The sequence below is a fragment of the Rattus norvegicus genome, chromosome 17 (assembly GCF_036323735.1).
Source record: "Rattus norvegicus strain BN/NHsdMcwi chromosome 17, GRCr8, whole genome shotgun sequence".
In the NCBI taxonomy this organism is placed as follows: Eukaryota; Metazoa; Chordata; class Mammalia; order Rodentia; family Muridae; genus Rattus; species Rattus norvegicus.
The window spans coordinates 10,364,392-10,436,247 of record NC_086035.1 but is presented as its reverse complement, the minus strand read 5'-3'; the positions used below and the strand labels follow the sequence as shown (position 1 = coordinate 10,436,247).

The 71,856-nt window shown below is 48.7% G+C and overlaps 1 protein-coding gene across 4 annotated transcripts; it reads left to right on the top strand.

Moving 5' to 3' along the window:
• Nucleotides 1-23,268: 23,268 nt before the first annotated feature.
• Hrh2 (histamine receptor H 2) lies at nucleotides 23,269-65,165 on the top strand. 4 transcript variants are annotated; one of them, XR_005495238.2, is made up of 5 exons: nucleotides 23,269-23,608; nucleotides 45,207-46,724; nucleotides 51,563-51,688; nucleotides 53,971-54,115; nucleotides 61,880-65,165. XR_005495238.2 is itself a non-coding variant. In NM_001413011.1 (3 exons), exons 2-3 carry the CDS (start codon nucleotides 45,652-45,654, stop codon nucleotides 62,013-62,015), a joined length of 1,209 nt encoding a protein of 402 aa, NP_001399940.1. In that variant the 5' UTR covers nucleotides 23,524-23,608; nucleotides 45,207-45,651; the 3' UTR covers nucleotides 62,016-65,165. The 4 variants fall into 4 exon arrangements, 2 of the variants coding, with proteins under 2 accessions (NP_001399940.1, XP_063132149.1); XR_596619.4 differs by lacking the exon at nucleotides 51,563-51,688; NM_001413011.1 differs by lacking the exons at nucleotides 51,563-51,688; nucleotides 53,971-54,115 and having other exon boundaries at nucleotides 23,524-23,608.
• Nucleotides 65,166-71,856: the final 6,691 nt, after the last annotated feature.

The following is a 71,856-nucleotide window of genomic DNA, read 5'->3' as shown; positions in this document are numbered from 1 at the left end:
GCAAATGGAGAAAAGAGGAACCACAACAAGGATGTGTAGTGAGAAACTCAGAAAACCCACGTCCTGATTTGAAGTTTTAGACATGCGGAGCCTACGTTTTGTCTTGGAGACCTGGGCATCTGTTCCCTTAGAAGGAAGATGTATAGTGTGGGATGGAAAAGAAGAGAGTAACAGTTACTCTAGAGACATCATGTAGCCAGCTCACACCCCCACCCCCAGTACAAAGCTGGGAAAGTCGCAGGCAAGTCTGAATCGAATGTTTCCCAGAACCTGGTTTCTTGTTACACATAATAGTGAACCAATCATTTTAAATACTTTTAAAATCCTTGACAGTGTCATTGGGATGTGTACATTCTGTATATCTGCACTAACTTAATACGATTTGCTTCTCAGCCTGTTTTTAGAAATCAGATTTTACCAGTTGCAATATCCTTGGCTGTGTTTGTGGTACCTACCGCACAGCTAGCTGGCAACGTTTCATCTGCACAGGAGGCGGGAGTGCTGTGGTCTGAGGTGAGAGCCAGCTATCTGCAGATAGTGTCTCCCTTCCACTTACGGCCTCACTCCACATGAGCCTTCTCCTACATTACTAACAGTGGGCACACCATCTAACACACCTTAAGCATTTGTTAATTGTGCTTCTCATGTCCAGCTGGTCCGAGACGTTAACGTGGGTACTGTACATGAGTCTCTGTGCCTGCATGGGACCCATACAGATGCAGCAGGATCCAGGGGTCTTCATCTCCCTTCCCCAAATGCCAGAAGCTTGCACAGTCCTGAAAACTGAACTTCTGCCTCCCCAGGGAGCTGACAAAAGTCCAAATGAGAGTCCCGCTTCTACAGAGCAGAGGAAAACTCAGATCGAGCTAGCTCAACTAGAGTTCTCTTGAGTGCCTTCTGTGTGTCTCAGGGAATCCCCCCGGCAGCCCTGTAAAGGGACATCACATACAAAGAAGCAAGATCCTGGGTGCAACATGCCCAGGCCACCCAACTGCCGAGTGTCCTTACTTGGAAAACATCACCGAGGTAAGCTAAGCCCAGGGAGTAAATATAGAAGCCAACAGATCGGATCCTCATCGGAAATCTGTCTTAATTTTAGCCTCTGGCCTAGTAAATTTCCATTGTATGTAAAACCAAGATGGATTTTTCGGGGCCTGAGAAATAAGACTAAGGGCCCTAGAGAGTAAATGAGCTCCCTGATACAAAAATATTTGACTAATAATAGTTCCGTTTCCTTCCTATGGCCTTTACTCCACCAAGGCCACCTTCCTTCAAAGAATGCCTTCCTCCACTGTAGGTTACAAAAGCTTCCCCCTACTGATGGTCAGCTTTGACCCCATTTACCAGAGTTGGTTTTGAGCACCCACTAGACTGCAGAGAAGCCAGCCCAGGGAAGAAGACACGTGTGCGTCTACACCCAGCCTCACCTAGATCCCAACACACCCTGCCTCTGCCCTTCTATGTGCAAATTCTACTCCGTCAGCGTTGGCAGCCTATGTTCAGCTAAACCCCAGTTGTGCACAATCCGTGTTAGGTTAGACCCCCAGCAGCTCTGCAGCCTTGCGCAGCTCCCTTTCCAAGCTTACATGGCTGGTGAAGAATTTACCTCCCTCCTCTGAATATGTTTTGCTGCTTTGGGATATCTGTCCCTCAAGGGTTTACTCTTCTGCATGTGGTAGGAGGAGGCTGGGGTCCTGTAGTAAGAAGTCTTAGAATAGGACCTAACCAGGGCAGGACCAGACTTCAGAGTTGACGATGGAGTCCTAACAACATTTCCAGGTAGCTACCTGATCAGTGTCATCCAAAAGTACAGAGAAGCCAAAGGTGGCAGAAACAGAACAAAGAACGAAAGGGCAGGAAATATCTCCAGAGTCACTCGATAATCCTGGGAACTTGTGTGTGTCAAGAGTCAAGGAGCGGAATAGCCTAAGGTGGGGACTGTAACCCTCTGCTCACAATGATTGGTCACTGCCTACTCTGCCAAGCACAGCAGAGAGAAGGTGCAAGAGTGCACAGGGGAAGTTCCAGGTCAGTTCTATGCATGAGCAAGGCTCAGGCTTGGTCTCTCTGGCACAGTTAACAGACAGTTTTCTCCTGCGTTCCCAGTGTGGGAGTGGAATCGGGGATCAGCCTCCAATGTTCCCAGCGTTCCTGCCAAGCAGGGGCTCTGATGATGCTGTCTTCAAGCCAGGAGCAGGGAATTGGGGCAAGAGAAATTGCGGGGTGTGGAGAAGGTCCACTCTGGGAACATTAAGTTGTTTTTCTGCTCGCCTAAATCCTGTTTCTGCTGTCAGAGAACCCAGCCCACACAGTGGATGCTCAGTAAGTCCTCACTGAGTGGAAGGCAAGCAGAACACCCTGATCTCGGGTCGGGTTTTGCCGTCGAATCAGGCTGTGGACCAGGCAGATTCCACACCCGTTATTACAGAATCACTTCCAAAAGTGACCACTGCCCACCTGCCCATTATGGCCTCTGTGTCTTAGATAGAAGGGCATCAAAATACTCTTTGCAGAATCTGATGTTAATGAACTCTTAAGACACATTCCTGCTGAGGATATTTTTATATGTTTATTTTACTTTGTGTGTGTGTGTGTGTGTGTGTGTGTGTGTGTGTGTGTGTGTGTGCCTGTGTGTCTGTGTGCATGTATATATATATATGTATATATGTATATGTATATACCACGTGTATAAATACTAGCCCATGAAGGTCAGACAAGGACATGAGATCCCATAGAACTGTAGTTACAGACAGTTGTGAACTTCCAAAAGTGCTCTGGGAACCAAATCTAGGTCTTCTGCAAGAGGAAGCTGCTCTTATCTGCTAATCCATCCTTCTAGCCCCTAAATTTTACCCTAGATTCTGCATGTGAGAGAAAATATGTGACATTTGTCTTTTTTTAAAAATTAACACAAGGCTCTCCTGTTCCATCCACTTTCCTACTGTTACATTTCATTATTCTTTACAGATGAACACAATTCCACTGTACATATGTACGTGTATATATTTCTCTTTCTAATTGCCTGATGATGAACTTCTGTGCTGGGGCCATATCTTGGCTACCATGAACAAATGGGAAGCAATAAACACTTGTGCTCGAGTATCCCTGCCGTATGTTGCCTTAGAGTTCTTTCATGCACATACCCAGGAGTGCTGTAGCTGTCATGTGGTTGTACATAAGGAACCTCCACACTGATTTATATAGTGGCTGGCCTAATCTACATTCCCTTCAGTCATGTATAAGTATTCCCCTCCCTTTATCATCTTCACCAGCATTTGTTGTTAGTCTTTCTCTGTCTCTGTCTCTGTCTCTGTCTCTGTCTCTGTCTCTGTCTCTCTCTCTCTCTCTCTCTCTCTCTCTCTCTGTCTGTCTGTCTGTCTGTCTTTCTGTCTGCCTATCTGTCTGTCTGTCTTTTTGTGGGCTCTTTTTCAGTTTGATACAGGGTCTCATATATCATTTTTTGCCTTTTATTATTAGCAGAGGATAACCCTGAACCTAAGATTCCCACCACCTTTTTAGTGTCTGGTTTATGAATGAGCTCATGCCGGGTTTATGTGGAACTGAGAACAGAACCCAGGGCTGTGTGCATGCTAGGCAAATACTCTACGGATTGAGCTACACCCCCAACCCTTTTCCCCCACAGTATATCACTCTGTAGCCCAGGCTAGACCATAATTCACTATGTATCCTAGCCCAGCCTCAGAGTCATGGTGATCCCCCACCCCTACCTTTAACATTTTCAGTGCTAAGATTACAGGTGAACATTTCTTTTATTCATGAAAACCATTCTGACTGGAGGAGATGAATTCTCTACTTTTAATTTATATTTCCTTGTTACCTGAAGGTGTTGAACAATTTCAAGTAGTTATTGGCCATTTGTGTTTTTCCTTTGAGAGCTGTCTATGTAGTTCGCGGGCCTACTTACTGTTGGGATGTGTTTGGAGTTGTACAAATCCTAGACATTGACACCCTGCTGGGTTCATCCCTGGTAAAGGTTTCCTTAGGTCTCTTGGCTCTCTTGGTTGCTTCTTTTGTTGCACAGTAATTCGTAAATTTCCTGCAATCTCATTTGTCAATCACTAGAATTATTGCCTGTTCGCCTGGAGTCCACTTCAGAAAGTCCTCACCTATACCTGTCTGTGTCTTGAAGTATTATGCCTACGTGTTTTCCTCTAGAGGAGAAACCATTTGTTTAAAAAGAAAAGCCACAGAAGTAGCCCCATGGTCTAGCGCTTCCCTGAGTGAACCCAGCATACCCCGAACCAACATGGGAGAAGAGAACTGTCCTATGTCCCCCATCGTCACCCTCCACCCCCACCCTCACACCCACAGCATGACATGCATGTGCACCTCTACATTTGCCCACACCCCTCACAGCCCACACTAAAGGAAAAAATTTGTAAAGATACATATTTTAAAAAGCCACCCCACAATTTGGTATCTGATGATGGGGGGTGAGAGATCCTCCTTCTACATTTACCTCTTTTAAACCTCGGCTTCCCCGATGTGCCAGAAGAAGTCGAGTGTTGAAAATGAGGTGTGGGGAAAAGGAAGTGAGTGGATAAAGCCTGGTTCATCAGGTCTTCTGGCTTTATCAAAGCCAGTAGTGGTTCTCAGTGGGTAAGCGTCAGGAAAGCCTAGCTCAGTCTGAAGATGCACTTGTGGAAGTAAAAATAGTCCCCATTCACGGGCGCTTGCCGTGCGTCAGTCACTTTGCATATAATTATCTCATTTAATGTCATCTCATCATAATTCTGAGAGCTGGGTGCTGCCATCTCTGTTTTAACAGTGAGGAAAATGGCATTTAACCGGGATGGTATGCTCACTCAGGGCCTTAGAGTCCAGCCAGGAATTTAAAACCTGGATATGCCAGAGCCCCCAGATCCAAGGAAGAAACAACACCATCACTTTGTTCTACATGGTCACTGGGAGATGGGGACCTGTGGGGACTCAGGCCTGGGGTGGCTGACGTTTTCTGAGAGGTTAAGGAGAAGTTTGAGCCCAGGAGGGAAGAATGTATTTTTACTTGCTTGCTGTGGTGCTTTAAGGGCATTTCAGCTGGAAGAAGGATCAAATTGGTCCTGCTTGGGGCCAGGCAGGCAGGCTACAGAGCAGCTGTGAGATGCTAGGTGAGATGTTAGGTGGCTAAGAAGCATAGCACAGCTCTCATGCTCGGTCCTGGAGGAGGCAGGCAACTGGAAGCTCACTCCGCATCTCTAGTTTAGGTGGTGGAAACTAACAGCTTGCCCGGAGTCACACAGCCCCAAACTGCTGGAGTTGGGTCTTGAACCCTAGCTGTGGGTTTTTGCAGCATGAGGCTGCTGCAAGGAAAACATATAAAGCACCAAGCCCGGACCTTCCGCAGAAGCTGCAGCGTCTGTTAGTCCCCACTGCCTGCTTCCTTTGTCTGTTCCGGAAATAGAGTGTGCCATTAGCTCTTTCTTTGTTTCTTTTCTTCTTTGTTTCTTTCTTGGTTTTGTGTCTGCTTCTTTGTTTCTTTTGGGAGGTTGTTTTAGTTTTGGTTTTGGGTTTTGGGGTTTGAGGTTTTTAGACAGAGTTTGTCTATGTAGCCCTGGCTGTCCTGGAACTCACTCTGTAAACCAGGCTGGCCTTGAACTCAGATCTTCCTGCCTCTGCCTCCCAAGTGCTAGGACTAAAGGTATGTGCCACCATACCCAGCTACATTTTTTACTTTTAACAGGAGGCTATATAGGACTAGAAATGATAGTGACCTTTATCCTTCTCCAGGTACAGCCTCAGAGCTGCCCTCTGCCTGAAGGTCCCACTTTCTGTGTCATCTGGTACACCCAGAGCTTAGAATGCCTAGTCTCTGCCCAGTGCTTGTTGCTTTTGACTAAAGCCTTCAGGACAGATCAGCTGACCCAAGGCTTTAGAAATACCTGTCCCAAGAAACTTGTAAGAGTTTCTAAGATTTCTGTGCTTTGAACTTGTCACTCGGTGATGTCTAGCTATGTTATGGGATCCGTCGGACTAACCAGCCTTCATCTCCTGGAATGACATTATCTGCCACAAGTCTGTATTAGGATGTCCCCACAAGCTGCTGCTATCTATGCTCCCATCAGCTGTCACAGCGATCCCATGCGAACCAGAGATGTGTATGGTCCTGGCCTGTGACCGGGGGTCGTCACCATGTCGGCCCTTCTCTGTAGGGAGCTGATTAAATCATTCCTTCTCCTGGCCTTGAGAACTTGACTGAGCCAAGCTGTCTCCAGGTTCCAAGGCAGAGAAGAAAAAATAGCCTGACCTTTGGCCTCCAGGAGTGCTTGAGCTCAAACAGGCCCATAAATAACAACCTGCCCCAGCATAAGGTTTGCCAGGCAAGGCAGAGTACAAGTCAGGTGCGATTCCCACCCTAGACCTATGAGTTGGGAAACAGCACGAGGATCTTCATGGGGACCACCCAGAGCCCACAGAGGGGCAAGGCAGGAGTCAGTGGGAGGCAGGCAGATGCAAGCAGACTGCCCTGTGGTTGGTCTGGCAGGTTCCCCAGCTCTTGCCTCCTTTCTGAAACTCTATGCCCCAAGATTAATGACCTCCCTTGTAACTCCGACTCCATTCCATACAACTCTTCACTCATCCCCCAAGCATCCAGGTCCAATACACCCCATCCCCACATCCCATCCCCCACACCCTGGGCGATGCTGGCTGCCACGGGGTTTCTCAGAGCACTTGGCACCATGCAAGACACCTCACTTTCACATCTCTTCCTCATTTCCCAGTTGGAATGCAAGCGGCACGAGATCTCTGAATAAAGACGCACACAAAACCAGGGTCAGAACATCAGCCGTACTTGTGGAGTGGACACGAAATTAATTCAGACAGGCTGTGCAAGAAGGAGGCACCAATGAAGACCTAGAGCTTAGCTACCAATCAGCACCGGGAATGTCTCGTCCTCTCATTCCCTTCTCCCATGATTCTGTGACTTGGCTGCTGATGCTCCCCCAAGACAGATGAGGCAGTAGAAGCCAAGGGGGCCAGGGAATGGCTGTCTTGTACCTTTCAGCTGCCAAGAAACGCCAGCCAACACGGAGGCTCTGTTGCTCTGAGAGGCTCCTTGTAACACAACAAACAAAGAGGACCCAGAACCTCAAGCCCCAGAGTCATGAAGAAAGCCCTCAGCCAATTTGACTATTTAGAATAATCTACCCACACCACGCCAAAGTCTCTGCCCCTGATAGAGGAAGGTAAGTTCTGGGAAAGTTTCCAAACCTAGGGCAGTGGGAGGGGCCTAGGGCAGTGGGAGGAGCCAGGCAGACTCCTGTGTCTTTTAGAAAAGTCCCCGAGAGTTGCATGTGCAGGCTACAGGAGCACAGGCTTGGGCTGGGGTGGAGGCTGGCCACCGGGAAGTAAGGACTTGTTCAAGGGCAGACTAGTTCCAGAGCCGTACAGGACTCCCAGTGTACCTCTGTTTAACTAGCACCCTCCCGCTGCCCAAGGATGTCTCAAGGAGGCCTGTTGCCCTTTAGTGTGGGTCTTAGCGCCATCATTGCTTGAGCCTCTGAATGCAGTACCCTTCATCAGAACAGCCTGTGCCCACCAGCTCCTGTGCCAGCTAAGTGACCTGACAGCATCATCCCCATGAGCAGAGCAGAGTGAGGCGGATCGCGTCAGTGGCTGTCACTGGACCGAGTCCTGCCACGGTCCTGGGTGCGGGGAGCAAAGAGTTATTGCCCCTTGGGTGGCCTGTGGGGCTGACTCAGGTCTTTTCTGGACTTGTTCCTCAGCTGTTCCATGCTGCCACACACACTGAATTAGAGGAGAAGCTGCAGGGACCACAGGGGCCAGAGGGGCACAGATGGTGGCTCCTGCTGGCAGGAGAAAGATGGTGTTACTTTGTTTCTAGGTGGGCTCTCACTGTGTTAAAGAAGCTGACCCTGAGTCCTGAAGTAAAGCCATCCTCCTGCCTCAGACTCTGAATAGTCAGCCAGATGGAAATAAATTCTTTTAAATTCTAGCTGCCAGTCCTTTCAGTATAGGGCTACAGAGGGACACTATTGGTACAGCGGTAACCATCTCCTCAGTGTGTCAAGGGCACAAGAATCCCAGCAGGAAAGTGTGTCCCTTGTTGCCTCGTTGTTACCAAATATCCACACTCTCTGCTAATCCTGCCTTCTGGGCTCACAGATAAACAGTTCCGATAACCAAATGGTGGCTGTCACCAGCACATGGTCCTCTGTCATTGGGGGCACAGGAGAAGAAGTCTTTCTGATAGAAACCTAACTGGAAAGGTCAACATAACTATGTTCCAAGAACCCAGAGTCTGGAGGAGCTAAATGTGTACAATAAAACCCAGCCCTTGATGGGGAGAACCGATGGTGAGGAGAGCTAGCCAATGATGGGAGCACTGTGGTGAGGTGAACCAGTCAATGATGGGGAGCACTGATGATGAGAACTACCCAATGTTGGGGAGCACCGATGGTGAGGAGAGCTAGCCAATGATGGGAGCACCGATGGTGAGGAGGGCTAGCCAATGATGGGAGCACTGATGATGAGAACTAGCCAATGTTGGGGAGCACTGATGGTGAGGAGAGCTAATGTTTGAGCAATACAAGCAGGAACCGGTGCTGATCTTGCCTTGAGGAGTTAAGCTGGGCAGGGAAGACAGAAAATCTGGCGTCTGGGATCAGGAGAGTCTAGTTCAGGTTTGTGAATATCCCTGGCCTCACTCTAGTCCCTTAGGGTTTCTGACCCAGACCTTTAACCCCCATTTTCCTATTGCTGGACACTTCCGTCCCTGTGTCCACTCTCAAATCACACATATTCCATCCTTACCAAAGCCTTCCAAATCTGCCCCTTCTAGGGATCCTCCTGATGTCCCTTCCCTAAGGTGATCACTAGCACAAATTCTGCCCCAGTCTTCCAGAAAGGCTGGGCCAAGGCACAACTTCTTGGCTCCTTGTCCATGGAAATTAAACAAAATGTGCTTGGTTTTTTTTTTTTTTTGTTTTTTTTTTTTGTTTTGTTTTTTTGTTTTTTTTGTTTTGTTTTGTTTTTTGCTTTGTTTTGTTTGTTTATTTGCTGTTTTTCCCTTTCTCTTCGCTTCTAAAAGCTGCTGGTGTGGAACTTAGTACAAAGAGTGAGTCAACATCTTATAAGGCTAACTGGTTCGTTTCTTCAGAAGCAAGAGCGTCTCGTAGAGGCAGGTGCTCACGCGCGCATGCGTGAGCATGCGCACACAATCTGACTGGCACGTCCCTTAATCCCACCAAGCGAGGGCTAAACGAGATGCAGGTTGCTGTGAATCAGCCTTCAGTGTCTGAGCTAAAGGACTCACTACCCAAGAGTCACTGGGCTCCTATTGTTTGTCAGATATCGTTCCATGCCCTGGGGATTTGGCCAAGAAAGACAAAACATTGTGGTTTGAATTCTAACGAAGAAGACCACAGCTACACAAAGGGGTCTTTAGGCCTAGGTGCAGCAGCAACCGAGGTGAGGATGAGCAGAGAACCGAGCAGAACGCCTGCAGCGGAGAAAAGCCAAGTGTTGTGAGACCAAGTCAGAGAGACAGCGAGGCAGTAAGGCCTGAGCCAGGCGCAATGCAGTCCAACGAGGCTGCCCTTCTATGTGAACTAATCTTCCCTATTGTACTGCCTGGGTCATCCTCCTGCTCCTTGGACCCAGCTCGCCTTTGTTTCTCCTCTAGACATGAATACCAGCTTACCCAACTTGCCCAAAGACCCTGACATTTTCCTCGGACAGAAAGGAAGTGAAGTCTTGATTCTAAACACCCGGGGAGAAAGAAATGGGAGGGTTTCATTAGCCACACAAATCTTCACAGGCCTGAGGTATGCAGCCGAAATCTGGCTGCTTCTGTTATGGCCACATGGGATCACTGTTGAACACCAGTCTTGCACAACCCTGGGGACGGCTGGCTTCTGTATCACACTCTATCTGGTCGGACCCTTAACCCACCCTACCCTACTGCTGGGATCTCAGTATTCCTCACTAGGCACCAGCCAGCCTTTCAGGGAGCACATCCCAATACTCAGTTCTTCTTTGCTAAGGTACCACAAACCAGAGTGGTTGCTTCCACGGGACTTTTAGCTACGTGAATGCAGCTCTTCCCCTGAAGTCTGACTCTTCCCCCTGGGGTCACAACCAGTTCCAGCTCATCCTAATGAGATTTTCCAAGTTCAAACACCAGAAGGTGTGAATCAAGGAATGCAAATTCCCAATTTCTAGAGAGTCCCGCTATATTTATGCTTTTAATTTTTATGAGTATTTATTATTTATGATTATTATTTTATATCAGGAAAAATATATTAAAGGCCAACATGGGTGAGTATTCCCACATATCACGGCAGACATCAGACATACTTCTGTGTGAAATTTTCAGAGCTCAAAACAAACCGTAAAACCTATCCATTCAAAGAAAATGGTATCTACTAGATTATTTAATTTCTGTCATATCTCGCTCATACATGTACACGTGTTTATATGCACTGGGGTGTATAGTTTTCCCAGAATAAGAAATAAAATTCCGTTCTCTACTACAGACAAGAAAGCGAATGCCAGCCTCATCAGCAGGCAGGGCATGATGCTCGCACCAGAGCCTAAAGACAGCTCGACGCACGCAGCATCTCATCTGAGCCCAGCATCACTGCATCTGGACTTCAAACGAGGCAGAGGCAAAGCCATTTTGTGGACACATAGATTATCAAACCCCCTTCCCTTTAGTGATGTGAATCATAGCTGCTTTCACTGCCCTTCATTGAACTTCCCAGCCCTTTGATAACCCCCACTGCAGAGCCTGCTTTCTTATTCCCACCTTAGGATTCCAAAATAGAGCCCACAGTTTCTAAGAGAATTCCCCAATTCATCCCCCTTCGCTGACCCGCCTTGTGGTTCCTCTCAAATATGTTCTCCCTGTGGCAGCAGGGAGACATAAACCTCCGTTCTCACTCCAGGCCTGTTCCTGACCTTCATGTGGCAGCTCTTGACAGGAGCCGGTCTCCAGCAGCTTCCCATGTGACCATTGTAGGTCTCAGGCCCTCTTCAGTGGTTGCCTAGCGATGCTCTGTCATCCAAAGGATGAAAACATCTACCTTATTTCCTTTTTCTGCCCCCCTTTCCTCACTTTCAATATTTCCGATTATACATATGTTTAGCGCCATATCTCAGCACTTTCTTTTTTCTTTGACTACATTTAGTGGCATATTTCTGTTTTATTTTAATACCTATATATTTTTTGTCTTCTCTGGTGATAATCAGGAGAATCTCTCTGTCTCTCTCTCTCCCTCCCCCCTCCCTACTCCTCTCTCTCTCTCTCTCTCTCTCTCTCTCTCTCTCTCTCTCTCTCACACACACACACACACACACACACACACACACACACAAAGGGTGTAGTGGACTGCCTTTATTAAATGATGAACCAAATCAGTCAAGAAACTCTTCAGTAACACAAGAGTAAAACTAAGACTAGATTCTTTTCCCAGCGCTTGGAGAAGTCAGTGACAGGTCTGAGAGAGGAGGTCGTAGGAACGAGCAAGGCAAAGTTAGCTGGCTGGCTGTAAGCCAGTACCTCGGGGATTTCGGGGATCTATGAAGAGCAGCCCTGGAGGTCAGCCATGTCCCTGGCCCAGGCGTAAATCAACCTTGGTACCAGGTACTTCCTCCACTCTTGCCAACAGTTCTAAAATGCTCAAGGAAGGGAAGAAAGTGGAGACATGCCCAGCTCAGCTGTGCCACAGTCCAAAAGCCACAGAAACTCTCTGCCCCTGGGACCTTGCTGGGAAATGGAACTAGAGAACACCACCCAGATCTTAGCCCGGACAAATCCCCAGGGGCCTGGCGTCTCCAACTCTCTGGGTTAAGGCACTCCTCAAGCTGGCAGAAGTTTGGACTGTTTAGACCTGGGTCACTGTAGAACCAGCCCGGGGGAGTTTGTGCTCTTCCAGGGGCAAGTCATGAGTCAGAACCAGTGTTCGGGGCCGAGGTTCAGACTCTGAGAAAGTCGTTGCAAAGATTTAATCAGAAGGATAAGCTTTTCGTGCATTTGGAAGCCAATTATTTTTCCTACACTGAAGGAAGGAACCGCCCTCCAGATGCCTAGGAAACAGAAGCCAGCGGACTTTGATGTAAACGAACACCAATGTGCTGAGGGCTTTTCATGAGGGAAGCAGAAGAGCCTAGAGCAATGCTTCTCAACCTGTGGACTGGGGTTACCTAAGAGCACTGGACAACACAGATGTCTACGTCAAGATCCACAACTGTAGCAAAATTACAGCTATGAAATAGCAATGAAAATAATTTTAGGGTTGGGTGGATGTCACCACAACCTGAGGAACTGTACTGAAGGGTCACAGCATTAGGGAGGTTGAGAACTTCTAGCCTAGACTAAACTCAACAGCCTTCTCCACCACCGCTTTCCTTCAGTGCCTTCTCATTACCTATTTATGGGCATGCTATTCTGGAGGCTGAGCGATCCTTGGCGCCAGGGTGCCAGTATTCAATGTCTTTGCTCATTGCCATTCTGTCTTGCAGCACCTAGGACACAGTGCGCATCACATACTCGACAGAGTATAAAGGGAGGGATTGAATGTCTAAGTCAACAAGGTCATATGAACTGTGTCACCCTAAAGATACTGAAGTCAGCACGAGTAATTGACTCATTTGTAAAGAAGCATGTCTTGGTCAATTTTGGATTTCTATAAACAAAATATGTGAGCTTGGATAATTTGTAAAGAAGTTTATTTGGCCCTGAATCCTAGGACCATTATACTGGCATCCCCAGCCAAGGTTCCTCTCGTTTCATCATAACATGGTAGGTAAGGAGGAGAAACGGCTGTGTGTGGAAGAGATCAGACACATACTAACTGGCACTCCCGAGAGCTCACTCCACAAAGCCAGTATTGATCGATCACTTCTGAAGGTGATACCCTAATGACCTAAACACCTTGCACGTAGGCCTCACCGTCTCTCAGCCTCACCATCCCGAGGGCCAAGCTACTAGCATAACTGTGAAGAGATGTGTTCAAACTGTGTCCAAAGCATAGCAGTCTTGGCAGACGATGAAGATGAGATCATCTGGGATAGACTGATGATCACCGAGAGTCCTGATAAGCAGGAAATACTGAGCTCACAAAAACATGACCAGATACAGGCAAAGAACACTACCCATAGGATAAGGAATGCCATGGTGACAGAAGCCTGGGGAGGGGGCACAGGGCAGAAGGATCTGTTCTCCACATATTTTGTCTCCAACTCCCAACGTCCAGAACTGTGGATTTCCGTTCTATAAACCACCTGATTTGTGCTATTTTGTTACCAAGAAACACTGAGTTACAAGTTTAGCTGTTTTAGAGGGCACATGCCCATTCACTCTCTCTTAAGTTAATATTTACGAAGCCCTGTCATGTGGCAGGCCCTATCTGAGGGAGCCGTCAGACAGGCTCCTGCCTTGGGCTTCCTGTCTGTGGAATGTTTGTGGGTTTCCTTTCTGATCTGCAAAGGCCTCTGACCTTTCCCAGGCCACTCCTCTCCCCTCAAGAAACTCTCGGTTTCAGCGCTCACCTTCAAAGAACCAAGTAGCGCTTTAGTTTCTCCTCTCTCCAGCCCAAGTTCAGCTCCCCGAAACTGAATTCGCCTCTCACCACAACTCGATGCCCACCCCACTCCTAAGATATGAATGAGTTCCCCCCAGAGAGCCCAGGCTCAAATGTAATCAGAAATAGCTCCAGTGGATTCTAAAGTCTGGTCTGAGTGGGAGCCCAGGAAGTTGACATCTCCAGCTGGTACAGAAGCAGTAGTTTACGACGTGGCCAAGAACAGTTCAACTGCACCTTAGAGCTGCTTTAGGGTGGAGACACGTCCTTCGATACACGCCATGATGCCGCTCTGTATTACACCACACAAAGCCTCAGCGGTCAGCCACTCCACATGGCCTCTAGATGTCATCAAGGGAAATAGTGAGAAAGCTCAGGGCGGGCAAAAACACAGCACAGTGCTTGCCAGCGAACTAGTCAGTAGAAGCGTGTTCTTAGTAATAATGACGTGTAGTGAGGTCACTGTGTAGATCACTAACGCAGTTGTACTGGTTAGATTTTTTTTAGTCAATTAGATACCAGCCAGGGGTGTGTAGGAAGAAGAAGGTTCCATTGAGAAATTGTTTCCACCAGACTCACCTGTAGGCAAGTACATGGTGCATTTTCTTAGCTAATGGTTGATGTGAGGGGTCTAGCTTACTCTGGGCAGTATGTTCCCCCACACTGGTGGCCTGGAGGCTATAAGGAAGCAAGCAATGGGGAACAAGGCAGTAAGCAGCCTCTCTCCATGGCCTCTGCTCTAATTCCTACCTTCAGGTTCCTGCCTCGAGTTCCTGGCCGCTTTCCCATATGATATAGAGGAGCAAGATGAAATAAACCCTTTCCTCCACACCTTGTGTTTGGACATAATTATTATCAGAGCAATAGTCCAGTCAACTAAGACAACAGCGGTGAGTGATGCACGGCGGTACACTCACTCCTTTAACCCCAGCACTCGGGAGGCAGAGGCAGGTGGATCTCTGGGTTCGAGGCTAGCCTTGTCTACAGAGAGAGTTCCAGGACAGCCAGAGCTACACAGAGAAACTCTGTCATGAGAAAAGAAAAGAAAAGGATGATAGTGGTGAACTCCTTTGATCAATGTCCCTTCGGATGAGGCAGTCTGTGGCTAGGTGGCATCCGAGGCAATCAAGTACCTGACAACTCCGGTGAAACAAGGATGCTACTGATGTCATCTGTCTCAGAGAGTTGTGAGGAGGATGGAAAAGTTAGTAATGCAGGGTACCTCTAAAAGAGCTGTGGCTTCCCTGTGGTGGCAACGACCTCCTGACCCTCTCTCCACCCCCCAAAGTCCTCTATACTAAAAGGCCCTTTGTCTCCTAACTTCCTTCCTGTTGCGCACTGCCATGGGAAGCTCTGCCAGGAGAGGGGACGGGGATAGGGAGGGTGGCATCTTGCCTTTTACACAGTAGGTTTGCTGAAGATGGATATCTCCCTCTACTGAAAGGGGAAGGTGTTTCCAGGCATGTTCTACCCACGTCTCTCTGTCTAGATCTTGCTCTGTCCCCTCCCCTGTCAGTCTTGGAGGACCAATGCCCAGCAGCAGCTAAGGACTGGCTTTCATGGTACCTACAAGCTCCCTGGTCCTTTCGTGAAAAGTTTCTCTCCTGTACTCTTCAAACCATCTCCTTAGAGTGCGTCCACTCTCTCCTGCAGGGATGCTTTCTGACCAGGCCACGTCACCTGGGGGGAGCCCATGTGAGACAACATAAGATCAGTTAAGTGTGCAGAACTAGAAACTGGCCCTGTTTCAGAAAGGTCACGCAGACCTTCTGACCCGAGGAAGCCCCCTGTCATCATGGAAGATCTAAAACTGCCGGAGAAGCCATCAGGGAGCAGGGGCGGGGCGGGGAGCCAGGACCTGGCCTCTTTCCACACACCCTGCAGCTTTTCTCAGATCCTCCAGGGAGGGCTCCCTGGGACTAGAGCAGGCACAACACGGAGGGAGCTTTTCCACTCTCACCACCTGCACTGGAAGCAGGAGGTGGGGACATCACTGATCGATAGGCTGTGGCCCATGGGAGATCTAAGAATCTGGACACTGCAAGGGATTTGGTTGAATGAGGAACAGGCAGAAGCTGCTGAGAGGCCAGGCCTGCTGCCCTGCCTTGAGAATCAAAGACCTGCTGAGATTAGGGATGCGGAGAGTCTCAGAATTTCCCTGCTTGTAGGAGATAGAGGAATGGAGTCGAGGGGGCGGCCCCCTCCAAATATTTATCACTCTGGGGCTCTTGTCCCTTCCATGTTGGTGCCTTTCTCTGCCACTCTCTGAGAACATCTCCTCCCTCTACCCGTACTCATGTCTCCCAAGAGGTCCTGCTCTCACCCCGCCTCCATCCGATCTCAGTCAGACAACATCCTTGTCTCCACACGTCCACTTCCAGCCTTCAGGAATCCTAGACAGTGTTAGCCTGGGGACACAGCACAGGTGTATAGCAGCTGCTGTCATCTCCGGCCACCAAGGAATGGAGGTAGAGCTAGAGTTAGGTGGTAGTGACTACAGTTATAAAGTATTTATGTCTGTAATATCAGGAAGTGACCCTAATGCAAGACATGGCTGTGTAATTCTATCATACAAGGAAGCCCCGGAAAAACATTACCTGGATGATCACAGGGAGGCCGTGTGAGCACATGGGTACACCAGAGACCAGGACTCACAGTGACAAGGCAGTTTCTCAAGGTCACGCCCATCTGGAGTGGATTCATGCCAGGTTCTCCTGGGCTCCAAAGCCAAGTGCTCCTAACTGCTGAGAGGAGCCTTGCTCTTTCTAAAGAGCAAGAGAAATTGCAGACACCCATGATTTGGTGCGGCTTCCCAGGACCCTGAGAAGATGTACAGAGCAAATGATTGCATCCTTGGTGGCCAATTCTCCTGAAATTGCCCCACTAGTTTGCTGCAATGCCAATAAAAAAAAATTAAATTGAGTAAAATAATGTCCGAAAGTAGTTAGGGAAACATCTAAGAAAGAAACACAGAAGGGGCCCACACATTACCCGCCTGTTCTTCGATGGATATTTAAGTCCCCCCTGCTCTGCAATGTGCAACAGAATGGGGGCGCTTAATGCTGTGCTTTCAGGAGGCACAGGAGGCGGCAGCCGCCAAAGGCATCTGAGCGACGTGTACACCAACAAATACCTTACATCTCCCAGCATCCCACACTCCAAACCCTGACATCTCCACTCTGCAGATCAGAACGTGAGCCCAGAAACATTACCCGAGTAAATGTTATTTACTTTCTGCGTGCATTTGTTTGCATAAATGTATGTGCTCCGTGTGTGTGCAGTTCTTAAGGAGGCCAGGAGAGGGCGTCAGATCCCATGGAACTGGAAACTGAACCTGAGTCCTCTTCAAGAGTAGGGGGTGGATGCCATCAACTCCTGATCGCATTCCGGGGACAAGTTTCAAATTTGGATAACATAAATTGGATTATAATTAGATAAAAAAGGCTTTCCTTAGGATCATGAGAGGCTCAGTAGTGGTAAACAATAAGCCTTTTGTAGCATGGGAAAGCATGTTCTATTAAAGCAATGCAGCCACTCTGCAGATGTTCACTAACTACAGCTGCCACCATCCCTGAAGCCATTGCCTCCATCAGCAGTAGCATCATCATCTTAATCTCTGCCATCTTCCTCCATCTCAGCATCATCATGACACGTAAGTGAAAAGTTTTTTTAAGAAACAAAAACAAAACCCAGAAAAACCCTTGTACTGGCTGGTTCTGTGTGTCAACTTGACACAAGCTGGAGTTACCACAGAGAAAGGAGCCTCCCTTGAGGAAATGCCTCCATGAGACCCAGCTGTAAGGCACTTTCTCAATTAGGGATCAAGGGGGAGGGCCCAGCCCATTGTGGGTGGTACCATCCTGGGCTGGTGGAACTGGGTTCTATAAGAGAGCAAGTTGAGCAAGCCAGGGGAAGCAAGTCAGTAAGTAACATCCCTCCATGGCCTCTGCATCAGCTCCTGCTTCCTGACCTGCTTGAGTTCCAGTCCTGACTTCCTTTGGTGATGGACAGCGATGTGGAAGTGTGAGCTGAGTAAACCCTTCCCTCCCCAGCTTGCTTCTTGGTCATGATGTTTGTGCAGGAATAGAAGCCCTGACCTAGACAAACCTAAAAGATTCATAACCCTTTTTAAATAGCAGTATATCTGAAATAAGGGAGTAGGGAAGGGATTGTATATGAGATTTGTCCTATACATCTGTGATTTTGTGATTAGAAACATTTTACATTAGAATCCAAGAGGAAGCTATGAGGATCCTTACTCTGAGTAAAGGGGAAGGTCTATCAATAAGGAAAAGAAAACAGAGCAGAAGTCTTCATAGAGAAATGAGGTTTTTTGGGTCCTCAGAGCATAGACAATAACGAGGGTGACTTCCAGATGTGGGGCTAGATGGTGCTTCAAAAGATTTGGGGCGGGGGTCTGGGGATTTAGCTCAGTGGTAGAGCGCTTACCTAGGAAGCGCAAGGCCCTGGGTTCAGTCCCCAGCTCCGAAAAAAAAAAACCAAAAAAAAAAAAGATTTGGGGCGGACAAGATGGCTCAGTGGTTAAAAAGGTGTGATGGGCAGCCACGTGGCCTAGTCCAGAGCCCAGCACGCAAGAAGCCAGACACATGCACGTCTGTGAGCCCAACTTTGAGGAGAGCAGAGACAAGAGGATTCATGGGGCTTGCTGACTTCCAGGCTGAGAAGATGGGAGCCTGGATGAGGAGAGACTCTGCCTCAAAGGAGTACACAGAGAGGTAGGAGAGGGCCCCTGAGACCCTCTTCAGGCCCCAGGGTGCTGAAAAGAAGACACCTTTGAGAGAGATTTGAATAGTCAGGAGACTTAGAATTAAAGCCGTGTAGCTTTAAGGTCCAAGCACAGGTGCTGTGCAAGTGAAAATTCTGGAGGACCAGAGCTGGAGGAACATGTCTTCTGAAGGGAGAAGATGTGAGGTAGGTGCAGATGTTGACCAAAGACAAGAGAGCCTCTGGCCTCCATGAACCAGGCCCAAGCAGTTGCCTCTCATACTCCCCTCGCTTCATAAGCTGTCCTGCATTCTTGAGCCATTCGGGACGTTTTTTGTTCCTTGTGAGCAGAAGATACTTTAGTCTCTTCCTTCTCCCACTCGATCTCTCTCAAAGGTGTCTTCTTTTCAGCACCCTGGATGCAGAGACGGCTCCTGGCATAATGTCCAAGCACCTTCTTGGTATTAGACCAACGTGCCTCCTCAGCGTCCCCGTGGGGGATCCTCCTGACCCCACGTTCTATATCCATGTTCTAGCGAAACTCCTCCTTCCTTCTCTCCCTTCCCCCTTTCTCCCTAAATGTGTAGGTCTCTCTCTCCCTCTCTCCATATATGTATATATGTATATGATGTATATGATGCATATGATGTATATGTATATGTGAGTATATAGGATGTATATGTGTATCTATATGTCCATGTATATGATTTGTATCTCCATGTATATGATCTATATGTATATATATATGTATATGTACCTCTCTCTCCATCTCTTCCCTCTCTCTCCCTAAATATGTATGTACCTCTCTCTCCCTCCCCTCTCTTCCTGTATGTGTATGTATGACATCACACACACACACACACACACACACACACACACACACACACACACTTGCATGCTAGGGTTTGAACTGTTAAAGACAAGAGTCTTCATTCACAGATCTTCATGTGCCTGGCTTTGGGGAAGACCCCAAGGCAGCCGATGCAGATGGCATTACCAATAGGAAGTGAGGTGACACTCAGACCCCAGAATCCCTTCAGAGGGTCTAAGGCTTTCTCACGAGGCCTTTAGCTCCTAAAGGTCCCACCACCCCTCACATCACTACAACAGGGACCAAGTCTTTGAGGACAGACAGCTTTGGAACCCTCTTTGAGCTGTTTCTTGGAGTATCCCTCCACCCACTCCATAAGCGGCCCTGCTCTAAAGACCCACCTCATGGTTCCCTCTCCACCCCAGGCTGAATCACTCCTGAGTTTTCAGAGCCACCGATTCACCAAGAAAGACAGTGGGCTATGACTGCACTGCTTTTGTAGGAATCTCTAGTGACTGAGACGAGAGTCAGGAAGATGAGAACCTTCGTACTCTCCAGGTGTAGGCTCGGAGGAAATAACAATGTTACCTTTCAGGGTTCTGAAAAGAATCAGTTAAGATGTCGCATTCAAAGAACCCAGCACCATATGAAGAAAACAGCAAATATGTTACCCACGGAGCTCCTTCCTGTCTCGTGGTCCACAAGGTCATGATCTAGGAACACCTGGAGCAGGCCCTTACTTCACCTCAAGACTTTTAGTGCATAACGAACAGCACATCTGCCCACTTCCGAACAAACCAGGAGCCACCACAAGAAGGGACCACTGACCATCCCAGCAGGTTCTCAGTGGGGTTTTTCACAGGCGACTCCATTAAAAGTTATCACCCTACCCTGCTATTCAATATTTGAACTGTTGTGCTTGCCTAACCTGCCCCCCCCACTCTTTCTCTTTCTCATTTTGTAGCAGTTAGACTCAGCAGAGATTACTCATTCCAAAGCAAAAAAAAAAAAACCTTTTCCTTTCTATTTTTGTCAACAGTGGTCTGGGCTTCCTTAGAATGAGAGGGTTCTTCCGGTACCCTTTGCCGGAAGAAGATGGTGTTTACACATCTCAGCCTCCACAACCCCTGTAAAGTGGGGACGTGGCTCTCATTAGCCAGTACACCTATAAACTACACACTTCCAAAGGTCTCCCCATCTGGGATGGAGCTGGGGACCTTCAGAGCTGGAAAAAGTTGGCTGACTAGAATTGCAACAAACCTCCCAGCACAGGTAGGAAGTTCCCCGTTCCTCCACCCCCAACCCCCTCACCCTTCACCCCTCGCCCCCCCACTCACTCCCACTCACCCTCTACCCACCCACCCCACCCCAACACCCACCCCAACACCCTCACTCACTACCACCCCATCTTCCACCCATCCCATCCCTGCTCATCCCCACCCCTACTTACCCCACTCCACCCTCCACCCACCCACCCCCAGCCTCACTTATCCCCACTCCCCTGCCCCCACCCCGGCCCCACCCATGATTCTGCTGCTGTGAAACTCACACTCACCCAGCTCTTTGATCCGTCTCTGCCCAGCACCCCTGTCCCTCATCCATTCGCCACACCAGTCTTCTTCCTGTCCACTCAAGGCCGCACTGGTCCGCACCTCCGGCACCTGTTCTTCCTCTAGAGAAGCTGCTCTACCCTCTCTTACTGTGGCCAGCTCAGTTCCAATGCCACGCACGCCAGGGATGTAAACGAGCTGAGCCCCGTAGTCTCTCTCCTCCTGCCTATCTTAATTCCCTCCAGTGGAGCTACCTGGCACTGCTGTCTCTGTGTGGTGTAGCAGACCCTTTTCTGTCTTGTTCATTGCTGTGTCCTGGCATGGAATTCGTGCCCAGCAGGCTTCAGTACACATTTGTGGAGTAAATAAGTAAATTTAGTACTCCCCCCTTTTTTTTAATTTATTTAGTGTCGTTCGTTCATGAGAAAGGGTTTCATGTTCAGGTTGGCCTTGAACATACTATGAAGTCAAGGATGACCTTGAACTCCTGATTCCCGCAGCTTCCAAGTGCTGGGACTCCTGCACACGACACCCGACTTTCTCTTCCCTTTCTTCTCGTGATGTAGACCTTTGCAGCAGGCATGACTGCGATGCTGCTTTTACAGGCAGGGAAAGGGCCCAGAGACAGGAACTGAACCCCCTCCGGCTGCCTATTTAGCTGTTCCTTGCTGCGTGACAAAGCACAGCACAGCACAGCTGCCTACCACGAGGAGCCAGTCTTCCCGTGGGTTCTCCCGCTGCTCTTGCCTCAGAAGGCCTCACATTCACCTGACAGCTCTAGGACAGCAGAGCATTGCTCCCCAACCACTCCGTCCTCTTAGGCGTCTGCGTGGTGGGATGGCTGGAGCACCGTGGGCCTTGTGGAGGGAGAGCTCAAACTGCAGACAAAGCTCCTCGATCCAGATTCCTACCGCAGGGTATACACTCCACCTCCCGTTGAATAGGATGCTGGGCCGATGTTGTGATTAGTTCGAAACAGCCATCCATCCTAGCCACCGAGGGCTAGAACCCGCCTGACCTTGCTTGTGACACAGTAAGGTACTGAAGAGACCATGACCTTCAGACATAATCGGATGACTTGAGTCTAAAGAGTTGGCTCAGCCGTTAAGAGCTGCTCTTCCTGAGAACCTGCACTGGATTCTTACTGTCTACCCAGTGGCTCACCGCCATCTGTAACTCCAATCCCAGGCCAATACCCTCTTCTGGTCTCCATGGACACCAGGCACACACACAATGTGAAGACACACATGTGGGTTAAGGCACTCACATACACAAAAATAAAAGCTAATTTTTTTTAAAAAGGAGGGTAGACGACCTCAGAAATTGTAAGGACTTTCAGCAAGCTAAACTCTTGTTAATAGAGCTTGTTCCCTGGGGACTCAGGTAATGGAATTAGCCTCTTTCCGAACATTGCCCTAATGGCATCCTATGGAAGAGAAAAGAGATGGGACAGGTTCTCACCAAAGTCATTTCCACCAACACATTAGTAACTATTCAAGGTAGAGAGCATCGCGGTCCTGCTGAGAGAGGCCCTGAATGTGTGTGGACAGTAACTTCACTCATTGTACAGAGGTGAGTCTTCAGATCATTGGGGAGGTGAGGGGAGCTAGATTTGAGTGTGACTAAAGCAGAAAGTGTGGGAGGATTGGATGCCCAGGAGCAAAGATGTGTGATCAACTTGCATGTTTTAGAGATGACCCGGGATGCTCTGCGAATGGCAAGAGAAGACACTACCTTGGAAACTGACTGGTGTGGCACAAAGGGGACATGGCAAATGCATCCTAAGGAGCAGAGAGTACACAAAGTTCACCCTGGATCCCTTTCACAGCCCTGACCCAAGGCTTTATCCTTGCTACCTGAGGCTCCCTGAGGTGAGCATGACCCTTAGGGTCACAGAGGAGGAAACAGGCTGACAAATGCCTGGCGCTTACCTTAAGGACTTCAGGGGAGCTGTGGACAGGCAGAATGGCCACAGTGCTGTGCCAGGCACTGGGGTAGCAGCCTTGCTAGGGAGATTGGTGGTCAGATGAGCTGCCTCTAGGTGCTTGAGTGGAATCTGCTATGTGGAGGAAGTTTGTCAAAGCAAAGTAAGAGGTTTGGGTCTGCAGTGATTTGAGGCATAGCCTCCTGCCAGACACTCTGCCTCAAGTTGCATTGGCTTGGCCTCCAGGAGGTGGGACATTCTACCTGGATAGTTTTTATTTGTCCTGCTTCCAAGCCCCAACTCCCTCCCGGTTCTTTCCACTCGAACCTCTAGGCTAAGTGAGATCTACCTCCGGCTTTCAGGATCCCAGGATATTCTAAGATTTTCTCAAAAAACATTGTTCCTTCTCTCACGCCTTGCCATTCTTGGAGTGGTCAGGTCCTGGTGGAACTCAGGTGAAGGGCTCACCAGATTTCTGGCCTAGTGTTCTCAAACCAGAGTGGTGCATAACTGGGCATCCCCTCTCACAACGCCAGTGTGCACACAGGTGGGCAGGGTTTCAGGCCAGGGAGCTGCCCAGAATAAGGACAGGAGGAAGCCAGTGTGTGTGTGTGTGTGTGTGTGTGTGTGTGTGTGTGTGTGTGTGTGTGTGTGTGTGTGTTGGTGGTGGAGGGGCGTGACAGATGACCGTCTGAAAGGAAGAAGAGCGAGGCCTGAAAGTACCCAGAGAAGGAAAAGGGGGTTGGGAAGGAGGGAGGGAGGAGGAAGAGAGAGCAAGAACGGGAGGGACGGAGGAAAGAAGGAGAAGAGGGGAAGAAGGGGGAGAAAGGAAGAGGGGAAGATGAATATGGGAGAAAGCGCTGAGGAAAGGAGCGGCTTTCAGAACGAGGAGGAGCGAGTTGGGGGCGGGGACGAGGAAGTGGGTGCTAGGCGCTCGCCAACAGCTCCATCCTTGCCCCAGCCAGTGCGAGCGCGCGGTCCTAAGCGACCCGGTGCAGCCAGTGGCGCACAGCAGCAGCAGCAGCAGCACCAGGTAAGGTAAGGTGACCGACGCCCTCCCGGCAGACGTCGCCTCGGGATGGGGACGCGGGTGGGGTTGCGCGGAGACCAGGCTGTGACTTGGCCGCTTTAGCTGCCTGCTTCAGAATCCTGCCTACCCCGTCTCCAAGTCGACCTCAGGCAGCGCAGCACACAGCAAGCACCTGACCTTGGGCTGATGCCTCTACTTCGGTTTCCTCCCTGTAACCCTTAAGGGTCATACCCACCCGCAAAGGGGTGTTAGAGGCTAGGTTTGCAGCCTCATCCCGCGGATGTGAGGGATGCCAGGGTAGCCTCACACTTCCCGTGCCCTCTAGGGTGAATCTGAAAATCTACCTGCGACTAAAGGCTTGCTTTGTGCCCTGTGGGCGGTGGTGTGGCTCGCCTAATGTATATGGTGGGAGCTTGGAGAGACTTTCAGCTCCCCAGCACCAGTGGAGCGTCTGGGGCTGACAGGAACGAGGATGTCTAGTTTATCAGGAACAGGTCGCTTTGCCTAAGTCCTTCTGGGCTGCTACCCCATGCTGGGGAGAAAGGAGTTCCCTGCTCTAGACTGGGAGGGACTCTGGTAGCTCTTCTGGTAGATGCCCTGGACATCAGGGACATCCAGTAGCTGTTCTCTGGTAGTACAACTTGGGAAGTGGCCTTGACTCTGGTTTTGGCCTCTTGAGAAACCCAGTGACCTTGAGCCTGGAAGCCTCAGTTTCCCCCTCTGACACTCACATCCGTAAGCTGAGGCGTTCCCATGGGTCACTGTCATACACTATCTTTGGCGTCTACCGAGCCTTGGCACTATTTATCTGGAGGTCATATATGTAGCTAATCATGAAGCAAGGCCCAGGGAATGGAGAGGGGTTTAGTTCAAGTCCCAGGCGCCCCACCTCTTCCCCTCCCCTCAAACACATCGCAAGGCATCTTTTTTTTAGGAGACATCTCTCAGATGAGTCTTGGCCAACCCTCTGCTCTCTTAATTATAAGAGAGAGTTATGAGTTTCTACAAACATGTTTGCTTTCCCTGAAGGTTATCCAGGACTATGAAACCGATCTCTGAGCCGGCTTCAGGGAGAACTCAAAAGAGTAAAGATACCGTTTGTGGGCAGGCCTGGCGCCAGGCACATCAGGTGTATAATATTCAGACAAAGAGTCATCACGGTACTTCTGGAAACCACTTGGTTAACCTCCTATTTCAGGCGGAGGAACCGAGGTTCTCTACAATAAGGGATTTCCAGCGGTCCCCGCTGTGCCGTTTGGTCTCCCGTCCTCCTGGCTGCAGGGTGATACTACTTTGTATCATGCTAGCCCTGGCCATTAAATATGACCACGACCATGCATAACATAGGCACCCAGTATGTACGCCTGATCGCTATGGTTCCCTCCTTGTCTCACGTGCAATGAGAGGAGTGGCAGCACACTTACTAGAAGTGACTAATGGTTGTCAGAGAGCTGGGTATACTCACCAAGCATTGCCTCTAAAGGAACAAAGGTCACTGCTCAGTGTCCCCCTGTCCCGCAGAAAGCTGATACCACACTGCCTCACCTCTGCACCTGACTCTGCCCTGTGTCACCCTGTCCCTAAGAACCCCACCCCCTTCAGTCTCAGCCTAGATGGCTCCCCTGGGTTCTTAGGCAGGCACATTCCCTCTGTCCTGGACTAATGGCTAACTTGTACGAACTGCGTCGACTCAATCCGCGTCATCCAACTGACAGTGACATCTGAATTGAAGGGACAAGACAGAAGACAAAAATCTGGTGACAGATTCAATCTGGCAAACGCTCTTTTTTTAGAGACACTCTCTCCAGAAGTCACGTCCGTGGGGAAAACAAACCCAGCTGTGGTCCCACTCCGCCAACAGCCCCGAGGAGGTAAAAGCAGGGTTAAACTGCAATCGGGAGGATTTAGTACATCCTTGAGAAAGACATCCCTGATAATGGGGTAAGGGTCGCAGCAGAGGCCAAAAAGGCTATTTGCCAAAAATGTTTTAAAACAAGAGTACATCCATCCAAATGAAATGATGGGATGAGAACGAAGATTACTGCAGTCCTCACGACAGTTATCAAAACTCAGAAAGTGTCTACATGTCCAACAATTGGGGCAGACAAGTTTTTACTAAAAACAGTTTTGAATGAGTGGGGACACCCTTATCCATTGCAGACATGGCATGACCCTGGATTTGAGACAAAAGCTTTCAAAAATGTGGAGAGGGACTAAAAGAAGGTTAATGATGTTTGCCCGGGGTGGCGGGATTGGGGGCAGAGTTGACCCCCGGGCTTTCCTGATTTTCTGCAAGGAACACACACTTCAGCAATCAGCACCGAGACCTCTGTGGCTTCCAGGGCTGTAGTCTTGCTGAAGGAAGAGAGGGAGTGAATGAAAGAGGTGTTTCTGTCAATGGGCAGGCCACCTCTGAGGCTTCCAGGGCCTCTGTAGACAGTGTCCTCAGAAGCAGCGTTTGCCAAACTGAGTCGGTCACCATCTAGTTTCCCATCTTGTTCTGATGCCACCTGTCCCCAGTTCTCATTTACTGGGGTGCACAGTTCTTCTGTGTTTCATACAAATGGGTAAGCACCTCCCTGGGGAACCCTAAGGGTGGAGACTAGGGGACCTATCTACCCTGTCTTTTCTCACCAGTTCCCTCACATAGCTAGCAGGTGTGTTCTTGCCACGACAGAACCACACGTGCACACCCGGCGATGGCGTGGGAGAAGAAGGAACCACAAATTATTAATGCCAACAGCTCAGCGTGCTCTTCAGCACCTAAGTGGCCATCCCACAGCCCTGTGAGAAGAGATACCCTGGCCCACACAGACCATACAATGGCTCCTGGGTGACCACAAAGTGATGGTTTCTGTGCCGGATTCTAGGACTCCGACATAAGGCACCATCTCTAAAGGGAATGCCCAGATGGGATAGAAGGAGCCCTTGGACCAACATGCAGGATGTAAGGCAGCACTGGAGACCTCAGGGTGAGATACTCAAATGATTCCGTAAGGGTCACCCCCAAGGAAGGTGGTGCTTGACTGAGAACCATTTAATACTCCAGGGGACCTTTTCATCAACTGCAGGTCTTTGAATGTGACAAGGTCAGGAATGATGTTCTAGCATCTAGCCATAGAGGCCAGGGACACTGCTGGACGAACCCCAGGACCCTTCCAGCACCTCAGCAAAGAATGAGCCTACCCCAAATGCCGACTGATCTGTCTGTCTGTATGTCTGTCTGTCTCTATAAGCCCTTCTATTCTGGACCTGTCCTGCCATGTTTTGATGGCCCATCCTATTGGAACATGTGTCAGAGCCGCCTGCCTTGTTAGAGCTAACTTAGATTCCATTTTATGGGTGCCACCTTTTATTTATCTGTTGGCCTGTTGATGGGCAGTTGAGTTGTTTCCATTCTAGAACTATTATGAAGAGTGTTGCTATGAGCTCTTGGGTACAGGCCATTTGGAGGGACACATATGTTTTGGCCAAGTATGTACTTGGGACTAGAAGGGTGAGTTGATTTGGGTTCTCCTGGATCCCGTTTGTGCCTGTTGTTTGGTAAACCTTCTCATGGCACTCTCTTACTTAGACTGTACTGCAAAGTCCACAGATCTCGACCAAGCAGCCATGGCATGGCTGGGCTCTCCTCTCTCCACTGGCCTCAAAGCAGCAAGCTCACTCGCTCTCTGGTTTTTGCGTGTTTCCTCTACCCATCTTGCCCCTTGCACAGCAGGTCCAGGGGTATCCTCAGAGGGACACTTCCTGGCTTCTCAAACTCCAGGCTAGCCAAGATGCTTCCTAAACCATCTCTAACTTTTCTTTGGTCACTCTGACCTACCTGACACAAACTTGACTTCAGGTGTGAATATACATTTCCCCCATCTCTGCGATCCTGGTCAAGTCGATTTTCCTCTCTGGGCCTCGGGTGACTAGACTGATCTGAAAAACCATAGAGGCCTATCACTGACCGATCTCAGATGGGTTTTCCAACTCAGCCCATAGTTGACAGTGTAGTGAGAAGGGTGTGGGCCTGGCCACAGTGAGAGAAGGCTGTCTAGGCCCATGTTGGGCATGAATTGGAGAAGGTAGAGTGGCCAATTGCTACCAGCCTCATGGGAGCATTCTCCAGGAGAACATGGGAGCATTCTTCAGGTGAACATGGGAGCATTCTCTTGGAGTATATGGGAGCTTGGCCTGGTTTTCAGCCTCAAAAACTAGCAGGAAATGATCATTACTACTTCTAGGTCCAGCAGAAACTGACTGTTGTGGTCTCTGTCAACTCTAAAATTGCCCGCTTCTCTCAATAGAAGAGCCTCCAAGCATCCAAACCAGAGCTAGCCACTCATTTACTGAGGTGTTCAGAAAACACTCTCTAAGGCTGCCATGTACCCAACCTGAGCAGGTCACAGAAGACAGAGATGGGTGAATGTGGCGTGAGCCTGAGAATGCCTGTTTAGTGGGGAAGACGGTGATGTTGCTGCCAAGGGGCAGGGCAGCCTTTCAGCCAAGTGACACATGCATGAGAGACCCAAGCACCCACTGTCCAGCGGAAGTCACCTCCAGAGACGTCAAAAACTGCCTTGGCGGTGATGGGAGCACAAAGAGTGGCCGCATAGCCCAGGTAGACACCGAAAACTTCCAGAGGCTCAGGACTGCAGAACTTCCAGACGTTCTTGGGGACAGTTAGAACAGTTAGGTATCATCCGATGTCTGCAGGGCAGGGGGTGGGAAAGGGTTGCACAGTTTACAGTACCTCAATCCTTCACTGCCAAGGAGGCTGTGGAAGTCCCATGGGAGTCTAGGCTCTCACAGAAGAAATCGAGTTTGCATTTTCCAAAACGCCACTCCTCCAGACAATGGAGGAGGGCACAGACCTCATGCCCACTGGTGCTGCCCCGGCTCACCACCTTTACCTTGAGCAGAGATGAAGGCCAGGAATTGTAAGTGGAGAGCAATAGGAAGCAGTTAATGCCAGGCTCCTGAGGTGTCTGCCACCACAGGGGAGGCACCAGGTTGGTACGAGCTGGCATCCAAACACAAAATTCCAGGAGACGCGGGATAGAGGAAGCCAGAGAGGTCGGTTCAGACCCAGGGTTCTGGATGGCAAAGAAATAAAGGAATCAAAATGCAGAGAGCCAAGAATGATGAAGCCTTCTGGGGACCTGAGGACAGACAGTGTAGAAGGAAAGTGTGTGTGGGGGGGGAGTGAGGAAACCGAGGCCACATTACAGCCCAGAGCAGGAATCCCAGCTGCAGCATTACTATGGTTTATTCCCAGAAACAAAAATACTCTACCCAGGAGACCCATAGCTAGAGTCAGGCATCTCTCAGCTGGGCCTCCCACATACACAGCCAGAGAGGAGCACGTGTCAGCCTGCTGCCCTAGCAGGAGAGGACATCCATCTCCCTCAAACTACTGCCAATGAATTTGACGCCAAGCAATGATGACCCCCGAAAAGGCGTTTACAGTAGGACAGTGTCAGCCAGGGAGCCTTCCGGACTCTGCAGGACACAAGAGGACATGCAGAGATCACCTGTCCAGGAGATGCTCACACAGCCCACAGGATGTCTGCTCCTCTGAATGAGCCTATTTCCCCCCCCCCATGTTTTACTAGTGGTTATTAATTACATAACAGTGGGTTCCGTTAAGATTTTTCCCATGCATGTGTTTCATGCATGCATAACTAGGTTTCAATTATTTTCACACAACCATTATCATCTCTCTTGACCCTTTCCCACTCTCCCTGATTCCCTTCCTCTTTCTGATTAGGCATTCTGTTTTCACAAGTGTGTGTGTGTGTGTGTGTGTGTGTGGTGTATTATGTGTATGTGCACACATACACCTGCGCACACACCAATGAATTTCGTTGATGCTGTTCACAGGAGGATGAGTAAGACTTTGTTTAGGTGGGAAGTTTACCCATGCTAGACCGTTGAAGAGACGGATCCTCCCAACCAAGTAGCACTACTACTAGGTGCAGGTTCTGGGAAAGGCGGGGACCTATGAGCCCCTTCCATGACAGACTGTCGCTGGGCCCAGTCTTGTATCCATCTTGTACCTCGGCTGTCAGTTCAAGACGTGCCATGCCCGGCTCAGGGTTCCGCGCCTTTCCCTCTCGGCACGGCAGTTTAGAAGCGTTTATTGATGGGCAACATCACGTCCATTTAGCAAGATAAAGTAACTGCTTCTTATTAGGGCGTGTGCCTTCCCCAGCCACAGGCTTTTGGTGGGTATGCGGTGGTAGAAGTGAATTGCCCTCCCCCCTGGGGAGTAGGCATCTAATCTAATCAAAAGTCCATTAGTGGGGTTGGGGATTTCACTCAGTGGTAGAGTGCTTGCCTAGGAAGCGCAAGGCCCTGGGTTCGGTCCCCAGCTCCGGAAAAAAAAGAACAACAACAACAAAAAAAAGCCCGTTAGTTACTCTCATAATGGTCTTGCCTCCATTACACCAGTGAGCTCATCTTGCCTGGCAGGCTAGATTTTTCCCCCATCTTTATTAAATTGGGTATTTCTTATTTACATTTCAAATGTTATTCCCTTTCCTGGCTTACAGGCCAACATCCCCCTAGCCCCTCCCCCTCCCCTTCGCTATTGGTGTTCCCCTCCCCATCCTCCCCCCATTACCGCCCTACCCCCGACAATCACGTTCACTGGGAGTCCCGCCTTGGCAGGACCAAGGGCTTCCCCTTCCACTGGTGCTCTTACTAGGATATTCATTGCTACCTATGAGGTCAGAGTCCAGGGTCATTCCATGTATAGTCTTTAGGTAGTGGCTTAGTCCCTGGAAGCTCTGGTTGCTTGGCATTTTTGTTCATATGGGGTCTCAAGCCCCTTCAAGCTCTTCCAGTCCTTTCTCTGATTCCTTCAACAGGAGTCCTGTTCTCAGTTCAGTGGTTTGCTGCTGGCATTCGCCTATGTATTTGCCGTATTCTGGCTGTGTCTCTCAGGAGAGATCTACATCCGGTTCCTGTCAGCCTGCACTTCTTTGCTATATCCATCTTATCTAGGCAGGCTAGATTTTTAGACTCAGGGTCCGAAGCTAACAGGATGTCAATGGCAATCCCCCCTCCCCCGCCGCTGCAGCCTCGTTCTGACTTGATTTCTCAATGTCCTGCAATCAAGGCCTGTGGGGGCCAACATTTTAAGAGGAGAATACGCTGGAAATGAGGACATCTTGTTTTTAAAGCCAAAAGATTCATGTCTATATCAGCTTTCTAGCTCCTCTTGAAAAAATGTAATGAGAGGGCTCTGGGCCCAGAGTGGCCATAGCTGTTTAGTGGCCAACCCCCTGGACACAGCACTCCCTGACTCCAAACATACACAGTGGATGTTAAGGGACACAGCCCATGTGGACTCTATGGACAAAGGGATTAGAGCTGATCTCTAATCCCAGATAGAATTGATGAGGCTTCATCATGCGACTCAGAGCAGCAGAGGGTTTTCTGCTGTTTGCTTTCGAGATGGGCTCTCTAAGCCAGTGTACTTGCAATTCTCCTGCCTGAGGCCTCCAAATACTGGGGCTATAGGTATGTACCACTGTACCTGAATTAACAGGCAGCTAAAACTTAATTACTTATTACTGATTTCTTGCTTATCTCTTGAATTTCTCATTAACGTTTCCAGGCTGTGGGTGATTACAAAGGAGAAAACACTACAGATAAAAGATTCTGCTGTATTTTACTCATGTTTTCATTATATTCATAGTATCTGTGTACTCATATTGTTGTCCCAAAGGGGAGCATGTAAATGCTATCCCACACTGTAAGAATTGCTCTGAAGTAGCTAGTAGTAATTATCAATGGAGAAAGAAATGTGCATGGGATGTAATAATTGGTATCAGTGACCCTCCCCCCCCAAAAAAAACAGTTATTACAACCCAATCACTCATCAGTATTTGGTGGTATTCTCCGCTGCTTAACACAGACAGAATGGAAGTTCATAGAAATGCATAATTTGACTCTTGACGAGGTTTTTAAACCTAAGCACAAGCACTTCTACCTGATAGTTTATAGTTTCCAACCCGCGACAGTAATAGGCATGGCGCTTCTGATGCAGCATAAATGGCTCAACTGCCCTTGGAGTACTGAGCATGCCAGTCACTCTCAACGTCCAAGCCACTGTTGAGGGCGCAGAATATTCTGTGGCTGAGTGGGCTTGTGAAGGAAGACAGGTGTCTAGGCCACAAGTATGATCGCTGGGCAAGATCTGGTAGGCAAGGTACTGGAGGCCTAAGAGAGCTGAAGAATGAGGGGACAGAATGAGACGCCAGAGGAGAAAGAGCAAATGCTGGTGGTGGGAAGCTGCAGGAAGGCAGGCATCCATGTGGGCCAGGAATCGGGCTTGTATTGTAGGCAAACCACAGTCCTGATGCACTGTTGTGAGCTTGGAGATGCTGGGACTTGAGGTACAGTTGCCCCCTGACCCCTTACAGGTCAGGTGATGTGGTGATTTGAATAATAGTGCCCCTTCCACCCCCCCCATAGGCTCATATATTTGAAGTCATCAGGGAGTGGCACTACTTGATAAGGATTAGGAGGCGTGGCCTCACTAAAGTAGGTATGGCCTTGTTGAAGGAGGTATATCACTGGAGGTGGGTTTTGAGGTTTCAAAAGCCCAAGTCAGGCCCAGTGAACTCTCTCTTCCTGCGGATCCAGATGTAGAACTCTCTGGTATTCTTGTGCTTTGGCCATGGTGTCTCTTCATAGCAACAGAACACTGTCTAGGACAGATGATGTTGCACAGGGACAACTTCTTCTAGGTGACAGATCTGAGGGAGGCCTGAGCTAAAGAACCTCGAAGACTTCACGATTATCTAGCTGGGTAGAAACTGTCTACATAGCCTCATTTGCACAAACCATAGGAACCGCGGCCTCAAAATGGCAAATCCCAGCCTCTCAGAGACCAGATATCTGATATCCCTGCCTGGTAGGTCTGCTCCAAGTGACCTCTAGCATGAGGACAGACTTGGAACTGTTTTCCTTAGGCGCCATCTCTGACGGCAGTGAGTGTATCACGGTCAGCCTGTAGCATACAGAAGATACTGAAGATGCTTCCAGTCTTAAGAAGGCCACAGGGGAGCCCAGCTTCCCATAGACAGGATCGACCAGGACACTAACCTCATCCTCCAGCTGGGCAGATAGCATCCAGCACAAAGCCTGCCTTATCAAGTGTGGCCCACCCGCCTCATGGGATTTCTTGTGTTGTTCTAGAAGTGTATGTTTCGCTCCTCCTCGTCATGAAATAAAGTTACTAAGTCAAGCCATAGCAAGCCAGAAACTAACTCTGAATTTCCATTTTACCTCCCGATGATAAAAGTGGGCATTTAAAAAACTATAAAGATTGTTTAAGCCCAATAACTCTTCAGTAGACTAAAATATATGTAGCCACTGGCTTACTTATTGCACACACATATAAGTACACCAAGGAAGATCTATGTTCCTGAAGGGGGCAAGAATAATAGCTCTGTCTTTGGAGATAATGAAGGGGAGATAGTCTGGCCACTATGTGGAATTCCTGCACCTCAGGGATTACTTTCTCAGTTCAGCATCAGAGGATGTACAGATCCCATAAGCCCTCAGTTCTGCCATCCTTTCCTCCCTCACACCATGACATACCTGAGCCCACAGAGACCCTGCAAGAGTCTACTCTGTTCACAATGGGAGTCCATCCCCTATGTGCCACTGACCAAAGCCCAGACACTTTAGGACTACAAAAGTCCTATCCAGGCTTGTTTTCCCAAACCCTCTCTGGGTACAGGCCAGTCACAGTACTTCTGGTCCTATGTGACTTCAAGTTGGTGTGGCCAGAAGCCTCTGAGAACATAGATCAGAAGAACCTCCAAGGATTGATAGGCTCAGAAGCCCTATGTGGGTTTGATCTCCTCAGCAGAATGTAACAAGTCTCCCCTACTGATGTCTCAGGAACCTTCTCCCTGTGTAGAATACATCAGAGTCTGATCATACCTTGGCCCCAGGGTAGGGTTCTATCTCTGTAATAATCCACCCCTCCCACTTGGCCTCACCCCTCTCCCTTACTACTACTGCCACCATGAGGGGACTGTTACCAAAGTGACCCCTTCCAGCATGGGCTCCCTTTCCTATCCACTTTCTCCCCCTCACAGCCATTCTCCACCTTCCAATCCAAACTCAGGCCCACCCTGCCTGCCCTGGCCCCGTTCCCAGCCCACAGGCTGTTCTAGACGGATTTGTTTTAGGCTCGCTCTGCCTCTCTCCATCTGGTGACCTTGGCTGCCTTCACTCTCAGACAAGGTGGGACCTCAAATAAGCTTCTGTAAGAGAGAAGCAGACAGCAAGCATGAGGCACGCCATCTGTGGAAGAGCCTCGGTGTCCCTCACACGGCCATGGCCCGGACGCCCACTTTCCTCCTCTCAGCAGTGGGTTGTGATGAACCAATGTGGATGGAATCACAGCCTCAGAGAGGTCAATGGCCTTCCCAGCAGCAAAGTGGAGACGGCGCTAAGCCAGAATCTGATACAGACCAGGCTTTCACCTTCTCACTCTATGCTATTGGCTCCTTAGGAAGGGTGAGATAACTCCCCTGGTACAGAGCAGGCAGCCCTAGGGGGCTCACCCGAAATAGATTCAGGTGATATGTGGCACATATACAACAGATGCCCGGGTGCCTTGGAAACCTTCCTCTGAACACCGAGAAAACACCTGTCAAGTGCTACCATCTAAAGCGTCACCACCTTTCCAAGGTAGACCAGTAACCCTTTGGACTGGCCTCAGAGGCGTCAATAACATTGGCTGTCATTTGCACTTATTGTTGGGGTGGCCCATTTGTGGGAGAGGGGGCCTATCCATCTATGGAATGAATCATTAGACAACTGCTTTTGCAAAAATTTGGACGCCTTCGAGGGGAGAATGTCACGTTAAAAAAATAAAGCCATAATGATTTGTGAATTTGGTAAGGATCATAAGGGGATGGATGAGGGACTGACGTTTGGGAGACGGAGGGAGGGAGATGGGGTGAAGCATAAGAAGTTGAGTTTCAAGAGGGCTGGCTCTTGACCCTGTATCATCAGTTACATGGCCTCCACCAAAGTAGCCGGTTTCTCTGGGTCACGTTGCCAAATGGGAAGACTCTGGTATCCCTGTCCACAGCACACAGTTCTCCTATAGACCTCCCATTGAGGTAATGTGTGTGGAGAGGCTGGGGAAGCGGGTGGCAAAGGCACAGAGGATTGCCTAAGTGGGAACGTTCTTGGCAAGGGTTAGCTTTGTTTGCTTCTGATACCTATAAAGTGGCCCAGCCAACCACAGGGCTTTGTCCTGTCATCTAATCTGTACCCTGCTGGAAGGGCAAACTCTCAAGGAATGAGCTTGGTGCAGAGAGGAGAGCAGAAAGTAGCTGGTCCCTGGGTGTATGGTGGTGGTGGTGATGTGAGAACGATTAGGGGTCCATGACGGCTGAGGTGATGAGGTGATGGTGAGGGCGAGAAGGTGCATCCATCAGGCAGACCTGAGTGCATAGAAATATGAAGGCCTGAATGGCACCAGAGCTGCCTGTAAAGGGGGAACTTGGAGCGTTTCACGGACATACAAAAAATAGAAAAGTTTGAGTTCCGGATCAAAACTACCAGAGAAGAAAACACACTGCAAGTGGCAGCTTGTAGCCAGACAACCACAAACATAGTATTAGCCACCTAGCCACATCCATGCTCCCCTTTTTTTGGAATGAGCATAAATTGCAATGCTCTCCCCATCCCGGGGAGTATGGTTTCCAACAGAAAGTATTCAGGGCCCTGGACAAGGCTCTAAATGACTGATTGGGAAAAGTTTTTTTTTTCTTTTTTTCGGAGCTGGGGACCGAACCCAGGGCCTTGCACTTGCTAGGCAAGCGCTCTACCACTGAGCTAAATCCCCAACCCCTGGGAAAAGTTTTATAAGAGGCTCTCCATCTGCGGAATTATGTAAGGAGACCTAAGATGGCTGTCTCTTGAGCATGTTGTAAAAGGGCCTCAGGAGTGCTAGGGGATGGTTGTGTTTGGATTCCATTCAGCTCTCTCATATTTTTTATTTGGAAGACTCGTAATTGCTTTCTTCCTTCCTCCCCCTCCCTTCCATCCTTCCTTCTCTTCATGTATTTAGAGCTTGGAGAAACTCAAGATGTTCTAAGCCTGTCTCCTCATTTTTCTGCCAAGGAAACAGAGTATAAAGTGAGTGTCGCACCAGGACTTAGACCGGGGATCCAAATTTGCAGTAGGTTACCCTCCTTACCCCGGCTCCTGCCCCAAGGCTTTTATCCCCCAAGGTGGTGGGGATTTGGGCTTCTCTGCCTAAGCGGGGAGGTCTCCGCTTTACTTCCTTGAGACCAAGGCAGAAGCCTTGCCTCCCTCTAGCTCCTGTCTTTCACCAGGTCTTCCCCACCCCCACCCCCACCCACCCCGAATGTCAGCCCACGCTCCTGGTCCGCTTTGACCTGAACACTTCAATTCCAAGTCTATAAAACAGACGAGCAGAACTGCAGCAGAGAAAAAACACACGTGTAAAAGGTGCTACAATGTAGCTGGACAGTTCCAAGTGCCTGATAAACGGGGTGTTACTATGTGGCAATGGTGTATTTGGCTACTCCACCTAATAGTCGGTGATCTCCTATTGCCTTTCAGGGAGCAAGATAATAGGGCTCTAAGTCCTAACAGTTGACAGTTCACACTCCAATGGAGAGTGGCAACAAGCAGGAAAACGAGCCAGGCAGGCATAAGCAGGAGGCTGAGGCAGGAGAATCAAGAATTCAGGATCATTTTCTCCTATATGATGAATTCAAAGTCAACCCGGCCCTGAGATTTTGTTGCAAAAAATTAAGTAGTTAAAAATTATGCTATGTAAATGCTATATAGAAGGTTAGGTGGGCTGTACAGTGGAGAGGAGTCTGGTGGGCCCCTCCTCAGAACGGTCACCTGTGCTGAGATAATACAACTGCACCAGCTGAGTAGCCACAGAGTTGGTGGCAGCAGCAATGGAAGGTGACAGAGAGGAGAGGCTAGATACAGAGGCAGGAGACACCAGGCTGGCCTGTGTGTGGTGGAGCGCTGGTGTGAAGGAGGGGCAGGGAGTTAAGAGTAACGCTTATGTGTCTCACGGAACAGTTCTCTGAACAATGTGTTTGAAGGCTGGGCAAAAGCAGAATAGAAAAGAAGTCTCAGGGACCTACTTCCCGATTCCAGACAGACAGACAAATGTATAGACAACCAAGTCTATAGACAGAAAGTAGCCCGGTGGTCACCAAGGTGGGGGAGGGGCCAACAAGGAAAGGATCTCCTTCTTGCTGTGGTTTGGATTCATGTGCAATGTGATAATGCTGTCCAAAGCTGCTGGGCTGTGCTTATGAGAAACAGTGGCTTATGAGAATTTCAGCTCAAGGGGGAAAAGGCATGAAACAGAAATAACCACTTTCTCAGACAAACAAAAAACTAAGGGGCCTTGCCCCCAGGTATGGTTTGGCCACCGCCACGCACTACTGCCAGATGCCAAGCCGATGTCACCACAAAGGAGACATGACAGCCGAGCTGCCCAGAATCCGGATGATGTGGGGAGGTTTAGATGCTCACGCTCTGACCTCGATCTTGTACAAAGCCCTGCCGGTCTTGTCACTGGCTATGTGTGGCTTTCGACAAGTGATGTGCTCTCTCTGAGCCTCAGTTTCACTACCTGTCCTGTGTTGATAACATTTGTCTTGCTGCAGATATGTTACCACCTGGGTAGGTGACTGACACATGGGAATGGTCACTGTCTTGGCTTTGAGTCAAAGTCACCTTCTCCCTCTTGGGTCCATCCATCATTCTAAAGAGATCACTTTGAAGCCATCACCCGGCTCTGTGTGGATGAGAACCTGGCTAAGCGGCGGCGAGGCTCTTGTCTACCTGGGCCGAGAGCAGCAGCTACAGACCTTTGCCCCAGATTCCAGATGACATTCAGATAGGCTCACCTTTCGATTGGCCTGGTGTGTGTGTGTGTGTGTGTGTGTGTGTGTGTGTGTGTGTGTGTGTGTGTGTTGCGGGGGAGTGCATCCTTGGACAAGGTGACATGAGGACAAGCAAAAGCTAGTTCTGCTTTTAATCACCCATGTTCCAAAGAAACAAAGGGGGTGGAATGAAAAGCCCTGTGAGGCTGGGCAACAGCTTCTACCAGATGTCTTCCTGCAGTGAAGGCCATGACCAAATGTCCCACCCACTATGTATGAGGACACAGCTACTGACCCAACCACCAGAAAAGAAAAGAAAAGAAACAAAGAAACGAGAGAGAGAGAAAGAGAGAGAGAGAGAGAGAGAGAGAGACCGTGATTTTCAGGGAGTCTTTTGAAGAAGCTGAAGCTGCAAACACAGGCATTCAGGCCGACCGGCCTTTGTCTGCTGAAAAGCTAAATACAGAGTAGCTAAGAATAGGGACTGTGGAGGCAGACAGATCTGGGCTCAAATCCTGACTTTCCCTCTTACTGGTTTTGAGACTCTGGGCAAGCGCCACAACTTCTAAGCTTTGATTTCCGCCTTTGTAAAGTGGCGAAAAGAAAAATCCCTCACCTGACAGAATTGTGCAAAGAGGAAATAAAACAGTGCATTGCTTCAGGCCGTGAGGTAGACACTCAGCTAATTTCCAAGTGGAACAGCCTCGCTGACTGGCTAGGGAGACCTGGTGTTTTCTGTCTGTTGCCCGATCCCTGGATGATCTTGAACTTGCTCGTTGAATGGTCAATGTCACCCTATTGCCCTCGGAACTAAATCTAAACATCTGGGCACCTATCCTCCATTGCATTTTCCTCCTGACAATCAGCTGGGTAGGTTGGCAGGCACTGGATCTTGCAAGCAAGGCAGGCGGTGTCATTTCTACTCTGACGAAAGAGGAACCTTTGGGAGCATGGCGTAGTCACAGACATGACCATCTGGCTGTGAATCTCGTGGAGGGAAGGAGTGTGAGCTTGGAAGTGGTGGGCTTCTTACAAAGCACCCTCTCCCTAACCTAAAACCCATTGCAACTCCGTCTCCATCCCCTCTCAATGTGACCTGGTCACCTACTTCCTTTCTGGTATGCTGTCCCTTCCACTCAGCATATACCGCCTCTTCCCTTTTCAACATGACAAGTCATGTCACTATTGGTTTTTGAGTAAATGAGATGTCCGGAAAGGGCCTTAAATGAGGGTAGTGAGAAGGGAGTCTTCCACCCTTAATGTGGCTACCCATTTCCTCCCTAGAGACATGGGTACCCTCCTCTGTGACTTGGAGGCTCCCCCACACACCACTTAGAGCTTCCCAGGTACTCTAAGCTAGTCTTGGTGTCTCCCTCACAGTCTCTTGTGTGCACTTTCATGTTCTTTCTAGACTCTGCTAACACATGCAGTGCCAGGGAGACCCCGACACAAACTTCCAGAAGCACAGCTGCTGGGTCAATTAGTCTACAGGTTTGAACGTGGCTCTCACTAGTGATCCCAGCCGCTAAACAGCTGGAGCTGGAGAGAGCCAGAGCCATCAATTAAGAGACATCCGGGACAATGAAGGGAGAGTCTCCTCTCAAAATAAATGATAGATAATTAATAATTATGATGATGATTGGTGATGATGATAATGGGCAGACCCAGGAAAATGCTGTCTTTCTCTAAGTGTGTGTTCTGTATGCATACGTGAGAACATAAACACAATCCATACTTATACATACATGTATATATACATCCTTACTCATACACTCAGACACATAGACTCACACACTAATTCACATACACACTCAACACACAACCCACACTCACACTCACACACACACTCTCTCACACATGCACATTCACATATGCACTCACTCTGATACACACTCACACATACATGCACACTCTTACACTTTTACATGTACACACTCATACTCATTACACATACTCACATGCACACTCATATATAGCCTCATACACACACTCACACACACACTCAATATTCACTCCCACACATATACTCAATACACACATTCATATACACACTCACATACACGCTCAATATACACTCACACTCAAGGAACACACTCACATTGTACTCCCTTGTATACACACACATACACACACACACTTGATATATACTCTTACATGTATACTCTACTCACACACACTCATACTCAGTACAAACAATCACATTCACACTCACACATACTTGATATACACTCTCACTGATACACAGTCACATATGCACTCATATGCTCTCACATACACACTCACACTCAACACACACATGCACACTCACACACACTCATTATACACTCTTACATGTGCACTCAATCATACACTCTTCCTTTCACACACACACTCAATACACACACTCACATTCACACTCATACACACTTGATATACACTCTCACCAACACACACAGTCACATACACACCCATGCACACTCACACACATACACTCAACACACACATGCACACTCACACACACTCAATATACACTCTCACATATACACTCAATACACACACTCTTACACACACACACACACACATGCACACACGCATACACATGCACACACACTCAGGGCTGGTTCCTCTGAGTCTCCGTGCACCTCTCAGCCCATACTGCCCCTCCCTGGCCAGTGCTGAGGTCCTGGAGAACTGGAACCTGATGTGCCATTTTCCTTTCCCTGGACCTTCATCTCAGGCTTCCACAAGAGGCTAAGTCCAAGTCCCAGCTCCAGACAGACAGACCTCCATGTCAGCATCTCCTGACAACCCTAGAGGGTGGAGAGCACTCTTGGGAAGGCTTAGCATCACTTCAGCCATGACCCTCTAAATAACAAGTTGCCTTGCCAGTCACCATGTGAGGCAGCTGCTCTGAAGCCTGGGATGCTCTGTCCTTCTGTAGAGAATGGAAGCCATGGTGCTTCAGTAGCTACCTGCTTCCGAGTCCACTTTGGACTGTTTCCTAAGAGATGGTTTTGAGGTGTTTCTAACTTCTCCACCCCAGGTCCATGAACACTGACATAAACGGACTGCCCTCTGGAGACCTAGTGGTGTGGGTATCTGCTCATCTATGGTGATGGGTGGGGACCTTCATCAATGCCTGCTCACACAGACCCACGGGGATGGGGATGCCTGATGAGTGACTGGGAAACACGTCCTCAAGGAGTCCCATTACTGCCTTCTCAACTGTACTTCCCTTCTGTGCACTCTCCCTTTCCCCTGTCAGAAGGAACATGCACCCTGGGTAAAAGAGCACCATCTCCCACCTCAAGCTCCTCAGAGGTGTCTCTTCTCCACGTGCTACCTGCTTTCACTCTTAGCTCATTTCTGTCTTCCACGACTCTCTCACTTCCCCTGAAGAGAACTTGGCACAACTGCAATTACATAAGTAAAAACTACCCCCAAGGATCAGGAGGTGACAAGAGACCAGGACTTGGAAGAAGAGTAAGAGCACACAGGACAAGAAAGGGATGGAGAGCTTGCCAAGCAGTAAGGACAGAATTTTTCAGAACCAAGAGAAAGTGCATTTCCACCTCAGAATGTTGTGAGGCACAGCGGGTATTCAACAGGCAGGAGCTGACACTGAAAATAGAAGATGGAGTCATTCACCATGAATGCCCAGCCAAAAGTCTATACTAAGAGACAACAAAGACAGGTCATGGGAACTGGCCAGGGCATGCTCAGCTCCCCACAGAGAGCCCAGTATGGCCAAGTGGGCATAAAGAGTACCCAAGAGACCCACTGAGATCCCAGCCTTTGATTGCTTCCGAGTGCTGCCCATGGAGGCCACCTGGGATGAGGGGCAGACAATGAGTCTGTTAACAAGGCTGTGGACACCTGCAGCTAAAATCAAAAGCTTCCCTCTGCATGTGTGTTGAGGGCTTACTCTGCCTGGGTATATTTAGGAAAGCATCTCTTTCAAATGCATTAAGGCAAACATGGGGAGCTATCAAAAAGAAATGCATAACTGTACAGCTGAAACATTTGTGGTCAACATGTGAGATGGGAAAGGAAATGGCTGAATTAATATTATATCTTTGTCACATGTACAGAGAGGTAGAGTCAAGCTGCTTAAAACTGTATCGAAGATAAACAAGATTGTTGTGCATATTACTCCTTCAGCTTTACACAACTGCCCAGGAATATGCAATATAAAATAATAAACACATTCTCACCTGTCCATTCAGACAGTCACCAGGCCCATTGAGCTCCAAGATGAGCATTAAGGTAGGGAAACCACAGGAGAGCACACACATGTACACACTCCACACTGTGCATACATTTCCCTTTCTATGGGCAATGGAAAAGGATGGATGGATGGATGGATGGATGGATGGATGGATGGATGGATGGATGGGTGGGTGGATGGATGGATGGATGATGGATGGATGGGTGTGTTGGTGAGATGGATGGATGGGTTGGTAGGTTGGTGGATATGGATAGGTGGATGGAATGGATGAATAAATGGATGGATGGGTATATGAATGAATGGTTGAGGTGGATGGATGATGGATGGATGAATGGATAAGATAGGAGGGATGGATGACTGGATGGATGGATGGATGGATGGATGGATAGGTGGATGGATGGACGGATGGATGGACAGCAGATTGATGGATGGGTGGATGGATGGACAGCAGGTTGCTGTGTAGAGGACAGATGATGAATGATGGAATCCAATTGATTAGGAAAACTGAAGTCTAATCAAAGAATGAGCATTAAGGGCAAACCACCAGAACTTGAACTGTATATACTAGTCAGCTTTCCACACGGTGACAAAAAAAAGGAAAAGAAAACACCTAAGGTAAGCAGGAAATAAGGATTACTTGTGCTCATCACTCCAGAGGTGCCAGTCTACAGTCTCTTGGCCCGGGGACTTTGGGCTCATGGTGGCATAGCACATCATGGCAGAAGTATATAGCAGAGAGGTTTGTTCACCTCAAGGCAGCCAGGAAGCAAAGGGGGATCAAAGTTCCAGTACCTTCTTCATTGGGCTTATCCTAATGACCTCACTTACTCTTTGTAGGCCCTAATGACCTCACTTCCGCTCTGTAGGTCCTACCTTCTAAAACCTCCACCCCTTCTAGTAACAACTCAGGCTGGGTGGCCAAACCTCTGATACATGGTCCTGTGGAGGCCACTCCTCCACACTGTAGGACTAAGTCTGAATTTGGTTCTGTCAGGTATCAGAGGACATCACTTGGGTCTTTGTCCACATCACATACCATCCCATGAAGTTAAGCAGAGACAATTTCTCTTACCCCTAGGGCTGTTCTTAGGATCCCATGATATTTTTCTGCCAGGCCTGTTACCCAGTATAGATTCACTGTAGTTTACTCATCCTTTTCCTGGTGGTAACAAGTTGTATCCATATTTTTGCCACTTCCACACCTGCCAACAAAGATATTATCAATGTCCCTGCAACTGTGGTTACATCACCTCAGGCTAGTAACAGGAAAAGGAACTGGTTAAACCTTAAATCCTTTAAAGAGACATCCATTATTCACTTAAAAGAAATTAAGAAAAGGGGGTTATAAAGTGATGTGTATATGTTTGGAGCTATGCCCTGCCTATATTCACACAGAGGGGACAGGGGAACTGTGGAGGGCCTCCCTCAGTTCAAAGATCACAGCATTCACCTCCTGGGTGAGTGGGCTAGGCTGTTTGACAGCTCAGATAGTTGATGCCGCCTGCATGCCCCTGGGATACTCTTAGCACAGCAACCATATAAGTACTTACCGCAACGAGCATTTAAGTACTTAGAGCAGTGAGCATAAGTACTTCGGCAGTTTGAAAGTTTGGCGGAGCGACCTTTACATTAGCTACTGCGCTGATACTGAGGATTCTTATGGTTCAAAGGATACACTGGCAGCTTGCTTACCTGTAGATGATCATTCAGAGACCATGGGGTGGGATGGAATTAGCACCACACAAACTCCCCCCCCCTTCAGAATGCTTGGGGGGAACTCTGGGAAGCCTTATGCTAAATAGAAAGATGGAAAAATTGATCCTGGAAGACTCACAAAGCGTCAGTCATAGCAGTCACCTGTGCATCTCCGGCACCCAGAGCTCTGCAGCACACCCAGAGAAACGATTGTTGAAACCAGGAGGGAGGGAGAGAGTGGGTTTCTAATCATATTGAGAGTTGCCTCACTCCGATGTGAATACTCTCCCAGATGCTAACTTGAATGCCAGCCTGATGCCAAAATGCCTACAGCCAACTGTCAAGGAAATGCAGGGGAAATTATTATCAGAAATACGGAGTCTCAAAAATGTCTATGTTATTGCTCCCCCTCCAAAGTTAATTAAGTGTGGTGGTAAGACCTATGCTGTTTGGGCTCTTCTTGTAATGAAAAACTCCTCCAGAAATATTACCCAGAGGCTCAGCTCACAGGGCTAAGAGGCTGAGGCAGTAGGAGCAGCAGAGGGTGCTGGGGAATCCTGGTACTTGCTCCAGCATAGGCATCATAATCAGAGGCTGCATCTGTATTCAGATTGCAGAGCAGCTCCAGGCCAGAGCTGGAAGAGGCAGAATTTATGTCCTGTGGCGGGCGATCTGCTTGCTTCTAAGAGGGTTCCACCGTCATTTAGATTTCCACAGTCTCCATCCTCAGGAAAGCCTGCTGGCAGCTCAGAAAAACCAGGAGGGATTCATGTAAAAGGGGCAAGCCATGAAACAAGGAATGACCTTGTTTCTCATCAGCTAGAAACATAGGCTGTCCCCACTGGAGGGGATTTGTGGAGGTGATCGGGTGTCAGGGATTGTGTGTACAGGAGGGAAAAGGGAGGGAGAGAGGGAGGGAAGGAAAATCACTAAAATGCCTGAGAAGGTGATACAGTGGTAGAGTAACCACTTCCGGTCACACGATGGGCTGTTATACAGCCATTAGAATTGAGTGAGCTGTGTACCAGCTGACTTGGAAGCAGAAATGTTTACACTGCTAAATAAAAAAAAAATGAGACTTAGACATGGGTGTTGAACCCTACGCAAGGATGGAGTTGACAGATCATGAAGACATTAGGTGACAAAATCAAAACCAAGACTAGCCCTGTGCTTGCTTTTTTTCCAGATTGTTGGGGGATAAAGGAAATCATGATGATTTTGTAGCAGAAAAAAAACAATATGAAATTTACAGTTCCACATCCACCATGAAGCTTGACCAGAGCAGAGTCCCATGGCTGCTTTTAGGCTACAGTAGCAGAGTTGTCATTTCAGCAAACACCCTGCAGGCTACAAAGAAAAGAATACAGGCTGCCTGGTTCTTTCTCGGAAAAACTTGTCAGTTCCTGGTTTACTGTTTCCCACACTTAATAATTCAGTAAATTGAGTGCATTTATTTATCTACTCATCCAATGCATCATTTAATCAACTGAGGACAAATGTCTACCAGTGGGGTTGGGCAGCAACCAGAGGCAAATGAAAGCAGTCTTGTCCTAGATCTGCCCCTCCACTTTTTTTCCTCATGGTACCATAGACTTACATCCTGGTCCCCTTCACCATCCATCATGTGCCCTGACCATCTTGGTCTTTCCTAAGGAGGGATACCTAAAAGAGTCCCCATTGACTCCTGATCTCTCATCTCATGATTGATGTCTAGAAAGACTCACCTTGAAACAGGTCATGCTGTTGGTATAATTCTGAAGTTCTAAACACTCAATCTTTACATTTACAGCTTCTATGACCCCCCAGAGAGGGTAGCTAATAGTTTTCTACCTTAAGTCATCGATGGGAGCAGGTACCAGCCATGGAGAAGGACATGACAGCCTATGTGTGTGAACCCTTGCATATAAAACCTAAGCCACTTCAAGACATATCCAGCAGTGCCTCAGACTCCATGAGGAACCTAGAAGGTAGATATGTATTACAGACCTGGGAGAAGTCTGGCTTGGAAGACCAGCTAAGGACTGGGGTGTGAGCTTTTAAGGCCCTGTCTTACTTTCGTCTTATCCATGTCCTGCACTTCACAAGGAACAGCTTGATCTATTGTTAGAACAGCATTGGGTCAGTCACTAAGCCTTCCCCAACTTGCCTTTAGCTTGGTTGGAAGCCCAATTGTCAGAGCTGGAAGAGAAGTGGCCAAGACCAAGAGGTGAATGTAGAAGCCACAGGGCCCCAGAATGGAGCCCAATGGCACAGTTCATTCCTGCTGCTTGGACTCTATGGCATTGAAAGTCACCATCAGTGTGGTCCTTACCACGCTCATCCTCATCACCATTGCTGGCAATGTGGTCGTCTGCCTGGCTGTCAGCTTGAACCGTCGGCTCCGCAGTCTGACCAATTGCTTCATTGTGTCCCTGGCAGCCACTGACCTGCTTCTTGGACTCCTGGTGCTGCCCTTCTCTGCCATTTACCAGCTGTCCTTCAAGTGGAGTTTTGGCCACGTCTTCTGCAACATCTACACCAGCTTGGATGTGATGCTCTGCACGGCCTCCATCCTCAACCTCTTCATGATCAGCTTGGACCGCTACTGCGCTGTCACGGACCCACTGCGGTACCCTGTGCTGGTCACCCCAGTTCGAGTTGCCATCTCTTTGGTCTTTATTTGGGTTATTTCTATCACCCTATCCTTCCTCTCTATTCACCTAGGATGGAACAGCAGAAATGGGACCAGAGGGGGCAATGACACCTTCAAGTGCAAAGTCCAGGTCAATGAGGTGTACGGACTGGTGGATGGGCTGGTCACCTTCTACCTGCCTCTTCTCATCATGTGTGTCACTTACTACAGAATCTTTAAGATTGCCAGGGAGCAGGCCAAACGGATCAACCACATCAGCTCCTGGAAGGCAGCCACCATCAGAGAGCACAAAGCCACCGTGACACTGGCGGCCGTCATGGGAGCGTTCATCATCTGCTGGTTTCCTTACTTCACTGCATTCGTTTACCGTGGGCTGAGAGGGGATGATGCCATCAATGAGGCGGTCGAGGGCATTGTCCTATGGTTGGGCTATGCCAATTCAGCCCTGAACCCCATCCTGTACGCTGCTCTCAACAGAGACTTCCGCACGGCGTACCAACAGCTCTTCCACTGCAAGTTCGCAAGCCACAACTCTCACAAAACTTCCCTGAGGTTGAACAACTCTCTGCTGCCCAGGAGCCAGAGCCGAGAAGGTAGATGGCAGGAGGAGAAGCCCTTGAAGCTCCAAGTGTGGAGTGGGACAGAACTCACACACCCCCAGGGAAACCCAATCAGGTAAAGGTTGTGGGTTGGAAGTGCTGGGAGACACCCCACCTTCAGTGTAGATGGTGCTAAGACCATTCCATGAGCATTTTACAGAAATCATCTCTCATCCTCCCAATGGCTGGCTCTCTTAGGTAAAACGTTTACCTTCAGTTTTAAAAGGCCGCATTAAAGGTAGCAGAGATCTTACCTAGGGCCACTGGGCTGGGACCTGAACAGAGTGCTACTCACTCACAGGCCCTTCTTTCTAACTAAATTGCCTTTCCTCTCAGGTAGCCTAAGGATTAAGGCCTGACTCTGCCACTCAGGAGTTGTGAGTGATCAGTTATACCCTCGGGAGAGCATGCAAAAGCATGTGCCAATCACTTCTTCCTTGGGGAGTGCCGCAGTTGGTAGGGAATGAGAATGGCAGAGGTTGGAAGGTGTGGCCTCAGTAGAACCACAAGTATGGGCTTTGTATGTAGAGTTTGGGGAAGGACACACACGGGCGAGGGACAGGTGGCTTTCATTTAGCTGGGCTTTGGAAATGAGGACATAGTTAGTAGATCTGAGCCATGGAGAGGAGGCTATCATGACCCCTTTGATGTGAGCTAGCAGAGGAAGCCTGTAGATGTTTAAGGAGGGAGTCACACTGATCCATGGGTAGGGGAGAGAGAAAAGCAAAATCTTGTCAGCTGCTTTAAAAGGAAAAAAAACCAATTCTGTAGAACACTGGGTAAGCAGAGTGCAGTAATAGTAGGGGCTGGGGGCGCATATGAGGAGCATAGTGACAGCAAGAGTCCACCTCTTAGAGCTGTCCAGGCTGGGAAGAGAAATAGAATCAAAATGAGATTTCAATAAACTCGCCAGGGACAAAGTCACTGCAGGGTGGTACAGGGACCCCATGACACTGTCTTGGGGCACTGAGGAAGCTGCTGTGTACACAACCAACTCCTACTTGAGTCATGAAGAGGGCCTTGAAAAGCACCTAACAAAGGAATTGCTCAATTAAGGTTGCTTTTCTTTCTCTTTCTACAGACCATACCTTAACCCCCTACAGTGCTGGTCAGTGGAGCAGACCCAGCCATTCCCTTTATTATCCATTTATTTGCAAGCCCTGATGCTAGGCTCTGAGTTCTGCAGGAAAGCTGGGGCTAGACTGCCTCATTAGGTTCCTAGGCTCCATCCGGTCCATCCTCACAGGCACCATACCCTCCTACAGGAGGGTCCTCCCATAGACTGCATACCTGCTCCTCTCCTCCCTCTCTCCCTCTGGTAAAACCTTATTGTTCCTGAACCCTGCCTACAGTGTCACAAATTCTATCTTTCTGGCCTCTGGATTCCCCACCCCCCATCAAGTTCATCCTCCAAGCCAGCACAGGGTCTCCCCATGCCTGGAGACTTCCTGGTCCCCACCTGATGGGTAAAATGCTCCCCTCAATCTCATCATTTCACCTCTTTCACAAAGCTGAGGATCTGGGAGGAAAAATAAAGACGCAGGAGGAATAGACTAGACAGGAGACAAAAAAGGTCCTGTTTGGTTAGGCCTGTGTATTAATCAGCAGCCTCTTAACACACTTGGCAGAGATGACTAAGTTACACCAGGCTCCTTCCCTTTACTATCTGCAGAGGCCAAAAGAGGGCATCAGATTCCCTAGAACTAAAGTGATAGACAGGTGTGAGAACCTGACACGGATATTGGGAATCGAACTAGGTTTTCTGCAAGAGCAGCTCTCTAGCCACTACCCTCCACTTCATGGACAGGCAACCAAGGCTCAAAGAGTCCAGTAAATTTCTCCAAGTAAGTCATGGTAGGACATTCCTACAAACTCCATTACTGAGTAGTCTTTGAGTACTGGGCACCTGGTGGAGTCTGAATGTCCACATTTTCTTCTGGTCCTCAGAGTCACCCTGGGTACTGACTGAGACAGCTCCCAGCTTCCTTACTGTCCTCTCTGCTCTGTCTGAGGGCAAGAACAGAACTCACTTAAAGCCTTTAATTCTGCAAGAATCTTGAAGGCAACTGACCCAGACTCTCCTGAATGGAGAGGAGCAGGGCACAGCCAGATAAGGTAGAGACCTCAGGAGAGGTTAGCCAAACTAACTGGTCCTACCTTTCTAGCTTGAGGCTCTGTCTGTCCCTCCTCAGCCCCATTGTGGAGGGACACCTCACCCATCCCACCTTCTGATTCCATCACTAAATATGAGCTTTTTATTATGTGTTTATTAAACCCTTATTAGATGCCAGTGCTCTCAACACATAGCCCTGACTGGGGCAAACAAGCAGGGCTTCTCACAGGGTGATGCTGAATCAGTAGCTTCCCACACACAAGCCAACTGGTGTCCGGCCACCACCCTTCCAGACATGGCAGAACTAAGATTCCAATCCTGTCTGTTTTCCAAGCCTGGCCTCTGTCCACCAACAAACACCTGGACTTGAACTTGTTTCTGCTTTTGACAGACACCTCAGACTCATTCCTGTAGATACCAGAAGGGGAAGCAAAGGCACTGGAAGACTTTAACCCATCTGTAGTGCAGAGCAGACTGAAAGACCCTTTGGGTCTTATTCCCCTACTCATTTGCTCCCATAATCTCTGTGGAGATAAGATGCTTGGGCTCCTAGCCTATCGGTACTTCTGAGTGAGAACTTCCTCATTCCTGCAGAGTCCCTTTGTTTCCACCCCTGGCTTGGCAAAGACCAAGGTGCCTGGTCCCAGTTGGGTACCTCCTTCTTCACCTTCCAACCCTCCTCTTGCAAGGTGCCAGAGTGGTCTCCAGTCCCTGAGTCTGCCTTCCTCCCCTCTAAAACCACACAGGCTCTTTCAAAAAGTGACTCGATGGAGGTCCAACCCTTCTGTACTTTCAGATTGAAGGTCAAAGTCTACCCAGCCATAGGCTTTGAATACTGGGAGCCTGCAAATGCACAATTTCTTCTTGTGCATGTGGTCAGCACCTCCTAGGCTACTACATGCTATCCCACCTTCATTTTGGGTTGTGTTTACCCCACTACACCGTAAGCTCCCAGGGTGGCAGATCCTGCCCATGTTAATCACTGCTGGGTCCCTGACAGCCAGCACTGTGCCTAGCAGGTTGATGAATAAATTAATTCCTTGCCCTAGGTCTCTGAGAACCCTAAGAAGTGGTCAGAGTCACCCACTCCAAACATCAGGAAACCAAGCCTCAAAGAGGGAAGTTGGGGAGCCCTAGAAAAGCTCAGGCAGAGCTTGTTCCCTTTTTCATGTACACTGAGTCACAACAGGCCCTCCTCCCAGACTTGGTGCCAGGGCCGTATCTCACAGAAGCATCCAGGGCCATTTCTGAGTCACAGAGCCTTGGGTGGGAAGTCTCCCCCAAGCCGCCCACCGCCAAGCAGCTGTCACAGATGGGCCTGGAAGAACGAAGGCACATGATAATGACATAAAAAGTATCTCTAGGTAGGACAGCCATTCATACATAGACCCTTCACCACAGCATGGTCTCGCTACACTGGGGATGGGAGATGAGAGGGAAGGGGTGGAGGAGGGGGGTGGCGCTTTGCTTACTGTTTCAAGTTCCCTCTCTGGAGATGGAGCTCCAATGGCCATCAACATGCCAGAGCTTCATGTCTAACAGACACGCTTCCCTAGAGGAGCTGTTGTTATTAAGAAGGGAAGTTTTCTTCACCGGCCTAAGCCCATGTTGGCTCGTTCAAGAGCCCAGATATGTTTAAATCTGTCATCTGACTCTCTGACCTGGCCTAGGTTTTTGTCACATGGGTTTCAGCATTTAACAGCTTCCTCTCAAACAGTAAATGACAGCAGCTACCCTCCCTCCCACTGCCTTCCGGGTCCTGCTGGCTGCCTGGTGTAGGACAGGTCTCCCTCTCTTTCCCAATGTTAGCTGCCTGGAGGTTAGATAGACCCAACATGAGTCATGGTGCCTCTATTTATTGGTTGGTGACACTTATCAATCTGAGGCAACAGCTCTGACTGCCCTTGAGAGTGAAGGTAGAGGCCCTTACCACCCCTGGTGTGTGGCAGGCACGTGAAGAGACGTGTTTCTTTGTCCTGCACCTCTCTCTTCCTCTTCCTGCCTGTACCTCATCTTCCGTCCTCATTTCCTCAGGTACTATCCACTCCTCCATTCAAAGTCCACATGCCAGTGGTTTCTAGAACCTTCACAGAAGCATGTGGCTGCTATCATAGTTAATTCTGGGGCACTTATATTCTACCAAGAGATCTCCCAGTTCCTTTTGCCGTCGACTCCCAGTTCCCACCACTCATTCCTTCAGCCTCTACTCAAGGAACAACAATGCTACATTTTGTGCCTGGCTTCTTTCTCTTAACATGATGCTTTAAAAAAAGAACAAAACCAAAAAACAAACAAACAAAACCTGGTCTTCCTTTATCCATTTTTTTTTTTTGGTCTTTGTTTTTCTACCATTCCTTCTAAGACCCATTCCTCCTTCACTGGGGACAGGTGAGGGCATAGTAGACACAGGGATGTATTATGGGGTTCAGACACAGACAGCCATCCACAGGCTTGACTGAAGAGATCTAGGGTAAGGGCAGTGTCTGGGACCACCTAGCTGGCCCAGATCCGACCCTCTTCTTCCTCCCTCCCAGGTGGGTTCCAAATGCCACTGCAAAGCTGCTTCGTGAGCCCACAGCCACAGCCAAGCCACAGCCAAGCCACAGCAGGCCACGACTTCTTCTTTCTCTGCAGAGAGTGTGGGCTATGAGAATCTCTCTTACTCTCAGAGGAAGTCAGGGGTGAGGGGAGAATAAAAGGAGCAGTGGGGACCCTGTTGTGGTTGGTCGCTCACTGGAAATAGTGCATCTGGAGATGGTGCCAGATGGAGGTTGAACACCCTACTTCAACTTCTTCCCCAGATTGTGCCTCTCCCCTGGCCTCTCTCTAAGACAGGCCAGCAGACACTGCCTTCCCAGGACCTGGGAAGAGATGAAAGGGCCGCCAACTTGTCAACTTTCACCTTTAGGAAAAAAGACTTCACCCAGGTGAGCAGACATGGGAAAACTCAAAAGTCCCTTTCCCCCCGGGACACACAGAGAGAGTCCTCCACCCTGCACGTGATGCTCTGGGCAGACACCAGCCAACATGTCCTGTTGGGGACATACTTGGAAGGGTTGCTTACCTTTCAGAACCCACAGAAGATGTTGGAGCAGGGAACAGATGGGCTTTTCCCCCTCAGAGTGTCAGTTAGCTTCCACATCTAAACTTGTAACAGAGAAGCCAAAGTTCTCATTGCCTATGACTTTGCAGTACTGTGTCTATGTCAAGATGCACAAATTCTTAGCGCTATGCTGGGGTTGCCGGAACCGTTCAGAACCGTGTCTCCCTGCACAGGTTCTTAACCTGGAAATGTCAGCCTATACCATACAGCTGAGGTAGACGCAAGGCCTTGGCAACTCAGAGTGTGTAAGTACACACTGGGACATCTGCACGGTGATCTATCCCCTAACGATGCATTTCTCAGATCTTCGTCAAATTGCTAAATAACACACTGCTTGCCGTTCCATCAAAGGCAGCCATGATCATCAAATAAATACCGGAAGGTGGCTGGGTCCCGCTGAAGTATTGTTTACCGGCTCTAAAATGCCAGTTGTGTGACATTTTCATGGGTCATGAAGTGCTACTTTACATTTTTATAGCCTTTTTTATTTGAACAGACAGTAGGTAGGATTGGGCCCCGGGACGATAATTTCCCAGTGCTGGCGTGGGGGTGACATGAATACTGATACCCTGCTTCACACTCTGGGGATTTAGGGATATGTTTGCCCTTTCTGAGCCCCAAGTTTCCCATCAGGAAAAAAAAACAGGATTAAAAAAAACCACCTCCCTAAAAGGGTCAGGATGAGATTCAGCACCAGTTCACACACACTGCCTGGCACAACTTTGTCTACACCTGGAAAGCAGTGGATTCTATTCCCCATGGCTCTTTTTGCATGGGAGAAGCTGAAAAGTTCGGGGCTTCCATGGATTTTTCTCGGGACACTATAGAGTTACTCAAGTTGTCTCCTGAGCCTGAGCCTCCTGTCCTTTCTCTGAAAGCTGGGAACTTGGATTCGTCACAGGGGACCCTTCCAACAATCACTACGTATCAGTGCTTAACAAGGGAGAAAATTATGCCCACAACCCCAACTGTGTTATGTCAAGAATTCCTCGCAGTGGCAGTGGGGAACGTGGTTTTCATACTGATGAGTTGCTTAGTGGGGAGAGGCAGACACATTGAAATTTCTTCTTGTCATGATTAGCTACAAGTGCCAGAGCGGGGATAGGTCAGGGCATGGGCTATGCACAAGGTGGCTCTGTGGCAAGATCTCTAGCCTTAGAGACCAGCAGCCCGACCTACTGGTGCCTCTGCCTTTTCCATAGAGGTATCTGCTGGATGTGACTCTGAGAAGGTCGAGTCCTTCTCAGGGACCAGATTTTCTTACCTCTAAAAGAGCTGGTCCTGCCCGTGCAGAAACACCAGTGAGCCCCAGGTGTCTTTGCTTTGGGGTGACGCTGGTATTTATGTAACACAGAACCTGTTTACAGCAGAGTGTTGGGAGCCAGGATGAGATAGCATTCCAGGGTGTCTACATCTGAGACTCCCCTGACTGGGCTGTCACGTTCTCCCTGCTCAGAGACAAGAAGCGAATGGGGGCCTGTACCAGGTTCCACATGACCATCAGGTCTTCTTGTCCTGTGTGTGCCCCCATACTAAAGCTGCAGGGCGCAGGGCAAGCTACATCACAGCCCACGTAAGACTCAGTACTGTGTTGGCGGATGACCCACATACCACCATCACCCACCGACTGGCACTCAAGACAGGTAGCGAGGAAGTGCCTGACCATATTGCTTTCGATTCATCCCAGGTACAGAAGGCAGAGAAAGGCCAGGGGGACAAGTCCACCCAGTCCAGCCAAGTAAAAGCTGATGGATTTACTGGGGTCACATGAGCGTGGTGCAACTCAGACTTCTGCATCTCTGAAGAGCCCAGCGAACTTGTGGGACACTGTAGCAATGCAGCTCCCGGGGGTCTCCCCTCCTCCAGAGGAATGGCTTACTTTTGCATAGGCTCAGGCGTGAAGGAAGTTTCTTGTGAGTTCCATGACCTTCTGAGCCTCCCTTTCCCCTCTCGGAAGGGATGCTGATTTTTTTTTTTTTCAAATACGATCTACCATTGAAAGTCACAGAGGATCCTTATTCTCACTGTCCACATCTGGGTGCATATGTGGTGACAGTCCTGGGTAAGGTGTCCCCAGGGTAAGAGTCTTCCTTTCTTTCTGCACAGGGAGCAGACACACCATGATGTCACAGATGAAGGAAAACCCTAAGTTTCCAGTGTCTGACAACGATGTCACTTCCATTTGTGACCCCAGTGACTCTGGATGCTGAAGGCAGTCACTACAGGACTCACCCCACCTCCAGCCTTTGGGGTAAGTTCCCCCAGGCTCTCTGGGCCCCTCTAGACCTGTCCTATGGCCTGTCCGTGCCAGCACAACTGGCATGTACGGCCTGGGTCACAGCTGGAAGCTGCTAAGATTTTCTGGACCCTATCAGGAGTCAGTCCTACACACAGGCCCTGGCTCATGCTGCCTTCGGTCTGTTTGCTGCCGTAAGCAACTCCAAGGCGAGCATCCTTGAACCGACTATGCCCAGATGTCTTTCAGACTTTTCCTAGAAACTGAGTTTCTAGAGACAGTGTTCCGGGTCAGACAGGAGGGATGTTATTTTAGGCCCTTCCTTCCAATTTTCTCATCCTCAGGACAAGCTTTATAAGTCTCCCTGCTGCTAGCCACATCTGAAGGTATGGCTTCCTCAAAGCCCTATCAGCAGTAGAATCCTCCAAGTGTCCTGTGGCCAGCTGACCAGAGCAGAGGAGACAGACCAAACAGGGAGAAAGAGCACTGGCCTGGAAAGATTGTGGTAGGAACCTAGAAGGAAGAAGTTTCTGAGGGAGCTGAGGAGAAACCATGTGGAAGGAAATCCCTTTCCTAACTTCAAGATCAAAGCCCTTGAGACACTCTGGAAAGCACACTAGGGACTCAGAGAAGAGACTGGCATGGATACCCAGGACACAGGCACAGGGAGAGCCCCAGAGCAGGGTCTTATGGCAGGCTTCTCCAAGCATCATGCTCACTGTTGAAACAACTGGCACGCACGCCAGTTTGCTTGCTTCGGCAGCGAGACACGAAGAGCCAGGGGAGCGAGCTTCCAGAATGCATCAGATACCCTGGGGTCCTTTGCATAAGCAGCCAGTAGCCTGAGTCTGGAGGGAGTCTAGGATTTCCCTTATCTTAGGTAAACAATCCTAGAGCTGGTGGCATGGCTCTGTGAATAAAGGTACGCTCCAACAAGGCTGATGACCTAAGTCTAATCCCCCAGATCCACACGGTACAGAGAGGTGACTGTCACAAGCTGTCCTCTGATCTCCACATGTACACCATGACATATATACATATCCTCTCTCTCTCTCTCTCTCTCTCTCTCTCTCTCTCCCTTTCTCTCTCTCTCTTTCCCTCCCTCTTTCCCTCCCTCTCCCTCTCTTATGCACACATGCATACAAGCATTAATTTTTTTAAAATCCAGTTTCAAGAGAGGAAACACAAGGAGACAGGGTAAACAAAAGTTAGGACTAGGGAGACCTGAGTGGGCCCACTTGCAGAGAGATGGAGCTCCCGGCCCCCAGCTCTGCTTCCTGCATCCTGAGGAGAGCATGGCAGGGAGTCCAGTGCAGCTGGTCTCCCCGGAAGCCGCCATCTTTATTTGCTTTGAGTCCGTGGGAAAGTGGCTAAAATTCCTGGGTTCTGGGTCCTCATCTAGAGATGATCAACAAACGTTCTCCTTCACCTGGGAGTTGTAAAGCAAAGTGAGTCTTGGAGATTCTCACAGGTTTTTGTCCAGCGGTCCAATGCCACTGGGTGACAAAGCGACGGGGGAGGAGCTAAACAGGAAGTAGGGCTCCTCCACACCTTCATTTCTCCTTCAAGCAACCTGCTCACGTGCCATAACATACCCAGCACCAACCTGTTGGCTGTGCTGCCTCAGGCAAGTTTCCCAACCTCTCTGACCTTTGCCACCCCTACACAGTACAGTGCTCCATCTTCGGCATTAGTGTGGCAAGCAAAAGATGTCTAGTACCAGGCCTGGTGTGCGTAATTGCTCTCAGACGATGGCTTTTCTGTGGTTCCCATCGCTCAGTGACAGAGTTCAGATCTAGCAGGCGTGTGTAGCCTACATCCTTGGACTTACCAGCAACATGTACATGGCTAGACCTGAATCTCTGGATACCCGAGCTGGTGCCCAGACACCTGGGAGAACTGCCTGAGCCCTCTTCCCTGCACTCTCTCAGTGCCGGGGTGGGGGTTATTTCCTGACAGGGTCAGCATTCTGTCTGTGAGGTAAAACAGCTGAGGTAGCAGCTTCGAAACAGGGTTGGGAAGTCTCAGTGTGTGGTCGTTGTCGGCTTTGCTTCAGGACTGAGGTAGCATGTGCATCAGAGAATGCCGGGGAGCAAACAGCTCACCTCATCCTCATCCATCCTCATCGTGGCTGGGAGGCAAAGAGGGAGGAGTCAGCTGAGCTAAACCCCCTCCAGAGCATACAGTCAGTGGCCCAACTTCTCTCCACTAAGCCCCTCCTTTTAAAGGCACACACCCCCACACCACCCTGACACATACACCCATTACTACACCAAGCTTCTCACAGGTGCACCTTTGTGGGAGGGGCAACAACGGAAGGGCAAGCTCCTTTTCCTCATCTTCTGAGACACTCACAGCTTCCACACAGAGTCCTGAGGAAGGGCCAGCCTAGGCCACAGGGAACTTGCCAGGAATGTTAGACAGTTCCCCAAACCCGTGGGCTCCAGGGCCTTCAGTAGCTACCAGTACCTGGAGACAATACCTCAGTCAGGACCATTCTGCTGTCACAGAAAAGACCTTTCTGCCTCCTCTGCATATTTTCCTCCCATCCTCAGAACACACCCAGCTCATGGTGTTCTGGGAGACAGAGAAGCAAACCAGTGGCAGCTCAGGGAAGTAAGTGCAGAAACACGAGAGGAGTCAGTAATTCTGGGAGACCTCCGAGACAGCTGCCCAAGGAGGTGACAGCTGAGCAGCCTTGAAACAGGAGTAGAAATGGTCACCAAAAAGAAATGAAGGGCTGGAGACATCGCTCTGGGGCCCTGGGTTCCAGCCTCAACATCCCGAAGGTGGCAAAGCAAAAAGGGTATGTCAAATGCTAAGAACAACATACGTAGAGTTACAGATACAAGCAGAGCAGTCGGTGGGTCTGTCTGGCCATCTGTCTTGCAGGCAGTAGAGGCCAATGGAAGAAGGTTCTGGAGCTCCTGTCCTGGGATGTTGCTGTTATCACAGAGGGAAGCGGGAGTCTGGAGAGGCTGAAGGAGTCATCTCGTGAGGGATGGGTTCTGCCCCCTGGTGGCTGAACGTGTTCTAACACCTTCAGTTCATCCAAATGATACGTATTTAGGAATATTCCTAGTCTGAACCCTGGTAAGCACCAGTAACAGAAATTCAGTAAAGAAAGACGGATAGAGGTGGTCACTGACTCACAGAGCTGGGAGGTCAAGGGTGGCTTGATGGTGACTAGAACCAGCACTGAAGGTCACCAGGGCTGGTAGCCCTGGTCAGCCCTCAGCTCAGCCTCTTAAGGTCAACAGGCTTCCTTCTCCCCTTCTCCCTATGTGAGCTGCAGCTGGCCCAAGCTCCTGCCTTGACTGTCTTTTCAGATCCAATAGAAAGGTGCTCTCCCCGATACTGCTCCAGTAAATGTTTCAAGGCTAAACTTTCATTGCCTAGGTATCCCCCCAACATGAACGAAAAATAAAACCGTCAAAAGTTTTTAAAAATTCATTGATAGAATTAGGTCTTGGTTTTTCTATCCTGAAACTAATTGTCATGAGTCCAGTGAAGAACACAGCAGGAGGCGGGGGTAGGGGGTTGTCAGCTCCCCCTCTTCCGCATGGGCCAGAGTGGGGATCTGGGGAGGGGGTGGAGTTAAAGTGTTCCCGGAAGAAGACAATGAAAAGGTGGCCCTGTTCTCTCTTGAAGCCCACTTAACAGTCTTTTGCAGCAAGTGTTGGGGCTCAAGGCAGAAACAGGTTGTGGGGCTATGAGAGGGATTGAAGATGGGAAAACCTTCTAGTGTCTCTATAAACCTAGGCTGGAGTCTGCTCACTGTGGGACTCCTACCATGGTTTGGTGTGGCTGATGGCCAACGGACTTCGCACCTATGCAGATCGAAATGCCTTGGGTAGCCTTACCTTAAAAGGGAAGGTGGAAATCCACGAGATGCTGATGTAAGGGGGTGAAGACAGGGGCAGTTTGGAAGAAAGCAAGAAAATAGGGGGACATTTAGACAGGGAAGGGTGATGGTGAAATAGAAATCAGGAGGAAAGGAACAAGTGAGAATATATCAGTAATCTCATTCGCCAATGGAATAAAATGACCAATTAGAAGGATACGAAGAGACACGCATGATAGCCGGGACCTACAGTCCCAGCACTGGCGACCTGAGATAGGGGAGCGTGGATTCAAGGCCTGCCTGGGCTACAGGGTGAGACACTATCTCCACAGAAGTGCCCGTGACATGGCTCCGCTGAACTGGCTGCACAGTCCCCAGAGGCCATGCGAAGGTGGCAGGAGAGAATTGGCTGGACAAATCTGTCCTCTAGCCATGACAAGCGTGTGACAGCATTTGCGCACCTTTCACACCACACAGCCAATAGTAACAATAATAGTAAATAAGGTTTTCAAAGAAGAAAGGGGGAGTTTGCCAGATTTGATCTTTTTTAAACAATTATTTTGTAATGAACAGATTTAACATGAAACAGAAATATTGATAATATAAGGAAGAATATATATATATATATGATACCATGCACCAATGCTAACAAAAAGAAATCTAGCTAGCTCTATTACTATCATACAAAAAAAAAACTTTGAGTGGAAAGTATTATTAAGGATAAATGTGGCCAATGTATTTGATGAGAGTTAATCTCCCTGAAAGATAATTTTAATTCGTATGTATCAAATGACCCTAGCTTGAAAAACATGTAAAGCTAACAGAAACACAAAGGAAAAACTTACAACTCGTTTTAACACAGAATGTATAATGTATTATCAGTATTTAAAAACCAGGTATATGAGTATCGATATAAGAATACGATTCTTTATGAACGCAATTGAAAGTGTAATGCTTCTTCCCAGCAAAGGCAGAACACATTCCTCTCAAACGTATGAGGAACACAGAAGAGTTCTCTAGAGCTGGGTGTAGTGGCACACGCTTAGTCCCCGAGGCAGAGGCGCGTGGATCTCTGTGAGTTCAAGGCCAGCCAGGGCTACATAGTGAGATCCTGTCTCAAAAGAACAAACTGAAGAAAAGGACTTGAGTGGCAACTAGACCTCTGCTCATAGAGCCGTCCTCGAATAATGACAAAATTAATAACAAAAGAAACCTTTGCTAACTTGCAAACACATCCCTTGGTTGGTGGGATGAAGAAAAAACCTCTTTACGCTGTTAGGAAATACAGTTGAGTACTTGACACTGGAAACAAGACCTCAGAACATACTTGGTTCCTCAAAGCATCCGCCATGGGAAATGCATGAGTTTGAAACGTAAGAACTAGAAGTTCAACTTAGAAAGTTAAAAAGAGGGCCTGGAGAGGTGACACAGAAGTTAGGAGTGCTGGCTGCTCTTCCAGAGGTCCAGAGTTCAATTCCCAATAACCACATAGTGGCTCACAACCACCTATACTGGCATTCAGGTGTACATGCAGACAGAGCACTCATATACATTAAACAAACAAACAAACAAACAAAATCATTTTAAAGGAAGAAAGTTAAAAAGATCAACGCCAAGCACCCATACACAGTAAAGAAAAGAACAACCACAGAGCAGACATTAATTAGTGAAGCAAAAGACCAAGGCTTGGTCAAAAGAAGAGCAGCAAATCCAACAGCAGATCGATGGAAAGTTCTAGAAAGACGAACAAGTACATGGCATAAAGAATGGAGGATGTTTTTGTAGATTTTTGGTAAAATTAAGAACAAGAATACCGGAGGCGGGGGGATCAACTCCGTGTCTACCCAAAGAGAAAGATTGGGTGGAGAAGTTCAGTCAGCACAACACACAGATAGGAAAACCGTTTGCATGTTAAAAATGGTGATGGCAGAGATCAGGAAGAGAAAAAAAAGTATTGGATGCCATGTGTCTTACTCAGGGTTTCTATTCCTGCGCAAACATCATGACTAAGAAGCAAGCTGGGGAGGAAAGGGTTTATTCAGCTCACACTTCCACATTGCTGTTCATCACCAAAGGAAGTCAGGACTGGAACTCAAGCAGGTCAGGAAGCAGGAGCTGATGCAGAGGCCATGGAGGGATGATACTGACTGGCTTGCTTCCCCCTGGCTTGCTCAGCTTGCTCTCTTATAGAACCCAGGACCACCAGCCCAGGGAGGGCTCCACCCACAATGGGCTGGGCCCTCCCACCCTTGATCACTAATTGAGAAAATGCCTTACAGCTGGAGCTCATGGAGACATTTCCCCAAGGAAGGCTTCTTTCTCTGTGCTAACCCCAGCTCGTGTCAAGTTGACACACAACTCCAGCCAGTGCATCATGTGACGTACAAAAACCAATTCCAACATCAAGGGCAACATTTAAACTTGTAGAAGGAAAAAAAAATAAAATTCTTTGATGACTTTTGGGATGTAAAAGGATTTTCATAAAAAAAAAAAACCCAGAAGGGAAAATAAATAAATCATGGCTACTAAAATGTAGGCAAATGGGGGCCGAGTTGTGGGCACAGTAGATAAAAGCGCTCGGTACACAAGCATAGGGACCTGGGTTCGAATCCCCGGAAACCACATTAAATAGCCAGGCATGGTCACATGTGCTTATAGCCCTGGCACTGAGGGTTGAGGACAAGTGGATCTCTAGAGCTTGCCAGCCAGCCAGCTGACCCAAAAGGCTGTACTTCAAGTTCCATGAGAAACCTGTCTCAGGGTAATAAGAATAAAAAGTCAGCCTCACAGGGGAAAAAATCATAAAACATGATACCATCTACATTTTAAAAAATGTAGGCAGAACAAAATATTTGCTGAAGTGAATAGGTGCTCGAGTAGTTCGACCTCTTAAATAGTCTTTAGATCATGTATATGTACTGATAAAGTAGGAACTATCTGTCTGGAGGGCTAGTGCACTTCATTCAAGAGTGTCTAATCGCTGAATTGTGTACTGAGAGGATTTACTGGAGTGGGGGATTAATCCGAGCTGTTATTTGTGTCTTTTTTTGTTGGTTCTGGGGTGCTGACCTTTTACTGTCGTGATAAATTATTGGACTCCTTAGAGGGCAAAAGCTAGTTCGCTTCAGCCTGAAGTGGCTCCTTGGTAGTAATTTCAGCAAGAAGTACTTTCTCAGAGCTACGGGAATGTTCGTCCAAGGGCAGACACCTCCCTGCTAACTTGGCCAAATATGTACACTGCTCGTGTGGGAGCGAGAACCTCTAAAATGCCGCAGGCCTGACCTTGAAGTCCAGATGAAGGTTCAAAGTGTTAGGAGAGAAGGTCAGGGGCCACCTAGGAGTTCCCAGCAATGACTCAGTCAGGGTGTGCCACACACAGAAGGAGGCTGGAAATCAGCAGAGCCTTTGTCCGCGGAGCCTTGCAAATCCGGGCATCCACAGTCACAGCCACCACATGATGAGCAGAAGTGTGCATGGGAAAATACAGTCTTCATCCCTCTCTCTGTGTGGAAGGAGGAGCAGTGGGCTTGATTGTCCCACTGGAGGGCAGCAAACTTTGATGTTTTCCCAAGTTTCCCCAGCTCGTACAAGACACATGCATGAGATGGCTCTGGGTTCCATCTCCAGCACTGCAAACATTGAAAAGTGACATGGATATGGAACCCAACAGGGCAGCTGCTTCCTGGCTTGCTCACTCCGGCTTGCTCAGCTAGCTTCCTTACAGAGCCCATGCTCCCCTGCCTAGGGATGGCACCACCCACAGTGGACTGTATCCTCTTACACTAATTAGCAATCAGGAAAAGTCCCCTCAGATAGGCCAATCTGACTGAGGCAATTTCTCAACCGAGGGTCTCTCTTCCTTTGTCTGTTAAGTTGCACTAGCAAGTTTAGCCACGACGGTACCCCGGCTCTGACCTGTGCTTGTGTCTCTGCAGGAAAACAACACTGTCTTGCACCACACGCTCCAATGGCCTCCCAAGCTGCTGCAAGAGCCTGTGGAGGCTTCGTTTCCTCAGGCAACACCTACAAGGAACCTCAGAGGAGCAATCGGGGGAGCCACTGTCTGAGTAGACAGAAAGGACACATCACAGGAAGGAATGGGGGCGTTGCCCTATGAGGCTGTCTAGATCCTGCCCAGGACACCAAGATACTGGCCTTATTTCTTGGATCTCTTTTCTGGAGCCCCTGTAGATCAAGCCCCACCAAAACTACCAAGGACAAACTTCAGCCTGGAGGCTCACAGAACATACAGATCAGCTTCCCTGAGAGCAGATTCCAGACAGGTACTTAGGCTTACTTAGGCTGAATTCCCTGGGTTCAAAGCTCACGTTGGTGCTGGCCCTAGGAGTCATGAGCAGAGAGAGCAGGGCAGAGACGTTTACACATGTGTGCATGGACACACTTCTATAGAAAACATGCACATCTGCTGAGCAGGGCAAGGAATGCGATTATACAGCACTGGCCCCACTCACTTCCTTGTGGGGGTCTCGATATGAGCAGAAAAAAAGAGAAGAGAATGGGAGAGAAGGAAGAGGAGAAAAATTGCCCTCCCTGAACACCTAACTAAGTTCTAGGTACTTTGCCTATACAGGCTCTCATAATTTATATACATACGCTTCGGATAAACATCACTGTCCAGACTTTACAGAGTCAGGGTAGTATGGAATGTACCTCAGGCCACTCAGCCAGAAAATGTGCCTGAGATAGAGGTACGCAGGGAATACTCGGTGAGTGAAAGGGTGTGTGGGAAGATGGATGGATGGATGGTTGGATATATAGATGGATGGACGATGGATGGATGGATGATGGGTGGGTGGACGGATGAATGGATGAGTATATATGGATGGATGATGGATGATAGATTGATGAATGGATGGATGGATGGGTATATAGATGGATGATTGATGGATGGAGGGATGATGGATGGAGGATGGATGGATGGAGGATGGATGGATGGGTATATAGATGGATGATTGATGGATGGATGGAGGATGGATGGATGATGGATGGATGGATGGATGATAGATTGATGAATGGATGGATGGATGGGTATATAGATGGATGATTGATGGATGGGTGGAGGATGGATGGAGGATGGATGGAGGATGGATGGATGGATGGATGGATGAATGAATGGTTGGATGGATGGAAATCCAGGCTTATGTCCATGTTTTCTAAACGACATTGACACTTGGAAGAGAAGCCAAGATAGTTCCTTAACTCAGCTAACCCTCCTCTAGCAAGACTTAGCCCTTCAAGAAGCCCTCCATGATGAGCTACAGCCATTGATGGTGCCTGTTATCAACAGGAAGGGGTGTACAGTGGACTTGTGGGGCAAAGTGTGTCTATTGAGTCCCAGGCAAGAACAGGTAGAAGTTGGGAAGATGCAAAGAGTACAAATGTGTAGGCTGACCTAGTGCCACCCTCACCTGGCTACATAACCAGGACAATTCCTGGCCCTTTGGGCAGCTCTTTTACCCCTCTGTATACATGGATTAAACTCCCTCTCTGTAGTTAGAGAACTACTGAAGAGGTGAAGTAGGTGAGCGCTCCAGAGAGAAGAGGCTGCCTGGGCTTCTCTCCCCTAGGGCTTCTCAATGGCATTGCCCTTCCTTGACTCCAACCCCTCCTTAATACCTATGTTTCCTTGGGTTTCCAAGACCCTCTCCTGCCCCCAACCCTGTCCACCTTTTATGTGACTTCCCAGTCCTTGCCTTCCACATGACCATTGGATACAACCACTCCCTGGAGCTCAGTGATGGGACTTCTCACCTTGGCTGTCCCTTTGGGACCCCATCTACATCCACGACTTTTGTCACAAAACAGAAGGAGATTATTTACTGATTCACAATTGTAGGCAAAGCATTAGCCCCTGGGTCACTTCCCCCTGCATATTTCAAAGGCACCTTACCTTTAACAACCTTGCCTTTAACAACCTTACCTTTAACAACCTTACCTTTAACAACCTTGCCTTTAACATGTCCACACGTGCACTCTCCAGCTCCTCCCTCACCTGCTTCTCCCTTCTCAAGCACAGGACACATCCTGGGCTTCAAAAGCCTTGGTCATCCTTGGCCCCTCCTTTGACCATGCTTCTTCTCATGGGAGACAACTAGAGTCTTAGCTACAACACATAACCGCCATCCAATTGATAGTACTCATCGTCCCTGTCTCACATGACCCCGCTGCTATAGTCTCCATCGGGACAGCTGGAAAAGCTGCCTAGATCTCTTTCCTACACCCACCCCACCCTCTTTCTCCCATCAGCTCTCCACAAACAGCTTCAGTGGGCTGTGAAAACGCATACCCTACTGTGTCACATCCAGGATGGAACCTTCTTTAGAGTGACCCGCTGACCTAGCCTTGTTAGCTTCCGTGTCCCTCTAGCCTCCCACTTCCCCATCCCCTTCCTTCTCTTAATTCCACTCCTGTTTGTCTTAGCATTTTATTTAGATCTACTATTTCTAGCAGACAAGGCACTCAGAGTGCTATTTCCATGACCTCAAATGCTCCCTTCTCTTCTGGACAAGTTGACACCATGAGACCTCATCTAAAATACCATTTCCTAGAGGCTTTCTTCCTTATCTGTCTGACCCTTCCTACACTAGGTCGTTGCCACACGCCACAGGGCTTTCTGTAGAAGCCATTGGCTTGTTTATAATATGATAGTCAGCTGTGGTTTCTTGAACACCATCTTCCTCCTCTACGCATGAGTTCCTTCTGTTGACCTTTGCCTGGTGGGTCTCTGGAAGAGTATTCACACATAGTAGAAGTTGCCAGGGGAACAGGCAAAGAATGGTCCACAGTAATATTTTAAGGGCTAGCCTGCCAATGAGCTTCAAGGAGTAATTTGGACTGATGACTCCCAGAGATGACCACCGAGTCTCTTAATCAAATTCCCTCTGAAAGCCCAAGAAACCCACTTAGACGTCTTCTTGGGAGTCTATGGCAGGTGAGTCTCTTAAGTCACAGCCAACTACCTAGAGGTACAAGATCTCTGGTGCAAATGGAGCTGCATGATGAGAGAGACAACCAATCAGGGCTCAAGACCACAGTGCCCAGGGGACAACCTGCCCCATCAGAAGATTCCTGCAAATGTGAAGTTTCTGGAGCCTTTCTTAGCAGCACAGTTGGGGTGCACGAAGCCTGGGGGAAGGACCAGCTGAGGTGGAACTTCAAGTCCATTCTGTGTTCATGTTCCAATAAAGTTATCAAAGCACACGCTGCCTTGGCGTCTGTCTCTCTGTCTCTGCCTCTCTCTCTCTCTCTCTTTCTCTCTCTCTCTCTCTCTCTCTCTCTCTCTCTCTCTCTTTCTGTTTGTGTCTCTCTGTCTCTTTCTCTCTACTTCTTCTGTCTGTCTGTCTGACCCTCCCTCTCTCTTTTCTTCCCTCTTACCCTCCCTCTCTCCCTGGAAAGAAAATACTCCCGTATTTTATCATGAGATACCTTGATTTAGAAGGGGGGAAAAGTCGTGAGAAACATCTGAGATAAAGGACTGAACGTTGCGAGCAGCCAAATTGAAAGTTAAGACAGGGCTGAGGAGATGGAGGAACACTTACCCTCCACATGAGAGGCCAGGAGTTCGAGTCTCCCTCGCTCATCTTAAAGGGATTATCGTGAGTATACATACCTATAATTCTAGCACTACAGGGAAGAGGCAGTAAGATCCTGAAGGCTCACTGGCCAGCAGTGTCAAAAGTGAGCTTCAGGCTCAGCAGAGAGTGGGGGTGGGGGCTGGAGAGATGAATCATCGAGCAGTGAGTGCTCTTCTCTAAGACCCAGGTTGAATTCCCAGATAAGACCTGGGTTTAATTTCCAGCACCCACATGACAGCTCACAATTGTCTGTAACTCCAGTTCCACTGAATTTCACACACACACACACACACACACACACACACACACACGCGCGCGCACACATACACACACACATACACACACATACATACACACACACAGACATACACGCACACATACACACATACATACACACACAGACACACACACACGCACACGTACATGCACACACACAGACACACACACGCACACATACACACATACATCCACACACATGTACATGCACACACACATACACACACATACATACACACAGAGACACACATGCACACATACACACACATACACACACACGTACACGCACACACACATACATACACACACAGACACACACGCACACACGCACACACATATGCACACACATACATACAAACAGATACACACACGCGCGCACACACACACACACACAGGCACACACAATGAGTAAAAACAAAAGAAAAAAGTATGGAAGTTTCCCAGCAGTGCCAATTCCTCTTAATGTGTCAGAAGCCATGAAAAGCCAAGCCTTGGAGGTGGGAATTACCTTAAGGCAACATGCTGAGATTCAGGGTAAAAACACCTGAGGAGATACCATCCAACCCACTCCACGGTCTGATGTCTCTGTTTGTCGCTGTCTTGGGGAATAGGAAGGCTATCATTTCCGGCTCTCCTGGTGGCCTAAGTGTGCAGCGGGTGTTTGGCAAATGTACTTGTGAAGTGGATTTTCAAACTTGTCAGAGGCAGGAATTTATTACACAGGGGAAAACATGTTCAGGGTGGAAATGTCTGTCCATCAGGGGAGACCCACACTAAGTGGGGGAGGGGCAAGTAAGGCAAGAGGAATCCAAATCCCAGAGATCCCAATGAAAGACTTCAGAAAAGGTCACAAGGGAGGGAAGGGGTTGGAGTGGAGAACAGGTTTGGGTAACTAAGCATCCAGCTGGGAAGAGACCCTGGTATGGGAGGGCTAGAGCTGGAAGTTGAAGGAATCCTGATGGCATGCCTTTCCTAAGAACCAGAGAAAAGCTTACAGAAACACTGCTCCTCTCAAACAGCGTTTATTATGTCAAGAGAGAAGGTCAAAGCCGTACGAAAGGCTTGGAAAGGTGAACACAGGAAGGTGAGTCCTTCCAGTCAGTTCTTGAAGGGACTGCTTTTTCCTTGGTCACAGTCAGGAGTGTGAGCACCACCCCCCCCCCCACTCCTGGAACTGAATAGACAGCCAGGCATGGCCGGAGCCTGGGAGCCGCATTTCACATTTCGCAGTCCTGATCTGCAGGCCCTGGATACCAACTGGTGTCAATCAGATGAGAAGCAGAGACTTGTAAGTGAGCCTCGGTGGGAGGACAAGAAAGAGGCAGGGCTCCCACAGACTGACTGAAGCAATGTGGGAATCCATGCTTGAGCAGGGCCCTGATGGGCAGCTGGCGTTTAGCCGATGGGTGGGGGGTGGGGGCTTGGAGGGTAGGGGGGTTCCTTATCCTATACCTAATGAGAAGCTTCTGCAGTGTATTAATTTAAGCAAGAGAGGGCTAATATAATAAGGTCTGGGTTAGGGTTGAAGCACTGAGATTTCAATTGGGAAGCCAGTCCAGGCTTCAGAGCAAAGAGGCAAACAACAGGACCATCAGGGTGAAGAGTAACGCTCTTTGTCTTAAATTGAAATGAGGTATCGCCCACCATATGGTCCAGGCTGGCCTAGAACTCATTTTGTAGTCCAGGCTGACCCCAAACTCTGGATCTTGACTCTCCTCGGCTTGACCATAATGCTCTATGAGGGCCTATTCTCCTTAGCTACGTGCTGGGAAGACAATGAAGAGAGGGTATTTGAGCATGTGCTCCCTACTCTCCAGGAAGATGGGCTTGCATTTAAACACTGCAAAGGAATTAGGGAAGGAATAAGGCATGTCAGTTGGCAGACACATCACCAGGAGACAGGTGGTACAAATAGAAGAATGCGGACCCAGACTTTCTAAAGGGCAATGATGCTCCGGGCGCATCGGAACCAGGTCTTACCAAGCCTGGTGTTTGGGAACACAATGGATGTTAGGGAAGTGCTCTGGAGCCCAGACCCAGGGGATCAGTTTGGAACCCCACTTCAGCCGAGCTGGCAGACAAGGCAGACCTTCCGAGTACCAGGAAGCCCATTTCCACTCACCCAACTGGCTGCGGTCCTCAGGACCAGTGTTTCAGAGACAGCCAATCAGCATACAGGTAAGGAACAGGAAGGAGCTTAGCATGCGTGGGTGGTTCTCTCCGGGCTATTCAATCAGGACATGAACGCCACAGGCTCACATCTCCCAACAGAATTGCAAGTGTTCCTGTGAGAATTCATCCGCCCTTACAGGTCGCTTGCTGGGTGGCTGGAAAGAGCTCGCTCACCCATTAACAGCCTGAAGGGACTTGTGACTCATTATTTGGAGGTGACTTCAGATTTCAGCACCAGGTCCCCGATCTCCCTGCTCAAGGTCGTGGGACTCAAGGGGCTTCTCCCACCCTGCCATGTTACTGCCCTCAGAAGCTGGTCTGCTGCAACAGGAGCTCACTCCCTGGGGCTCTGCCAACACTGTCACGTGCGCGCCATAAACCTGGCATGATTCCCAGAGAAACAGGGCTCCCAAAGGACTTGCCTTCTGGGTAATGTGGCTCCCAGATGAACCTAACCATAATTTTCAGCTGAGATCATCAAGCCCTTTCCCACACCCAGGACTGTCCTTCCAGTGGTCACCTCCATGGGGCAGCAGCGGTCAGTCAGCCCCCCACGAAAATGGGGCCAGAAGAAGGAAACATGACCCAGCAAACAGCCCCAGTCGACGGCCCAGCTGAGGCCACAGCTTAGGCCTCCTTATCAACAGCTTGCGTCTTTTCTAATTTAGAGTTTGAGTTTATGCCTAAGCTCGCAAGTGGTTACAGAGAAGGTCTCTTAAAAATAGAAATAACTAAATAAACAAGACAGGAATAACAAGAATACCAACGGCCGTGTCAACATGGGAAGGGAAATTTTTCACGGAGCCCCGCCTTCAGCAAGCTTTCATAGAGTCCTACTCCTAGACAAAGAATTATGGGAAACTAGAGGCTTCTGGGAGAAGGAGAATTAGCCTCTTCCAAGGATGAGCCCCTCCCCCTTATGGGTGGTCCAATGTAGAGTGGTTAGCCCCAAAACTATATAGACACCATCAACAAAAACAGGTTTTGTGTATATAGTATGTATGTTTGTGCGTGTATATACATGTACTAATACATGTAGGTAACAATTTTTAATCAAAAAAGAGTATCAAGGAGACATGAGAGGGGTTGGGGGAAGGGAAGGGAGGGGAAAGCGATGCTATTCTATCTCAATGAAAAACACTGAAAATTAAAAAGGACATATAAGCTAAAACATCATACAGTTATGAGGAAAGCTGGGGTTCATTTGGCAAACCCCCCATCCACATCGTTTTCCCTGATGACTTTTGGGTGAACGGACAACCCCAGATTGCTGTACGGCGCTTTATTAAATTTGATTCTTTTTCTTCTTTATCATTAAGATCGCAGTGTCTGTAAGGACATAAATTCAACACTAGATCTTCAAGTTTCAGCCAGAACAGCAACGCAAAGGTCTCCCTCATTATTTTTAGCCCTGGGAGCTTGTCCCCTGGTTTATGTGCCTGTCTTTGCAGCCACAGACATTGAGTCACTGGTGCCCCTTCCTATGCTTGAACAAGGAGATGCTTGTAACCTGACAGTGTTTCCTTGTCGGGGCTGCAGAGCACATTTGCCCCAAGACACAGACAGACCCTGACTTACAATGGCTCTACTTAGGGCTCTTTTTTGTGGTCATGCGAGGCCTACACGCATGGTGTGGATGGAAATGCCATCTTTCTCCAGGTTAGAGAGATGTGACTTGATCCCATCTGGTGATGCTGGGTGGCAGCAGTGGGCTGCAGCTCCTACCCAGCCATGGGAGGACCAGGGCAAGCAGCCAGCACTCTGCAGGACACTAGCTTGTTAGGTGAGGGTCTCACTGGGTTAGACGAAGTCAGTGCAGCAGTTCTCTGTTGTTTTTAAACTCTGGTGAGTCACTGGAAATAATCCTGTCACAAGTCAAAGAGCATCTGTGCACACAAGTGGATTCTGGGTATGGAGGTCACAGGTTGTCAAAGAAGGGGAGTTCATTCTGTTGTGCTAGTACCAACAGGGAGGTACTGTTCCCCCAGCTCCGTAGTGCGGCTTGTGTCTAAGAGGAGGCCCTCTGGCTTCTCTTATCCCATAGAAGTTAAGTCAATTGCCAGGACAGTAGAGAAAATAGGGAAAAGGTGTTCTCATAAGTCTTGGACTTACCCTGGCCTTTTCATGATCCCCGAGTCCTGCCTTCCTCCCAGATCTCTTTAAAGGAAGCTGGCCCTATGAGAGACAGGCTATAGCAGCTAGTGGTGCCCTAACTATGCTGTGTAACAAATATCCTTAAACTCGCAGCACATAACAATATTAATACGGAATCAGTTCCTGAGTCTGGAGGCAGAGCTAACCAAGAGAGGGCTTTTGATGGGACCCAGCAGCTGTAGCACACACCTCCTCTTCAGCCGCATCCTCTACACAATTCTCTTTCCAATCTACCTTTCCCCTTACTCATCCCCCAAATCTCAGCTTGGACATTACCCCTATTTCCAACCTGTCTCTGTTCCCATTCTCAAAATAGCTCGCCACTTCCCATTCCTCTGCACCGCTCCTTGGCAAGGACTCATCAGCAGACATGGACACCTACAGGGACCACCCAAGCTCACTGACATGAGACAAATAGGAAGAATCACACCCACAGTTTATGATCAATATCCCTGCTCTCAGTCTATGCCCCTGCCCTGCCATCTACAGATACATTAACAATATTGTCACCGCAGAAACTGCCGAAGAGCGGAGCCGGGCTGCCGTGTGGAATGCTGCATCTACATCTTTTTTCAGAAGGATGTAAACCTGGATTTTTAACAACACTAAATGAGTTAATATTTGTAAAGATATCTGCATAATATCAGATATATAATAAAGGCCTAGGGTTAGGTGAAGGAAGAAGGGAGCAAGGGAAGTGGAAGGGGAGGAGGGACATATGAAGGCTAAGGAAAGAAACAGGCGACAGGCGAGACAGACCAGAAAGGAAGATAGATAGACAGACAGACAGACATGATACATAGATGATATGTAGATAGAGACAGATAATAGATGATAGATATAGATGATAGATAGATGGATGATAGATAAGATAAACAGATGATAGATAATTCAGATAGACATGATACATAGATGATAGATAGATAGATAGATAGATAGATAGATAGATAGATAGATAGATAGAGACAGATAATAGATGATAGATATAGATGATAGATGGATGATAGATAAGATAAACAGATGATAGATAGATAGATAGATAGATAGATAGATAGATAGACAGACAGGAAGGATACATAGATGATAGATAGGTAATCCAGATAGATATGATAGATAGATGATAGGTAGGTAGGTAGACAGATGGATAGACAGATACACAGACAGACAGACAGATAGATAGATAGATAGATAGATATGATATATAGATTGATAGACGATAGATGACAGAGAGAAAGAGAGAGATGAGAGAGAAAGGGTGTTCAAAGAGGAGGCTCCTGAGCTTCTCCGCACTGTGGGTGCTCCTGCTGCCTGTACACTCTGAGTGCACTGGGGAAAGTGTGAGAACACAGTGTGTGTAGCTCCTTCCATCCTGGATCCCTCTGGCTAAAAGTTGGCATGTTCACTGCCGAGCCTCCTGGCCAAGCGCCCTCCCCCCAACCTCCATGGCTAGGGTCCTAGGTTAGGCTTTGCCATGGGTCTTAATTACTTACTTCTGTGATACGCCGGGACCAAGGCAACGTATCGAAGAAGGGTTTATTTGGGCTTACAGTTCCAGAGGGGGAGGGTCCATAATGGCAGAGACAACATGTAAATGATGCAGACCTGTGGCTACCGCTGGAAGCTGAGAGCTGGGAGCTCGCATCCCAAACTGCAAGCGTGAAGCAGAGAGATGGAGCTGGGAAAGGCACAAGGCTTTGAAACTTCACAACCCACCG

What these genes read in the sequence shown, in the direction of transcription:
- Hrh2 (NM_001413011.1), top strand. Translation starts at nt 45,652, where the DNA reads ATGGAGCCCAATGGCACAGTTCATTCCTGCTGCTTGGACTCTATGGCA. An exon ending in CCCCAGGGAAACCCAATCAG is followed by an intron (nt 46,725 to 61,879) that starts GTAAAGGTTGTG and finishes GTGTCTCTGCAG; the next exon opens with GAAAACAACACTGTCTTGCA.